This window comes from Pantherophis guttatus, chromosome 2 (genome assembly GCF_059756535.1).
Source record: "Pantherophis guttatus breed Tessera chromosome 2, ASM5975653v1, whole genome shotgun sequence".
NCBI lineage: Eukaryota > Metazoa > Chordata > Lepidosauria > Squamata > Colubridae > Pantherophis > Pantherophis guttatus.
In genome coordinates, this window is record NC_142064.1 from 222,839,014 (window position 1) to 222,911,102 (window position 72,089).

Consider the following 72,089-nt stretch of genomic DNA (forward strand, 5'->3'; position numbering starts at 1 on the left):
TGGCAAACACTTTGGAAGATATTATAAAAAAGAGAATTTGTAGCTCAAGGTTGAACTGATTGGAAAGTGCCAATCAGACAGCAGGCGATAGGAGCTTCTGCAGAAGATCATACTGTCTGGCTTCTTCCAGAGCTCAGGCCAAGGAGGCGAAGGAGACTAAACCCATAGTTGTTCAATGCCTGTGAGGTCAGACTGTCATATGAAACTTCCATATTAAGAGGCCATGTACTGGATGTTGAAAGCATCCAACAAGAGAATGGTGCTTCTTTTGTGTGTTGTCAATAAGCATCTCAAGGACATCAAGCTATCCATGACTAGAGTCAGAGTGCCTTAGTTGCATTAACCTCTTTCTATTATCAGCAGCTCTAACAGTAACAAAGAGCCAAAACGAGGCCCACAGCAATAGAGCCAGATATTTATCAGCAAGAATAATTTAGACTTGGAGAATTACAGGTTATGAAACTTTTTCGAGGGGCCTCCTAAAGAAGGAGATTTAAAAAGGGAGGCATATTTAGATGATGGCATTTGCAGAGAATAGGAAGCCTACTGTAAGGTACTATTATTTTCTGTTTCTGGTAGTTACTCCTATTATGTAAAAGACTTTACGTCCACAACAGTCCTTAAGACACTGAAATTTGAGGAAGAAAAATTTTCAAATGGTGTCTTGGCCCACAAGGCTCCACAAGGTTTGTTTTTCATTTCATTTCTTTCTTTCTTTTTTTTTTTACAGAGGCATCAGAACAATCAAAATCTTTTGGGTCAGAAAAGGTAGCAGAAAATAAATGAGTGTGAGTAACACTGGACAAGAATGGCTGTGTCATACTTTCATGAGTTCTGAAAAAAATCTGTTTCCATATGAATGCTGAGACAGGAAATAAGAAGTCAAGCACTTTTCCCAGTGGAAACTAATGAATGTCTTAGACCGGGCTGGCACAAGAATTCCTATCTGTTGTCTACTTTGGGTCTGAAAAACACAGGCAAGAATCTCAGAAAAAAATGTGAAGGGATGAAAAGGAATTTTTTCTTTCTTTCTTTCTTTCTTTCTTTCTTTCTTTCTTTCTTTCTTTCTTTCTTTCTTTCTTTCTTTTTTTCTTCCTTCCTTCCTTCCTTCCTTCCTTCCTTCCTTCCTTCCTTCCTTCCTTCCTTCCTTCCTTCCTTCCTCTCCTCTCCTCTCCTCTCCTCTCCTCTCCTCTCCTCTCCTTTCCTTTCCTTTCTTTTAAAAAATAACCATTTGCTCAAGATTGCCAGTTGATCCTGAATAATATGTGCAAGACAGTCATTTAGCAACTGCATTGTTTAGTGACCGTTTGCAGTTACAACAGCGATGAACAAGTATCTTGGCAACTAATCCTTGCACTTACAACTTTGCAGAAAGCTGAGGTAAGATTGTAACTACAGTTATGGTTTTACTTAGGTTTGCTTAATGACTGAGTTGCGCATTCCAGTTTTGGTTGCTAAATGAGGACTACCAGTAGTGGGTTTCAATTTCGGCCACTACCAGTTCGCTCGTGGGCGCTAGTGCACTTGTGCACATGCATGACGCTTCTGCACAGGTGCACAGACGTTAGGGCAGGTGGACAACCCACCACTGAGGACTACCCATGTGGACATCGGATGCTCCTCTGGAACGTCAAAAGAAACAAATATCAGTGCAAATACACTGTTCATTCAAAGATTGAAGCAACTGAGATAAGGGACTAATGTTCATCAGTAAATGAATGACTCTACTGACTACATGAAATCTGGACATTGGGACTTTTAAAATGAGTTTTGTATTGTCTGGGAGCTGAGATCAGTCTCCTTTATTTCTCCTTTAATTTTGGAAGTGTTGAAAATTCTGCCCCCCCCCCTCTCTTTTTTTTTTACAGTCTATGATGTAGACATAGGGCAAAATCAGAGAGCTGCATTAAAATGCTACCCTCTAAGCCTTGAGATGGCAGAAAAACATACAGGTATAAACTCTGCTGCCCTGGTAGCTGATCAGCAGCTGCCATAGGACCAGAACTGGAGATTAACGCTATCCTTGCTGATGTTAAAGAAAGGTATTTTAACAGATTAACAGAATTGGAAGGGACCTTGTAGGTCATCTAATCCAACCTCCCACCCAAGCAGGAGATCCTATCCCAATTTTGACGGCTGTCCAGTCTCTCCTTGAAAGCTTCCCACAGGCAAGCTATTCCATTGGTTGATTGCTTTCACTGTCAGAAAATTTCTCCTTATTTCCAGATTGAATCTCTCCTTGTTCAGTTTCCATCTATTTTGCCTTGTCTGGCCTTCAGGTGCTTTGGAAAATAGCTTGACCCCTTCCTCTCTGTGGCAGCCCCTCAAATATTGCAAGACGGCTATCATGTCACCCCTGGTCCTTCTCCTCACTAGACTAACCATACCCAATTCCTGCAACCATTCATCGTATGTTTTAACCTCCAGTCCCCTAACCATCTCAGTTGCTCTTCTCTGCATTCTTTCTAGAGTCTCCACATCCTTTTTACAGTGTGGTGACCAAAACTGGATGCAGTATTCTAGGTGTGCTCTTACTGATGATTTCCTTGGTTTTGTTTCAAAGCTGCCTATTGGCAGAAGAATAACCACCAATCACTCTTCCTGAGAACGGAGAGAAGCAGGGCTAGAAAGGAATTTTGGGTGCTTGGGTTACCACAAAGGTGCTTTTTCAAGCAGCAACTGGACTTTTTGGTTTTTCTTTGAGGACGTTTTGCTTCTCGTTCAAGAAGCTTCTGCTGAAGAAGTTTCTTGGATGAGAAGTGAAGCATCTTCAAAGAAAAACCAGAAAGTCCAGTTGCCGCTTGAAAAAGCACCTTTTGGACAACCATGACCTGGATGACTGAGAATCACCATAGACGGTACTTGGGTTAGCACAATTAGCCATTTTTCAAATTGCCCAGCCAGTTGCAAGCATGGAGGGGCTTTGCACCTGGGACCCCTTGGTTGGGTCGTTTCCAAACAAAGGGCTGGTGTCCTGTAAAAGCGCCAATCCTGTATTCAAAACTAGCTTGGCTGATAAGTACAGGTAGTCCTTGACTTACAACCACAATTGAGCCCAAAATTCCTGTTTCTAAGTGAGATGTTTGCTAAGTGAGTTTTGCCTCGTTTTATGACATTTCTTGACAAAATCGTTACGTGAATAATTGCAGTTGTTAAATTAGCAGCATAGTTGTTAAGTGAATCTGGCTTCCCCATTGATTTTGCTTGTGTCAGAAGGTCGCAAAAGGTGATCACATGACCCTGGGACACTGCAACCATCATAAATATGAGTCAGTTGCCAAGCATCTGAATTTTAATAATGTGATCATGGGAATGCTGCAACGCTTGTGAAAAATAGTCATGTCACTTTTTTTCAGTTCCATTGTAACTTTGAATGGTCACTAAATGAACTATTGTAAGTCAGGAACTATCCGTAAAGGGCATGGAAGGACAGCGCAGGAATATGGAATATTTGATAATCCTTGACCAGATATAGCCGTGCCAACAGTGACTGACCAAGGAGTCCATGATTGACCTCACAGCTGGCAACATCTTGCAAGTATGTAATAAATGACCATGGGGGAACAAGAACATGTAACTCTCAGGTCTAATGACAACAGTAATCGCCATGTACCTCATGCCTCCTTAGCCAGAATGGAATAGGGAAAATTGTGTGGTTTCCCAATAATAATAACAATGACAAGGATGGCCATGCGAATTCCCTTGTTGGCAACAAAAACAGAAAACCAACAACATGCATGGCAGATCTGTTTCCTGGCTTCTGCTGAACACAAGGGTAGAAAGCACTAAACCAGGGTTTAAAAAGCAGTATTAGAGCTCTTTCAAAAGATAGATAAACTCCATGATTATAAATCTTGGCAAGTAATTTGTAATGTGTCAGAGAGGCATTTCACAGGCAGGTGTCTCTGTAGAAGCCCAGAGATTCTTGTTCCCCAAGCCAAAATGGCTGTGTTGGCAGTTTCTAGGAACTGAAAGGATGCCCGTAGCAGTGTAAAAACCCAGTGGATCCCAACTACAGCTGAGATCCCAGCTCCAACAGGAAGAAGAATACAAATTTAGATCTGTAACAGCTAAGAATGACATAAACTCCCTTGGCTATGGGCTGGAGATGAGATGGAAACCTTGCCAAGACATGGCAGAAAAAAGGTGTTTCAAGGGCATGTTTGTGCTGCCTTTAGATAGATATGAAGATGAGCCCATAGTTTCTCTGCTAGATAAATATATTTTATCAGGTGAGCCTACCTGGCTGATCTTCTTTGGGCTGGAAGCTAAGCAAAGTCCGATGTAGTTGGTATTGGGATGGGAGACCACAGAGAATCTCAGCTGTGGGTTAGACAGAGAAGTCAATCAAGTATATACAGTATACTAGCTAGAACCTGACAGTGGCAAAATGTTTCTATGCTTTTGCCATAAAAACAACATGGACATGTCCATAACGGTACTCCAACCGAGCTCAATTCATGAAACTGCCTAATCTTGCGAGGCTCAGTGTATCAAAAATTCAGGAGAGGCACCTGAAAAAGTTGAACCTGCTTTATGCTGCATAATATATATTTGTTCCTTGACCACTGCTGCTTTTTACTGAGTTGTGTTTTACTTTTTATGCTTTTTGGATCCTCAGTTAAGCTGCTGTTAATTAATGGTCATATGCCAAAACACCAAGAAAACCAGAAAGAATTTTATCCAGCGGAACAAAAAGTTGGCAATTGGCATGAAACACTGGTTGAGATCTAGGATTGGAAACAATCTATATTATTTTCACAAAAGTTTCCGAAACTACCAATTTGGGGCTTTTAGGTTTCAGTTCCTGTCTATGGGGTAGTACTCTATGGCTTTATCTCAAGAGGAAAGCTAATTTATTCTGCTGTTCTGTGCAGCAACTTATAGTAGATACATGTGGCATCAGACATATTCACACATCTACTTTTTTAAAGGTTGTCAAACTATGGTATTCATTTTAACAGAATTATTTGTGTTTGTCCAAAGCTAATGGCTTATAGCGCACAAATATAGCTTCTCGTGGTACTCACCATCCCAATTTCCAGGTGTATCCAGATATTTGGATTGATTTACTGCAGGATAAATCAGCATGGATTCACCCTTAAGTTAGTAAAGTATCACTCCTAAGGAGTCTAATAAACTAGCAACCATGAAGAGCTTTAATAGTGATTATTCCATACAATCAAAGTAACACCATCCTTAATCAAATCTTGCATCCAGAGGTGCTACTTTAACATGTGCTTTATAGATCAGGAGTTCTCAAACTGTGGGTCATGACCAACCAGGATAGGAAAAATAATCCTTCAGACTGATCAAGCACTAACAAAGTGGGAACACTATCAATTTTTTCCCTAGTTTTCCTGTGTAATCCCAGTACAATTGGTTGCAATCCTGAAATATATGATAACTCACTGATATACAGAGTAAAATTTAATTATGAAAAACCTACTATATTTAATTATTTCCCAATCCTGTATCAAATCAAACCATTCATTTTGTTCATGAAAAAAAATCACACTAGGGGCACCTGCAGTAATGGTCACTTGCTTCATAATGGCAGACACAACCAGACAATTGAATATCTTCCTCTTTTTGAGTGCATGCAGTACATGAGACTCATATTGGAAAGGGGCGGAGCTTTGATCACCTGGTTGCGTCTGCCATTTTGAAGCCAGGTCCATTGCTACGGGTGCTCCAGGTTGCCCAAATTCATTGATCATTTTAGCAGGTTATAAAACTTAGAACTCCTGCCATAGATTATTTTGGAAAGCAACTTCTCCAGGAATGAACGCAAGACATAACTGGAATGAAGCTTAGGATCTACCATTGATGATGGGATTACAGAAATGTGATGTGGCATGTGAAGTTGATAAAAACACGAACGCAACTATGAAGGACAAGAAGAGCAAAATTCTGCTGAAATACTTCATATATTCTTTCTTTTGTTTCTTCTTTCAGAACTCAAGAAGAGAGAGCTTGTGATGCCCGTTGAAGGGTCAGCAGCAGTAACTTCTAAATATGTTTCGGATTCTCATCACTTCCTTGTTTCCATCACTTGATGGCATTTTCCTTTCCTCTCTCTTCTTGTCAATTTGGACATTAATCTCTTGGGTTCAAGTCATGTTCCCTTTTATCACAATTCCGTTAGGGTCAGGTTGAGCTTTCCGGTGCTTTGGGGGCCCTTCAGCACAGTCTCTGGGCTGAAGACTTCCAGGTTGCTTAGTGGAGGCCTTGCAGCCTCTGCTGACACTCACAACCTTGGTTATTCCCCTACCCCACCCTCTCCCATATGGGCCTGAGCTTCTTACCACATCAGGATACAGAACAGAGCATGAATTCCGGCCTCAGACTCTGGTCAACCGCAAGCTCAGTGTATTTCACAAACTGTGCCTCCCAGTAGTGGGGGGAGGGCTGGGTCCTGATCACCGGCATATAACGAATTCTCAAAAGGCTGCCAAGTGGATTTCAGACACGAAAACACCACACACACTGATCGCCCTTATCAAATCACCTGGTTACAGTCTATGGATACTTATTTTCTTCTTCTTCCCCTTTCCTAGCCCCTGGGACTTCTGGGGCTAAAAGTTAATTGAAAGGAGGTCCTGCCCAGGGTTTTTAAAGATGTGATTTCCCCCCCCCTAAGCTCCAATTGCAGATGTGCTGTGTAAGTGTGGATAAAGGACATCATCACTGTCTCTAAACCACATATCCCTCTTCCTGGGGACTTCCTGTTTTCCCACCGGCCCAAATTCTAGCTCAGCATGTGAGCATACAGGTACCAATATCTGGCTTGCTAAGTAGCAGACACCAACCACTCTCACAATGCAGTGGAATTAACTAACAACACAGCAAAGGAGACCTTCCATGGTGATATGAACTGCAACACTTTTACTTTAACAGAGATCTAATTGAGATAGGTCACTGGCCATAAGAAAAGTTCATGGAATTAAATTAAGTGCACACCTGCACTTTCCCTTCCAGGCTGATGAGTGGATTGAAACACATTAAGCTTTCTGAAAGCATAAGAGTCTATAGAGATTCTCAGTCATCTAGGTCATGGTTGTCCCAAGTCCAGGAGGCAATTGGACTTTTTTGTTTTTTGTTTCTTTTGAAGAGGTTTCGCTTCTCATCCAAGAAGCTATCCCCACTATCCTGTCAGAGCTGAAGAAGCTTCTTGGATGAGAAGTAAAATGTTTTCAAAAGAAAAAAAATATAAGAAAGTCCAGGTGCCTCCTGAAAAAGCACCCTTGGGACAGATTTCTGAAAGCATGTTTCTCTGAATAATGTGATGCAGTTCCCTGCTCAGAAAACCTACCCAAAGATACATAAAATGTGTATTTTAAGATAAAATATAATTTACTTTAGGCATACTTTAATGGAAAATATGTTCTGAAATACTGAGTATGTTTAGAAATCCCTTGAAAATCATACATCTTAGTGTAATGTTTGTTCCGCTTTTTAAGAAACGTGCAAATAAATCTAGAGAGATGGGACAGTTTATGAAGAAACTGATATGAACTTCAGCCATCCTTATTGACTAACGTATTATTTTTGTTTCATTTTGTTGTTTGGTTCTCAATAATTATTGCACACTTACTTTACATATATTACTTCTGTGCCAAGGAATTCTCTATCCGATATATTTCAGCTTAACTGAAAGACAATAAGGAATGTCTTACATATTATGTATTTAATACATATTAAAGTAGTCCGTACAGTCCTCTTTTTTGAAAAGGAACTGCAGGTGTGTGTCGTGCTCACTGAATTAGACCTTGTGATGTGATACTAGAAGTCATTATCACATATTGGTTACAAGAACCAAGTGAAAGCTACCGTGTTAGACACTTGGGGTTGCTTTTTTGGGGGGAAGTGTATACTTAAGATTGACTCTATAAGACCTATAATGCATCCATTATGGTAGAGCTGCCTTAAATACATGGGGAATTCAACCTGTATTCGTTCAAGCCATCTATTTAATTTGATTTTAATTCTGCTTTTAAATTTTGTATGTATGGATTTTATTGTTGGCTGTTCACCGCCCTGAGTCCTTCGGGAGTAGGGCGGTATAGAAATCAAATCAAATAAATAATAAAATAAATAAAATAAATATTCTTCATCAGTGAAGATGGAGAACAAGGTAACACTGTCAGAGGCAGCATAGTGTCTTTCTACACCTTTTCTCTCCAAGCATGGCTTAAAGAAAAGGGAATGTTTGATCTGCAGCCATTTTCTACATCCTCCTCAATTATTTCAACATGCGGCTTATTGCACTGACTGCCCTTTCAGATTGGATTGGTTGACAAGGAAACAGAATTCTTTTTTAATGTTTACCCTGATGTTCCCCGAGACACTCCCATTTGAGATTTAGAACAATTTGGTTGTTCCATTTTGATTCCTTTCTTCAGCTGGATACTTACTTGATAATTGCAGACATGATTGTACAAGGTAGGCTGTGGTTGGCCAGAGGGTAGGTGAAAAGGTCCTTAACATGCTTAATTTATCTTTTCAATCAAACTTTAAATGGTTCAAGTTGTTGTATTTGAACAATTTTGTGACTTAAAATAGGCATTCGCAAGGAATAATCATGAGTTTTCCCCCCCTAATAACATGCTATCATTTTTGGGGACCATCTTTTTATTATTATTATTATTATTTTTATTTATTGAATTTGTATACCGCCCTACTCCCGAAGGACTCAGGGCGGTGAACAGCCAAATAAAATACATATAATACAAATGTTAAAAAACCATTAAAATACAATTAAATAATTGGCCCGGAAAACGAAATTTAAAACACCTCAAATTCATAAGACAAATTTAAAATTGAAGAATTTTAAAATTTTTAAAAAAGTTTAAAAGAGAGGTTAGTCCAGGCCGGCCTGCTGGAAAAGAAATGTTTTGATGGCACGGCGGAAAGCGCACAGGTCCGGGATTCTCCGTATCTCCGGGGGGAGCTCATTCCAGATGACGGGTGCCCCCACAGAGAAGGCTCTCCCCCTGGGGGCCACCAGTTGACATTGTTTGGCCGACGGCACCCTGAGGAGCCCCTCTCTATGGGAGCGTACTGGTCGGTGAGAGGCTACTGGTGGCAGAAGGCGGTCTCGTAAATCTAATCTGAATGCAAAGGAACCACTGGTTTAATAAGACATACAATAAATAAGATTACATATTTGTTCTACCCATTTGGCTAAATTGTAGATAGTTTGAAACCTAGACTGCAATGCCAAAAATACTCAGCAGGGAATAATCGTCTTTGACCATTGTGGGTCTAGTAAGTGAACATGTATGGATTTACACTATTCCTAACGATCCCAGTGGCAAGCAGGAACTAAACTCAGATTTTTAAGGCCCCAATTCCCTGCATAACCGCAGGACTATATTCTTCCTCTTCTTCAGTGAAATGCAGATCTAGTTGGTTGGGTAAGAAGTAACCATGTTTGCATAATTGCTCTCCTTTTAATAGCAGGCCGGCCCCTTGGTAGCTAGCTCAGAACTGATCATGGGCCAGCGCCCTGTTCATAGATGGAGGATGCACTTGGGGGAGTTGGTGTAAAGTTCTACCTGAGGACATTATCTTAAGGATGTGGCTGGGGAAAACATAGGTTGCCAAGGCAGCCTTTTGTCCTGGGACACCTTTTACTTGTCTATCATCATTGCAGCTCCTCTTCTTTGAGGTTTGTCTTCATCAGATAAACCTGAACAGGAAACCAAGGGGGTGAGGAGTTACTTAATCCTACCAAATATTCCTCTTTCTAGGATCTGGAAAATTACCATAAAAGGCAGTAGCCAACTAATCCTCAGAGCTTGAGAGGAAAGACCTTTCCTTTGATATCTTCCTGAGCTCATCAGAGCATCTCTGGGGATGAGATGAAAGGCTTTGTCTTCTCCTTGTCATGTTCTCAAGTCTCCTGGGAATCTCTATTTTCACTCTGGAGAATCTACATGGGGGTGAAGGAAAGATGACCAAGGAGCTGTATTTTCAACTGTAACAGGAAAACGAGTCTATATGATTCTAGTGAAGGAATAAGCAAATTTGTGTAATCCAGGTATTTTGGATTATGGATCCCATGAGTCTCTGCCAGCATGATGAGTAGTCAATACAGCCATAGCTCAAACATCTGAAAGGTACCATACTGCCTTTATCTGTTTTAAACTTCCCAGTATTATTTTGAGAGTGAGATGGGCAATGCCTAAATTTGATGAATAAATTAATTAGCTGAACTTATTTGGGTGACCAACTGGAGATAAGTTACTTGGTTAGATTTTAAAAAGCGCACAAAAACAGTCCAACTTTATCAGGATGTTCTCTTCACCCAACTCCTCTTGCAATTCTTACCCTCAGGTTATTTGGTTTACACAGCCTAGTTCCAATTCCAAGTTTATTTCTGGTCTCAGAATCTGGCTGGAGGAAAAGTAAATAAAAGGCTTTGTGGGGAGAACCAGCTAGTGCCCATTTCTGCTCACAAGTGTTCTTTGACTCTGTATTTGTGGAAAAAGAAAATATTTATGGTGTTGAAAACATTAAAACATTATGTTATGCTGAAAATACTAATAATGTTTATTTATTTATTTATTTATTTATTTTTCATATTTGTATACCGCCCTACTCCCGAAGGACTCAGGGCGGTGAACAGCCATAATAAATACAAATACATATAGAAGTTAAAAACTATTAAGAAACAGATTAAGTAATTTAGGCTCAAAGATTAAAAAACATCCAAATTTATCTAAAGAGGTTTAAAACCCAATTTAAAAGACAGTTTAAAAGCCAATTAAAAAGGGAGAGTTAGGCCAGACCAGCTTGTTGGAATAGAAATGTTTTCAGGGCTCGGCGGAAAATGCGTAAGTCTTGGATGTTTCGTAACTCCGGGGGAAGCCCGTTCCAGATGGTAGGTGCCCCCACAGAAAAGGCTCTCCCCCTGGGGGCCGTCAGTCGACATTGTTTGGCCGACGGCACCCTGAGGAGTCCCTCTCTATGGGAGCGAACTGGACGGTGAGAGGCTATTGGTGGCAGGAGGCGGTCTCGTAAGTACCCTGGTCCTGAGCCATGGAGCGCTCTAAAGATAGTAACCAAAACCTTGAAGCGCACCCGGAAGACCACTGGGAGCCAGTGCAGCTTGCGTAGGAGGGGGGTTACATGAGAGCGCCACATTGCTCCCATTACCACCTGCGCGGCCGCATTCTGGACCAGTTGGAGCCTTCGGGTGCTTCTCAAGGGGAGCCCCATGTAGAGAGCATTACAATAATCCAGGCGTGAGATGACAAGGGCGTGAGTGACCGTGCGTAACGAGTCCCGATCCAGAAAGGGATGCAACTGGCGAATCAGGCGAACCTGATAAAAAGTCCTCCTGGCTACGGCCATCATATGCTCTTCAAAAGACAGCCGTGAGTCCAGGAGGATGCCCAAGTTGCGAACCCCATCTGTGGGGGCCAACGACTCGCCCCCAATAGTCAGAGATGGCGCCAACTGACTATATCGGGACGACGGAAACCACAGCCACTCGGTCTTGGATGGGTTGAGTCTGAGTTTGTTCCTCCCCATCCAGATCCGTACAGCCTCCAGGCACCGGGACATCACCTCGAGGGCATCATTGGGGTGGTCTGGGGTGGAGATGTACAGCTGGGTGTCATCAGCGTACTGATGGTACTTCACCCCAAAACCACGGATGATCTCACCCAGCGGCTTCACATAAATGTTGAATAGAAGGGGCGAGAGGACCGATCCTTGTGGCACCCCACATGTAAGGGGCCTCGGGGTCGACCTCTGCCCCCCTGTCAACACAGACTGCGACCGGTCAGAGAGAAAGGAGGAGAACCACTGAAGAACAGTGCCCCCCACCCCCACCCCTTCCAACCGGTGCAGCATGATATCATGATCGATGGTATCAAAAGCCGCTGAGAGGTCTAATAGGACAAGGACTGAGGAGCAACCCCTGTCTCGAGCCCTCCAGAGATCATCAACCAATGCGACCAATGCTGTCTCTGTGCTGTACCCGGGCCTGAATCCCGACTGGAACGGATCTAGATAATTCGATTCATCCAGGTACTGAGGCAGTTGTCGTGCAACCACACTCTCAACAACCTTTGCAACAAAGCGAAGGTTGGAGACAGGACGATAATTTGCTAATACAGCTGGATCCAGGGAGGGCTTCTTGAGGAGGGGCCTCACCACCGCCTCTTTCAAGACGGTGGGAAAGACACCCTCACTCAAAGAAGCATTTATAATCTCCTGGAGCCAGCCTCGTGTCACCTCCCGGGAGGCCAGTACCAACCAGGATGGACACGGGTCCAATAAACATGTGGTCGCATTTAGTCTGTTCAGTATCCTGTCCATGCTTTCGGGAGTCACAGGATCAAACTCTTCCCAAATAATATTCTCAGGACCTGCCCCTGTCATCTCCTCTGGATCAATCCAGTCAGAGTCTAGCTGTTCACGAATCTGAGCAATTTTGTCATACAGATATTGTACAAAATCCTCAGCTCTACCCTCCAAGGGGTCTTCCCGTGTCTCTTGATGGAGCAGAGAGCGGGTCACCCTAAACAGGGCGGCTGGGCGATTATCTGATGACGCAATAAGAGTAGAAAAGTAGTTACTCTTCTCTACTCTTATCGCCACTAGGTAATTCTTAATATGAGATCTTACCAGTGTTCGGTCGGATTCAGAACGACTAGCCCTCCAACTGCTCTCTAGGCGTCTTTTCCGGCGCTTCATCTCCCTCAGCTCCCCAGTATACCAAGGAGCCAGGTGAGACCGGCGCCGGATCAGAGGCCGCAAAGGCACGACTCGGTCTAAAGCATCAGCCGCCGCCCTATCCCAGGTGGCCACTAAGTCCTCAGCCGAGTCGTGTGCTAGAACCTCAGGAAATGGCCCAAGCTCCATCTGGAATCTCTCAGGATCCATCAGGCGCCTGGGGTGGAACCACCTGGTCGGTTCCGCCTCCCTGCGGCGGGGTGTGGCGGTTCGAAGGTCCAGGCGAAGGAGGGAGTGATCTGACCATGACAAGGGTTCAATCACTATATCCCCTATCTCGAGATCACTCAACCACTGTACAGAGACAAAAACAAGGTCCAGTGTGTGTCCCCCCATGTGAGTAGAGCCATAAATTAACTGGGTCAGGTCCATAGCCGTCATGGAAGCCATGAACTCCCGAGCCACCTCAGATGTCTCGCCAACTGATGACAGGTTAAAATCCCCCATGACCATAAGCCTGGGGGTGTCAACAGCCACCGCGGCTATAACATCAAGCAGCTCAGGCAGGGCTGCTGCCACATGGCAGGGAGCCAGATACGTGACTAGCAAGCCCAACTGCACCCTATGACCCCACTTCACAAGAAGGGACTCACATCCAGCTGTCTGAGGAACAGTGGCCTCCCTTGGTCCAAGACCCTCGTTAATAACAACCGCCACCCCTCCGCCCTTGTTCACTGCCAAGGGGAAGCCTCTAAGCCTGCCTAGAACTGGGTGGTTGCATACCGGGAGAGAAGCATAGCCTTCCAACCAAAAGTGGACTTGGGATCAATGTTACATTTGAGTTGTAATGTTTGATCCAGATATTTGGTCCTTTAAGAATGATTCTTCAGAGTCCTGTAAGCTGGATTGTTCCAGATGTTGCCTTTAGTATTCAATGTCAGGGGTATCCTCTTTCAAAAAATAGGTTTTCCTCCCACTGTTGTCTTTCTTTTTTTGATAAGGTCTGGTAAGTAACATGAATCCATGGTGAAGCACAGTCTTGGCACAAAGAAGATCTTGGACTCAGTCCCCACCATCTCAAAGTTGGGCTGGAGAAAACTTCTGTCTAAACTCCTAAAGAGTTCTTGCCAATCAATGACTTGAATGGAATTATGTATGTCCCCAATTTCATATTTTTCCAGATCCCAGAAGACTAGACTCTCTGCCCCAGCACCTGCCCTAATGGATCAGCCTCATTTCTCTTCAACATTTAGATGGACCTGAACTTCCTGACCTTATGCAAGGCTGTTAAAACCTGGCACACCTCCAATCATTAGGGGAGCCCAATACATATGTGTGCCTTATGGAATTAATCTGGGATGCCTCGGTTATTTATTTGTTTTTTCTTTCTGTTAGTTTAGTGGGTTCAGGTTTTTATACCCTGCCCAAAGTTCGGTACTTATTTTATTTATTAATCATTATTAATTATTACTTTATTAATCACATATACATGGTCACTCATCTCACAAGAAGCAAAAGCTTAGTATTTAAGTATTAAGATGATACATAAGATAATTTACATAATACATAAGATGAGTAACTGTATAAATTTTCTAAATATTCTAAATATTCTGTTGATAAAAAAACAAGCCAGAAATATTTGCCATCACCTGCTATTTTAAAGTGCAGTGATGGCAAATCTATCACATGTGTGTCACAGGTGACATACCGTGCCATTTTTGATGACATGCCAGGCCTCTGGATCCTCTGGAAATTGCATACGAAGGCCTTGTTCTCCGCAGTCTCTGAGGTGTCCAAAAATCACTTGAGCATTCTTGTGCAATTTGAGGCTCCAAAGGCCCCACGAGAACAGGGCCCTCTTGCTCGACTTCCAGAGAGCTTGAAGAGGAAGACCCAGAGGAGAAGTGAGTCTGGAGAGGAGGTCTGGAGACGCCACTTTTCTCTGTGGCATGGTGTGTATGGTGTGTGTGTATGAGAGAGGGGGGGGGGAGAGAGGGAGGGAGAGAGAGAAAGAGAGAGAGTGTGTGTGTGTCAAGATAGATATCTTCTCAATTTTTGACATGCCAAGCCCAAATGTTTTGCCATCACAGTTGTAGCATATATAAATTCTGAACTCTATTCATGTAATGCTGCAAGAGGGATTCTTTTTAAGCAATTAGAAGGCAGAATGCAGAGACTCCACTATATTCATCCTAAATAGATAATCTTTCTCTTCCTCTTCATCCTCCTCCCACTCTTTTTTGGAAGAAGTTGATACAGGAAGGAGAGTTTAAAATGAGAGATGATGCTGGGATAACATCCCTTCTTTATTATAAAAGCAGGGTAGCTGCTCTATAAAAGCTTCCTTTGGAAGCATCCTGATTTAGGCAGCTTCCGAGATTCAAGTCAACAGAGTTCAAAGTAATGAAACAGAAATATTGTTTATGTTTGCACTAAGCAATGCATTAGTAAGGGAGAGAATGTCACCACTGCACAATTTTGCTGAACTACCTCCATGTTAATTCCTTAAGGATTGACCTAAGCAAGGTTTCATTGTTACTATTGTCCTTGGAGAAAACAATGAGTTTATTTGGAATGTATTTTGGCAGCGTAGGGCTCTTCTGTACAGGTGCTGCATTTGGGGATGTGGATCCCTGTGACCTGAGAGCCAAGCCAGAGGAAGAAAAGCTGCCCAGCTGGGAAGAGAGATGCAAGTGGATCTTCGTGCTTCTCTTCCAGAAAGAAAGGAAAGTGAAGTGAGAAGTATTCAATTCCCAGCTTGTTCCTTTAACTCTCAAACTGTGGTAGCCTAATATACTGAATCACAAACTGTCCAACCACACTGCAACATAGCAGGTTCAATGCAGCTGGTATAGTTCATTCATTGTTCACTGTGCTTTGGAACCTCAGGAAATCAGATTAATTGACTAAGCTACTATTCGGTTGGCCTGCAGTACATACCTCATGCAACTCAGCTATAGAAGGCAAGTCAATGAAGGAAGGAAGGTCTGCAGGGAATAACAGGAAGGCCCTGAATCCTTAAGGCACTTTAAAAAAAAATTCCTGGTACAATATATTTTTTTCATTTGTAGGTCTGGGTTCAGAGATCGGTTTCAGCAGGTTCTGACCAGTTCTGGAGAACCGGTAGCGGAAATTTTGAGTAGTTTGGAAAACTGGTAAATACCACCTCTGACTGGCCCCACCCCTATCTACTCTCTACCTCCTGAGTCCCAGCTGATCGGGAAATGGGGATTTTACAGTATCCTTCCCCTGCGTCACCCACCAGGCTTTGCCACACCCACCAAGCCATGCCACGCCCACCAAGCCACACCCACAGAACCGGTAGTAAAAAATTTTGAAACCTGGGTTCCTTCTCCAAACTGTGCTAAAGAAAATGTCCAAGTAGGCAGGAAAAACAGCAAACCCAGATTTAGTTATTTTTATTTGTTATGCACTTTTAACTATGCATAACATGTACTTTAATTAGTATGACACTTGTGAGGTAGGTTGGGTTAATAATTAACTATAATTTCAACTATCTAAATGCCTATGAAAATAGATATCTTCTGGAGTGGAGAACTGGAGCAAATTACTATTATTACTCCTAGTACTAGCACCACTGAGATGGAAGAGATAACCTGCTACGTTAAAAAAAAAAAAACCTAAACCACTCGTGTCAGGTTACTTGAAAGTTTAATAGGTCCTGGAAGCTATTTTTTTTTACACATAGCTTTGATTATAGGAGCATGTAGATATTGGTGGTTAGCGTGAATATTTTTACACTGCAGGGGAAAACCCTGCCCTCCTTAAGCGCCTACGGTCTGACCCAGCGTAGACTCCTTTTCATAAGCAGCAAGGTAAAGATCTGCTGTAAAAGTGAATGAAAGCAATAGCCTTCATACTTTTGTATATTTTATACAAAGTCAGCTTATTGTTCCCAATAAGCTGGGGGCATTTTACTTTAGAAAGGATGGAAGGCTGAGTCAACCTTGAGCCTGGTGAGAATTGAACTCACAGTAATTGCAGGCAGCTGGAAGCTAAATACTACCTTTTAATAGTAGCATTAGTCTGCTGTGCCACTCAGGCTCTTAAAATAATTGTTCTAGACTGGAGGATTTATTTGTTACACTTTTAATTCATTTTTTTGGTTGCAGTTGAGGTGGGAATGTTTCCGAAAAAGCTAGGAAGAGCTTGTCAGTATCTTAATAAGCAGGTCCACCGCTTCAGTGGGGGAAAAGGAACACATCAGTGACAAGAAAGAAAACAAATGGGTGTTTATATAAAAAAAATGAACTGAGAAACATCTACCAAGTAGAATTAGAAATACAGTGCTGTTGCTAAAATGGATGCTTTCAGAATGTCCTTTGCAGAATTTACTTCATATAGAGCCTCTTATGTACCACTTGAGGGCGCACGTGACTAAATTATCTTGATTTTTCTCAGGTCGAAAACTTAGTGAGAAGTAAGCCTTGCCTGGTTGAGTCTTTTGTCACTTCGGAGTTCAAATACTAATTTCCCATCCTTTTGCTAGGAGGAAACTATATTGGAATGAAATTTGCTATCACCAATAGTGATCACTATCCTACCTGTATTGCCTCTTTTCCCAGTCATTGCTGGTCAGCTGGCTTCTCTCCAAGTTGATTAGATAATAAAGCCTAATAGATTTTATACATTTTGAAGCTGCTCTAAGATAGGGCCACCACATCAGGGCTGAAAAGAATCAGATATCCATTCCAGAGCAACAGTGGGTTTTCTCCTTGTAGTCATCTAGTGATCATCATAGTTTTTGCTATCCAGATCTAGGGGCTACACCATTGAGTAGGGTCAGAAAAAGGTGGAAATGAAGACATGGATATATTAAAGAAAAAAAAAAGAAAAGATATGTGATCAGCCTATTTTTGAGCCAGGCAAAATGCAAGAAGGGTACCCTTGGTTTTGAAGTAGAGAAAATGATGTTGCAAGTAGCATCCCTCTACCAAAGAATATCTGTGTTATATGATCCTCATACTTTGTTTGGGCTATCATTAATCTTTCTGAAGGAAAACTAGTTTTTGGTTTTTTTTTTTTACTCTGATCCCTAACCTTTCTATTCAGTGCTCAGTGTTCCCCTGAGCATCAACAAAAATATCAAAGGATGGTACAAAGTTTCCTAGAGAAGTGCTAAGATCCTTTGTAAATCTGGAGAATGGCAGGGTGGCTGATACATATGGTTGTATTTTTCCACCAAGTAAAATCCAGGCTACTCCAGTGATGTTTCTCATCCCTTGGAATAATGATTTCTTCTGATAAATAAAGCAACTTCTTGAGACTCATCTCTGGAGGATGAAGAAGAGATACTAAATCTTCAGGATTGGCTTATTTTTCTATCTATCTATCTGTCTGTCTGTCTGTCTGTCTGTATCTATCTATCTATCTATCTATCTATCTATCTATCTATCTATCTATCTATCTATGTTAAGGATACAAGTGAAGGTTGGTGTGACCAGAGCTGGTTTAAATGGAGGCCTAGTCTAAACCTTACTATCCGTATCTTTTCATGTACTGATTTTAATTAGCTGATTAATTACTGTGACATTCCTTGTCCAATCTGAGGCATGATGTATTGACAGGTAAAGAGGCTTAGAAAGAACATTTCTTGAATGAGGTGGAGCAGGAGAATAGTCTTGAGCTCCAACAACACTTTCATTTTACTTTAAAATATTCTCAGTATGTGTTGCTTTGCATTATTGTTGTTATTGTTTTTATTTGTAATATGCTAAGTAAGGCCTCAAGATTTGTAGAGAGAATCTTCACAAGAGGCCATCCAGCCAATGCTAGACAAACATTATGTGGCTTCGGTGAAGTGGATACTGCAGTTGTTAAGTGAATCATTGTGGTTATTAAGTGAATCCATCTTCCCTCATTGACCTTACTTGTTGGAAGATGGCTGGGATGATCACAAATAGCAGTCACACGACCCTGCGGCATTGCAGCCATTGTAAAATATATGTGCCCAAATTTTGATCACATGACCATGGGGATGATGCGATGGTTGTAAATGTGAGGACCAGATGTAAGTCACTTTTTTCAATACTGTTGTAGCTTTGCATGCTTGCTAAACAAATCATTTTAAGTTGAGGACTACTGTATTTTACAGTGGTATGTAGGCACATTTCATAACCTGGACAATCATTGGAAATTGTGTTGGAATCTGGCACTGAGTTGCCGGCAGGAGGAGTAAAGAGGCAAATCAGTCTTGAGTCATTAGGATGCAGAAAGAGGCCTAGAAGGAATAACCCTCCCTAAATCATTACAGTGTTTATCTGATAGTTATGCAGAGTGTACTTTAGTCCGGCAAGATTTCTGTCTATAGGTAAATAGCAATAAAGTAACTTCTTTGAACAGTTCATCATATCTTGGCTCCTTGTACCTGACAGAAATGTATCCAGGGGAATTTAGAATAAAATTGGAGGAAAGTGGTCTGATGACTGGAGGAAGAACAAAAAATCTTTTTCAGACAGGCAACTGTAGTATTAATGAGGCTCAATATAACAATCCTCCTTGACCATAAAGCTTCTCTTGCAGAAACAGCTAACTCAGAGGCATTGAGAAGGCTAGAATTGCCTCTGATACAGATTGTTGTTAGAGGTCAGGGACAGAACACATCTGGGGTAATGTTTATCTTGCCATTGATGAAATTAATGCTGGTCTTCAACTTCCTTCTTTGGTGGACCAGGATGCAATTTCTTTGGGCTCACTGTGGGATAAGTTTTCCAACTTGGAGTTCTCTAGAATTGTTAGGATTACAAAGTCCAAAATTTGCAGCCTCATCAACAGCTGTGCTATCTGAGAATTCAGGAAACGAACAAACAAATCCAGAGAACAACAGAAAGCCGCCCCTAACTCAATAGGATTTGCACCTAGTCCAGGTTTTCTGCCGGAGAAACAATGCTAGGGAAGAGTTCTTCTTTCTTGGATCTCTGCATGAGGCTCAGATTCTGGCTTGGGTTTGGCAGCGTTCCATGCAGGGTCTGGCTCACATCTGCTGAAGTTCTGGTCCCCTAATGAAAAGATAAATGGCAGGCTCCCAAAGTACTTACAACAGCCCAGTGCTGGAAAGGAGCAAGTCAAGTGGCTGCACAATCAAAGAACAAAGGCTCCTCTTCTGTGCTGGCTTTCAGGTTGGCGATCACTGCAAAGAGCTTTGTGTCAGTGGTGGTTGCCTTTGATGCGACTCAAATAGCCTTTTCTCTCCCTCTCCCCTTCTAATGTTTCTGGCACTCCCAGCCCTGCAGCACATTTGAGGCAAAGAATGTACCCTGTCACCACGGCTGCTTCCCTTTATTTGAAGTGTCTCACAGAGCTATCTCCCAAATGACATGCTTCTTTCAGTGAGAATTATTTTCCCCTTGCTTCTATCTGTCAGTGTCCCCCCCCCCGCCATACGACTTTCGGCCTCCATGCTCCCTGTATGTCCAAGCAGGTGTGAAGACAGGCTGGCCCTTTGTGCAGCAGCCTTTTCCTCTCCCTCCTTCCCCTGGCCCGCGTCCAAGGCTGTCACTTTTCTTTCTCCTCTGCCTTGTTTTTCAGCAGAGCACCAGGCTCACTGCTCCTGTCACCTGGGCTGAGGCTGCCTGACCAGTCAGCCGGCCATGGGCTTGTTCTAATCTTACCTTTCACAAAGGCAGGCCTGTCACTCCAGAGGATGAGGGATCTAAAAGTCCAAGCAAGCAGTGTAACATCCTTAAACTCCAGGTAGGGTTCGATTCTGACCCTTGTTGGAGAAGAGGCTTGGAGAGGCCTGGGGTGGCAAAAAGGAAAAGGGGCTCAAGGGTGCTGCTACTCCATATTTGCACCCAATCCAGCCAGAAAAATGTCTCCAATGTTTAATGAACAGAGATAGTTCTGGCTCAGGAAGAAAAGAGGTCTCCCCCAACGGTACTATTGACTTCATCATCAAGAAACCCTTGATGATGCTTACTCTTCATCAAAGTACATGGAGCATCTTTCAGAAATTTAATCCAAATCATCATTGGTCGCCACGATGTAAAAGAGACTCTAGAAAGAGTGCAGAGAAAAGCAACAAAGATTATTAGGGGACTGGAGCTTGTTGGAAATATACAAAAAAAGGTTGCTGGAATTGGGTATGTCTAGTTTAATGAAAAGAAGGACTAGGGTTGACATGATAGCAGTGTTCCGATATCTCAGGGGGTGTGACAAAGAAGAGGGAGTCAAGCTATTCTCTAAAGCAGCTGAGGGCAGGACAAGAAGCAATGGATGGAAACTAATCAAGGAGAGAAGCAACCTAGAACTAAGGAGAAATTTCCTGACAGTTAGAACAATTAATCAATGGAACAACTTGCCTCCAGAAGTTGTGAACGCTTCAACACTGGAGGTTTTTAAGAAGAGATTAGACAACCATTTGTCTGAAATGGTATAGGGTTTCCTGCCTGAGCAGGGGGTTGGACTAGAAGACCTCCAAGGTCCCTTCCAACTCTGTTATTCTATTTCCATTTTGTGCTTCTTTGCAGATCTCCAGTCAACACTGATGAGAGGAGAGGCAGTAGTGTCTGATCCGTCCCAACACAAAACGCCCAGGGTCGGAATCAGATTTTTAAAACTATTTCTCTTTTCTAGTTAGCAAAGACAAGCCATAGATTAAATATAATGACCTCCAAGATAATCGTTCTTATGTCCTGAAACAACAAGTAATCACATACTTGAAACGTGAATAATTTCATCCAGAAAATTCGTAAATATCTGAATTGCACAGAGTTTTTTTTATTAATGATGCAAAACTTTTTTATGTCATTGATCCTTTATAAGATATTATGTTACACCTGTGCTGTTTTTGTGAATATATTATACACTTTCTTTCAGAAAGCATCTCCTATTTTGTTCTTAACTGTCTGGGAACTGTTCAGCATCCAATGATCCTCCTTGCCCACTTACAAAAAAAACTTCAAAAGCGTGAGCTTACATGTACTGTCTCCATTGAGAACAGGGAAATGCTTGCCCAGTGGAGAACTGGCATCAGAGAAAATGGCCCAGTCACACAGCCCCTGCAGCTGAGGAGGAGCTCCAGAAAGAGATTCTCTCAGTTCAAAGGCTGGGACGTTGTCAATGGAGCTTCTCATTACTTCCAAGGCAGCTCCTACCACATCCCCACTAGCAATCGGCTTTTAACAGCCTGCATACCTGGCACAGAAAGAACAAAAGGTCCAGAGATGCTAACGGGAGTGCATGTGGCATTTGGAGAATAGTTCCTTTATCGGCATTCCTTTTTGTGGCCTGTCTTTATGTCTGCCCAGGATGGGACTATTTGAAGGTGTTGATCTTGCTGAATAGCTTCCTCTGATGTCTTTCCCACTGCTGCTGGTTCATTCCTCTAACATTTGGGCTTCCCTACCCACCACCTTGGCAGAATCAAAGGTTTTAAATCTGGCAACCTTGTTTGCTGGGGCTCAGGCACTTTGATCCTGAAAGGTTAAGTGCCTTAAACTGCCTCAGATATAACATATAAACATGACTGGCCGCTTTGCCTGCTAAAGACTAAGCAAGTAAGATCTCATCAAGCTACACAGTTTGATAAATCTCTATTTATTTGAAAGATGTTTGCCCTACTCTTCAGCCAAGAACTATTTCCACAGCAGTTCACAAAGATGGATAACGATTGTAATAAGTCAGTTCCTTCCCTCAGGAAAAGAAGCGGGTGTACTTTGTTACAGAGTTTTTATAACAGCAACTTGTGAATCTCTTTAGAGAAGGTGCAGTCCGAATTCTGAAGGAACATATTTCAAGTCCCACAACATATTTCTAACATGGTTTTTAACTCCATGAGGCTGATGTGTTCAAAACTGAAACACACATTTAGACGTGCATCTTCTCTTATTTTGTACATTTTGTACAAATAATGGTTCCCAAGTTCAGAAAATTTAATTCCCCCCCCAAGAGCTGTTCTTGAGGAAATTTCAAGGTATCCCACTTGAACAAAGGTTTTGTCCTTATGGGTAGCAGCTTAGAAACCTGGAGCTTTTGTGTGGAGGTTTTGACTGTGCTAAAATTTAAAAGAGACATGCACAGCATATGAAAGAAGAGTAGGCACTCAACATACTGGCAGGTAGGTAATATTTTCTGGAAGAAAGTCAGAAAGACTAAAGCACTAAAAGAACCAAGAGAGGTAAATGCAACAAAAAGAGCATGTCATTGCTTAATGATGGTAATTGGGACTGGAATTTGTATCACTAAACAATGTAGTCATAAAGCAAAACAATTCTGTCACTTCCCGGTTGCAATCATTAAGTGAATCGCAGGAGGTTATTAAGTGAGGACATCATGTGATAGCAGGGGTGGTTCTACTTACCTTTACTACCGGTGCACAACGGGATCGGGCAGATCGCACATGATGACATCAGGGGTGGTGGGCGGGTCCTCCCGCTGGTTTTACTATCGGTTCTTGCGAACCGGTCTAAACTAGGGGCAACCCACTACTGCATGATAGTAATTTTTCTTTACATTTTGGAGACTGGCAGTGAAGGTTGAAATGGTGATCACATGACTGTGGGATGCTGTCACAATGCAATTATAACCCTGTCACTGATGCCCAGATTGCGAACAAGTAACGTTGGGGATGCTGCAACCACCAGAATTTTGAGGCCTGACTGTAAATATTTATTTAGTGCCATTGCAACTTTGAATGGTTGCTGAATGAGTGGTTATTAAATGAGAACCACCTGGTCTATCTCAGTAGGAAGAGGAAAAGAAGGGGCGGGGGAAAGTAAAAAGGGACATTTGAGAAAGATGGTTGGATAATAACAGGTAACAGACCTATTTGTTTTCTATTTTGTTCCAGTCTTTGTCCTAAAAGAGAACTAAAATAACAATTGACACAAGTAGGAGGAACAGCCCAAAAGTGATAATTGAGGAACAACTGGTGACCCATGAACAAGTTTAAGTCTCCAGATCAGATTAAATATATCCAGAAAATTTTGAAACAGATGTAATCTCAAAACAGTGATCTTTGAGAAATCATTTTAAAAATACATTTTTGTTGAACTTTGTAAAGAATATAAATAACAACTGAAAAATTTAGAGTTTAAAATTAAAGTTTAGTTCCAAACTGTTTAAATTATATGCTGAAAAGTACATTAACAATGCAATGTAAAAATGAAGACAGAATAAAGAAAAAAAGGAACAAAATGAATGCAGTGCCAGAGGATTAGAGAAGGGCAAATATTGAAAAAGAACCAAAGAGGATCAGGGTAAGGAAAATCTGATCAGCTTGATACCAATTAGTAGGCCAAACACTATATTAAGCTATTTGTGAAGGTTTAGGAAAGAAGGTATTGCTTGGCTAGAACCAGTAAGATTTTATGAAAAAGTCATGCCAAATCAACTTGATAGTACAGTGGTTTAATGCACCCTGTTATTAACACAGCTGCCTGCAATTTCTGCTGGTTCGAATCTCTCCAAGGCTCAAGGTTGACTCAGCCTTCCATCCTTTCTAAGGTAGGTGAAATGAGGACCCAGTTTGTGGGGGCAATAAGCTGACTTTGTATAAAATATACAAAAGAATGAAGGCTATTGCTTAACGCATTGTAAGCCGCCCTGAGTCTCCGGAGAAGGGCGGCATATAAATCAAATTTAAAAAAATAAAATAAAAATCAACTTTTTCTCCTTTTTCCCTAGAGTGGCCAGTTTAACGGTGTGGACATAGTACCACTACATTACAACAAAACAGTCTAATGAAATTCTAATAAAGGAAGTACCAAAATGTAAATTAGCTTGTGGTAATATTGGATGGATGCAGAGTTGATTAACCAAGCTGATGAACAATTGTAACCCATGACTAAACTTCAAGGACTCCATCTCAAGCTGAATTGAGCAATGAATCCTAGGGGTCCTTGAGCACTTCAGCATATTTATAAATAACTTAGATAAGATACTAGAAAATAAGGGATTTGAAAAGATTGCCATTGAATTTACATACAATACAAAAGTAGTAGGGGTAGCAAATGCTTTAGGGGAGAGCATCAAGTTTCAGGATGATCTTCACAAGCTGGAAAAATGGATTCGAAACCAGCAAGATGAATTTCGACAAGGACAACTGCAAAGTCCTGTATTATGGTAGGAGAAATCAAAGGCATGAATATAGGATTGGGAGGATAATATTTTGTGCAGAAGTACATGAAGAAAATTCTAGGTATCTTGGTAGATCACAGGCTAAACGTGAGACAAGAGTTTGATGCAGCTGCATACAAGAAAGAAAAAAAGAGCAAACCTACATGTGTTTCAACAGAAGTTCAAGCGTGTCAAGATCAAGAGAATTCATTGTTTCTTTCTATTCCGCCTTGCTCAGATTTCATCTAGAATATTGTGACTAATTCTAGACACTGCATTTTTAAAAGGTTCTTGACAAACTGGAACATGTTTAGAGGAGAGAACCTAAGATGATAAAGTGCCTGGAAGAACAAACCTACAAGGAACAGCTGAATGCATTTCATGTTTAGCCTGGAGAAAAGAAGATTAGAGAGAGGATAGATGTCTTCAAGTATCTGAAGGACCATCATGTAGAAAGAAGGTGGGGCAGAATTGGTCAGAGTTTCTCCAAATCCATAAGGACAAGAAATGTGTATGGGCTTTAGAGATCATCTAGTCCATATATTATTTGTGTCTGTTTTGTTTTTTCTTTTTGTGCACTTTTTTCTTTGGATGAGATTATCTCTAAAGTCCTTCCAACTCCTATGGGTGCTACGATTTTACAAATACTTCCTTTAATTCCTACTTTCTTGTCTATAATGCTTTGATACAAAAGTTATTGTTGAGACTAAGAGACTGAAATTTTCCTCACACTCTTTTACACAAATACAGAGTTACACAGGGATTCTAAAACAAAACAAATATCCAATAAGGCACAAATACATTTGATTGGAATTGAACATGGTATTTTTTTTTATCCACTCGGGGGTGCCAGTACCTAATGTGAGACTCAGAAAGAAGGCGAGGAGAAGGAGTTTGCATGCATGAGGAGAGAGGAAAAAGATGATGTGCAATAAATTCACAGGGAGATTTCCTGCATTTTTCATACCCCCAGACAAAAAGATTCCTCAGGCCATATCTTGGCAATAGGACAACTGGAGGATTTCTGCATCAGCCTTGGGAAATTTTAGCTGGTGCATGAGGCAGGAAAGGTTAAAGATTGATTGATTATGTGCCACAAAATCAATTTTGACTCTTAGTGACCACATAGATTAATTTTCTACATAACAATCTATCCCTAATATCTTTTTTCATGTTTCCCAATGGTGCACTCATTGCCTCTGTAATGGAGTCCTTTCACCTTGCTACTGGTTGTCCTCTTCTTGTTCCTTCCACCTTTTCCAGGATTTGAGGCTTTTCCAGAAAGCTGGGCCTTTGGATAATGTATCCGAAATAGGATAATTTGAGCCTCGTCATTTGTGCCTTGAGTGGGAACTCTGGGTTGATTTGTTCAATGATCCATTAATTTGTTTTCTTGGCTGTCCACCATATTCTCACGAATCTTCCCCAACATCAAAGTATAAAAGCATCAATACGCTTTCTATTCGGCTTCTTTAAAGTCCAGCTTTCACTTCCATAAACTGTCACAGGGTATATAATGTCTTTATTGGTATGGACACATTACAGCATTTGAATATCTTTTCCAAAGCTTTCATGGCTGCACTACCAAGTGGTATTCTGCACCGTATTTCTACTTTTATTACAGATGTTTATCCTAAAAGGCAGAAGCTATTCACCACTGCAATATCTTTATTGCAAATTCAATTAGAATTTGCTCTTCATTAATTAATTCATCGAGGCTAAAGAGGCAGCTAATCATATGGGGAAAGTATTCCAGTCTCGTGGTGAATGTCCCACCAAGTGATTTCAAAAAGCTAAGTGACTCCATCCCATTCTGAGGAGAGATAGCAATAGTAATAGCACTTAGACTTATATTCCGCTTCACAGTGCTTTACAGCCCTCTCTAAGTGGTTTACAGAGTCAGCATATGGCCCCCAACAATCTGGGTCCTCATTTTACCCACCTCAGAAGGATGGAAGGCTGAGTCAACCTTGAGCCTGGTGAGATTTGATCTGCCAAATTGCAGGCAACCAACAGTCAGCAGAAGTAGCCTGCAGTACTTCATTCTAACCACTGCACCACCACGGCTCATCAGATGCAGCTTATGAAGAGATGCAGGGCTTTCTTTTACCAATTCAGGGCCCTTAAGTGCAATTGCCTAACAACTAGTGAACTGTTATGGCATTTCCTGCACTGGGTCAGGTTAATGGTCTATGGTCCATGGAATCAAAATTCTTTGCCTGCCTAACCTTGAATTCCTTTCATCAAGAGTCTGCTGCTTTGAAGAGGAACATCCATTTATCCATTTATGGTTCTGAGGAAGGATTGCTAAGCAGCATCATGATACAAGCCCTTTAAAAAAACTTCATACCTTATCGTGACATATATGCCAACAGGTATGAAATTGTAGATTATCCTTATCATTTTGGGGGGAAGGAGTGGGCTTCCTAGTAGAAAAAAAGCATTAAACAATTGTGCTTATGATTTTCTTAATGAGTACAATTATCTTATTTAAAACATTATAACCGTGGGATCATTTCAAGAATAATCTGTGTTCTACAGACATTCATAATCTCTGCAAAATTGGAATCTTTTACTTCTCCAAGTTATCTTTGTTGCCAGTAGAAGATTTCTGTGCACATCAGAAAGGACCACGGGGATGTGATGGTCTGCTCGTATGTTAGACTCATGAGCTGTGTTTACATTGGGATGCTTAGCGGTTCCATTAAAGACTTAGCAACAGCCTTTACACAATCTGCCTGGTTTGATTTGGGTTAGTACTTTTGTGTTGAGCATATTATGCAATCCCAGGCCATGTGGTTTGTCATGCCAGAGCATGCCCAAAGCACTTCTTTCCAATGTTTAAAGCAATTGGGTATGTCTAGTTTAATGAAAAGAAGGCTAGGGGAGAAATGATAGCAGTGTTCCAATATCTCAGGGGTTGCCACAAACAAGAGGGAGTCAACTATTCTCCAAAGCATCTGAGGGCAGGACAAGAAGCAATGGGTGGAAGCTAATCAACGAGAGAAGCAACTTAGAACTAAGGAGAAATTTCCTGACAGTTAGAACAATTAATCAGTGGAACAACTTGCCTCCAGAAGTTGTGAATGCTCCAACACTGGAAATTTTTAAGAAGATGTTGGATAACCATTTGTCTGAGGTGGTGTAGGGTTTCCTGCCTAAGCAGGGGGTTGGACTAGAAGACCTCCAAGGTCCCTTACAATTCTGTTATTCTATTCAATTGCATCTTTTCTTCAGGCTTATATGGCTATTTTGGAAACTGTCACAACTCTGTAAGTATGTTTGGTAATGACCACTTCAGTCCACTGGGGAAAAAATGAAATAAAGTGGCAGCCTACAGACACAAATACAAAAGTAGAGGCAATAGTAGGAGCAGCTCCCAAAGCAGGTGAGCCGGGAAATAAAATGTGGCTGCTCTAATAATTTTAACTTCCTCATTCCAAAGTGCCTCCTTTGAAAGATTTGCACAGGGTTATGGAAAAGATAGCGATTACTATAATATAAACCAAAAGAATGGAGCTCTGAAACACAGTTTCTCTATCAAAATACCCTATAACAGTGACCAATAGGCTTCGAGACAAGCTCATCCAGAGAGATCCCACAAGAGATTGATGAAGGATTATGTAGGAGATCAAAACGTTTGGCCAATAGTTATAAATAATTCATTACAGGTAGTCCTCGTGTATCAACCACAATTGGAACTGGCAACTTAGTGGCTAAGTGAAGCAGGCGCTAAGTGAAATTGTAAATTGTGCTTGTGGTCTTATTTCTGCGTTCCTTTGCTGTATAGACCTGCAAAAAGTTGTAAATGTGAGCAGCGGTGGGTTTCATATTTTGTTACCATCGGTTTGCCATGTGTGCGCCTTCCGTGCATGCCCCCAGCATGCACATGTGCTTTGCTCATGCACGCATCTTCCGCGCATGCGCCTGACCTCAAAGATGTGCCTAAATAGAACAACATAGAGCAAGGGTGGGTGGCCAGGTGGTTGGGACCCACCCGCAATTTCCACTTCTGGTTCGCCCGAATCAGTCCGAACCGGCTGAATACCATCTCTAAATGTAAGGCTTGGACACAAAGTTACTTTTCTATCACTGTCATAACTATGAATGGTTGCTAAATGAGGCAATCACTAAATGAAGGTTACCTGTATATTACATAGACAGGAAAACTCTATTGTGACCATAAGGTAGTCAGCCAGATCTAATTGTGAAGCTGGCACCCTAGTCTGGTGATCAACCCTGATGTATACTTCTATTTATTTTATGATACATTCCTTTTGTATACTTCTCCCTAAACTATAAGTCCATACCTTAATGCCTTGTTGCTCAGGGGCATTTTACTCTGAATTATAGTATTAAAGGGCATCGGGGACTCTACTCTACAATCCTTGGTTGAGAGACATGCAATGGACCTTTTGGGGGCAGCCATCTGTAGGAGGAAGCATGGAATGATCTGAGTAGTGCCTCCTTGCATGATTAATATCAGATCCTCAGCAATGAGTGAGGTAAGTGGTCTTCTCCGTAAGATTCTGTAGAAGAGGATGTCATTGGTTTTTTTTTTGAAAAAAGTTTTTTATTTTTATTTTTCATCAACATGTTTAAATGTACAGTCTTTTATCCATCCTTATACATTGTTCGTATATCTTCTTCTTTAACTTCCATTAGATAATTAATTAATTATTTGTTCGGGTCTGCTCTTTTACCATTTCCTTCTTTTGTTTTACTACAACCTTTCCTTTTTCCCTTCCCTTCTTTCTCCTCCTTTCTTTCTTCTTTCTTCTTTCCTCATTCCTCTTCTCCTTTCAGTCTTTCAATATTTGGGGAGCTGTCACAAAGAAGAGGGGGTCAACCTATTCTCCAAAGCACCTGAGAGCAGGACAAGAAGTAACAGATGGAAAGTTATCAAAAAGAAATCCAACCTAGAATTAAGGAAAAATTTCCTGAAAGTGAGAACAATTAATCAGTGAAATGGCTTCCCTCCAGAAGTTGTGGGTGCTTTAATACTGGTCATTTTAAAGGATAAATTGGACAGCCTTTTAGCAATAGCAGTAGTATTTAGACTTATATACCGCTTCGTGGTGCTTTACAGCCCTCTCTAAGTGGTTTACAAAGTCAGCATATTGCCCCCAACAATCTGGGTCTTCATTTTACTGACCTCGGAAGGATGGAAGGCTGAGTCAACCTTGAGCTGGTCATAACTGAACTGCTAGCAGTCAGCAGAATTATCTTGCAATACTGCATTCTAATCATTGTGTCACCATGGCTCATTTGTCCAGAACAGTATAAGGTCTCCTGCTCAAGCAGGGAGTTGGACTAGAAGACCTCCATGGTCCCTTCCAACTCTGTTATTTTGAAATACTGCATATCTAGAAACAAATAAAAACCTAGGGCTAGCAGATCTGAGCTACAAAAATTCCAGATGATCATCAAAAAGAAGCACAGATTTTGGAGTTTCTGCTATTATTTAGCACTCACCTGGACTTTTGCAGCATGAATAGGGTAGCTCTAGGGATACCAAAGTTGTTCTAAAACTATCATAATGTGATCTGGCTAACCAATTCCAGTTGGCTGAAGTTGTGACTGCTGCAACTACAAGAACCAGTTATAAATATCCCTGTTCAAAGCCATCGTAACCTTCAAGCAGTCACTGAATGAGTGGTCTTTAAATGAGGACTACCTGTATTGCACTCTGTTAATGGGAAGCACTGCCATTAACAACTAACAGTGACCAAATGTAGGGAAATTCCAAATTCCAATTTGCATAAAAATCTAATCAGGAAAAGCAAAAGGAATTAGATAGATTAGACAGTGCAGGGGGAGGGAATCAAGGAGTTTACTAAAACGGGGCTATTTCCACAGCAATGAATATAAGAATAATAGTTTTAAAAATATAAGAATGGAGAATACAGTCAATGAAGAAGCATTTAGTTAACCTTTAACAAAATATAGTTACATTTACACCCAGTATGCCAACGTGTGATTTATAGTGTACCAAAAATATTGCAATTAGCTGAGCATCATACAACCTGTGAAGCAACATGTAAGGCACCTATTATGGCATAGCATGCTGTGCGAATCCATCCATTAAAAACAAATACAATGTAGAGCAGGACTGTCAAACTGCCAGCCCGAGGGGCAGCTGCATCATGTGCTGGCCACACCCGGTATAGCGAAGGGAAAAAAAAAATCCCGATATGTCATGTGACGTCGCCGTGATGACGTGAGTTTGACACCCTTGGTGCAGAGTAAGTTGCCTAACACATTGGTGTTTTTTTTCCCCCTTTATAGTTAAACTGATTGGTCAAACATCTGCTAGATACTAGAAAGTACAAAATATCATGACTTATTTCATAATTTTTCAGATGAGGGAGAAAAAGTAACTAAAAAGTAACTCACCTCCAACTTGTTATTGAAGGACTCTGTTGCTGAGGAATTGCGTTCTCCTCCCAAGAAAGTGCAATGTTGTATTTCAAAAGAAAATGTGACCTCCTTACTTGCCCCAGGGCAGTTTAGTATACAGTCAGCGGAATCAAGGGAAAAAGAGGGAGGCTGTGCATTGGAATGCTTGCCTCAAAAAAAATTAAAAATCCTTATTTACCCAATGGGGGGAAAAATGCATGGTAGGAAGAAGGAAAACTGATGTTCTCCTTCCCTGATCTATGTTTAAAATCACATGAATGAATGCTTGATATCAACATATAATTGGTAGGCACTGCATACAATCCATCCATCCATCCATTCATTCATTCAATTTAACAGTCACCAAATTACTATAATTCTTGGAAGATGTACACATGGTTGCTTATTTATCACCTTTGATGGTGTGCACACAGGTGTAAGCCTTCTTTCCTCAAACTCTTTCAGGACAGATCTGTCTGGAGAACAAGCTTCTATTTCTTGATCGTATGGAAGGCAGTGACAGTCTTCCGTTCAGTCCTCTGGGGAAAAGCCATAATTAATGTGCTGGAGCCTTAAGGCCAATTCTTTTTCACGTCATAACAAATGGCAATAGGCCCTCTTCACTTGAAATGGCTCGGGCTGCATTATCACTTGAATATGTTCTGTGCTGCCGTTGAAGCCAGTTTCACTGACTGATGCTAGTTGATATTGCATTGTGCTGAGTTACACAGCAATCCTGAGAATTGTACTTCATTTGATTGTATTGCATCCCATTGTCTGGCATTGTGTTCCATTGTGCTGAGTTGCAGGGTGTTGCAATCTATCATGTTCCCCATACACACTGACAAGAGCATCTTTAATAATCTTTATGGCCTTTCTGCTGCGCTGTTAGGTGGCATAAAATCCACATTTTGGGCTGCCAGCTCATCTTCCATAGGTCTTTTGTTTAAGCCATAGAAGTCAATGGATCATTTTCATTTGGGTAGTAGGGGTGGTGGGAGTAAGCGTATATTTATTCACTGGACTCTGGGATCACTTTATATCTTCATTTGCAAAACATATCTAAATGTTTCACATGCCTAAACATCTAACAATTTAAAGTGTGGATAAAAATGATGTATCTAAAATTGTCCTTGTTAGCTGAGTTAGGATACTGGATTTTGAGCGATCCCGTTGCGAACCAGTAGTAAAGGTAAGTAGAACCCATCTCTGTTACAGACCCCTCACATCCTGGACATAAACTGTTTCAATTCCTACCCTCAAAACGACGCTATAGAGCACTGCACACCAGAACAGCTAGACACAAGAACAGTTTTTTCCCCAAATGCCATCACTTTGATAAACAAATATTTCCCTCAACACTTTCAAACTATTTACTAAGTCTCCACTACTATTAATCTTCTCATCTTCTCATTGTTCCCAGCACCCATTTCCTCCCACTTATGACTGTATGACTGTAACCTTGTTGCTGGTATCCTTACGATTTATATCGATATTGTTTCCTGATTGCTTATTTGTAACCTATAACTATCATTAAGTGTTGTACCTTATGATTCTTGATGAACATATCTTTTCTTTTATGTACACCGAGAGCGTATGCAGCAAGACAAATTCCTTGTGTGTCCAATCACACTTGGCCAATAAAAATTCTATTCTATTCTATTCTATTCTATTCTATTCTATTCTATTCTATTCTATTCTATTCTATTCTATTCTATTCTATTCTATTCTATTCTATTCTGTTCTATTCTATTCTTACTGTGAGGGAAAAAATAGATTCTGTATATGTTGCTTTGAGTTCTTAAAGTAAAACGCATGATAGAAATCAAGCAAGCAAGTAAGCAAACAAGCAACCAACCAACCAACCAACCAAACCAACCAACCAACCAACCAACCAACCAACCAAACAACCAAACAACCAAACAACCATAGTTTGCACAGATCCATGTTGAAATATTGCTTAGTGACAATCTTGGATTGGTTGCTCTGACTTACGTTGTGAGAATTTCAAAGAGTCATTAAAAATAGGTGCCCTGAGTAAACCAGGGACCTAAAATGCCTTCTTTATTTATTATTTATCTCTCCCCTTTTGGGGTGAGAGTACCGCCAAATTTAGATGGTATGATCCTGTAGAAATTCATGGGCTACAAAAAAAAAGAGACCGGGGGGCTTCATTGTGAGTTGCCGTTCCCCATTCCCACTATTTAGAGGGAGTGTTAACACTTAATTTTTCTCCAAACGATTGTCTTCAGATGTCTAACCTGCATATTCTCCAGTAGCTTCTTTTCTTCAAAATCCACATTCCAGTTTTGCTGTCTTGTCATTTGGATACAACGTTGGCTCATCATTTGCCTGCCTGTCTGTCTGACTGGCTTTTGCTCCTTCCACCCCCTTTGAAGGTATCGGACTACTGGAATCAAAGAGGCATTTCAGTGACTCAGGCGTTTCCCATTGCCCTATTCCAGCATCCTCTACGCTTAGCGCTGAGAGCTTTTCACGTCCTATTTGGAACTGATAGGAAGCCCTTTCATTGTTTCGCTACATGGATATTAACACTGATGAAGGAAATGCTCCATCTGATAAGAGGACCGTTGAAAAGAGCACCACTTCCAAATGAGCAAACTCAGAGACAGAGGATTCCTGCTGGACTCTCACCAGCATAACTACAGTGGTCTGCAAAACGTTCTCCACCTTCTCCTGCCATGTTGAATCCATGGCGTTTTATGTCCTTCCTATGCTCCACTCTAAATGAAGGAAGGTGGTTCTGTGTTGGGGTGTAGATCTGAGCATTCTGCCTTTTAAGATGATATGAGTCTTATGAGATGATCCATAAAGTACTGTACATTCCTGCCTCCATCTACTGTCATGCTAGCAATATGGAGCCATGAGCATCTCCACCTAGCATTATGGCACAATATGCAACTATTACTCAATATTATTCAACCTAGCTCCTGACTGTTTATACACTGGTTATCCAACAGTTCTTCCTGTCGTTCTTTGCATGGAAATGACAGGACTGAATATAGAACTTTCTAAACACAAAACACACCGTATTCAATCCCCACCCCGTTCCGTAGTAGCCAAAAACAAAAATGGTGGCACGTAGACAGTGGTTTGCCTAGAATAGAGTCCATTTTTTCCTGTAAATAAGGGCAGCGCTTTTTTAAAATCTATGCTTGTAGATCATTGGCAGGATTAGAAAAATGACACATGTTAAATGTGAGACTTTCCCTGGAAGGCATGCAGATGGTTCAGAATTAGCATATCACAACAGGGGTTTTGTGCAGGACTTTGTTTCAGGTTGTGTGTTTTTCCACAACTTAAGTCACAATTTACTACTACTGTAGTATGCTCCTAGTGCTGTGTTTTTTGTTTTGTTTTTTTGTCTAATGAAACTCCAAATGACTTGAAATACTGAGCCTTTGTTATAGGCTTCCATCTGAAGATCTTTGGAAGGAACAAAGGTCTTTCCTCTTGAGTCCCAAGTTGTAGAATCTGCTTCCTTCCCCCCCTCTTTAAAATGTTCACCAACACTATTATTTTGAAGCACCAGATAAAAGCTGTATTCTTTTTCCCAGCTTTTGACAGGATACAAATGTGGATCTATTAGAGACCATTGTCTTTTCAGATGCTGCTGCTTTTATGGATGCTACTTACCAAGTTGCTGCCTCCAGAGGCTTCCACTGTTTGTATTTTATAAGGATATTGGATTTAAGCACCTCTGCAGCACATTGGATAAATACAGTGATTACATATATACATATATACTCTCACTAGTAATGGGAAGTATGTTTACGGGGCAATATCTCAAAACAGTGTGATCGCATCTGGACCCACCTAATAGGAAAAATGATTGAACTCCTTGACTTCAGGAATCAAAAATGTCAATTGCACGGCAATGCCAACTTTAGTACATTTTTAAGGGTAAACCATGGAGAACTGTGCGCTCATTTTCCTCTACTTTTAAAAGTCACTCAAGGGAACTTTTAGGAGTGATTTTATTCTGTGGTACCAGAATGGGGGCAAGGGGCAAGGCAGGGGAGTATGTTGCCCCCCTCCATATGAAAATCTGAAATCTGATGATGGTCAGAGTCAATCATCAAGGACAGAGGTCAAAATCATTCACTGAATCAGTAAATTACAAAGGGACAGGCATGCCGTGTTAGGGAAACTGGATCTGGTACAACTGAAGATCTAGTGTAATTTAAGAATTTCTGACTTGACAAACTGAAGAGTAAACATGAGTCTTTGTCTCAGACAACCCTGACTTTCTTCATTTACATACATTTTTGCAGTAATTGTGGTTTTCTCTATAGGCAAGTATTTTATTTATTTATTTATTTATTTATTTATTTATTTATTTATTTATTTATTTATTTATTTCATCAAGCATGTATTAGATAACAGATACAAATATAAACATGATTATGAATACATGAGATGGATACAAATAAAAGGGAACATTAGGACAGAGATGGTAGGCACGCTGGTGCTCTTATGCACACCCCTTAAAGACCTCTTAGGAATAGAGTGAGGTCAGCAGTTCAAGATTGTTTTGAATTTTATCTTTGACTTGGAGGTATTAACAGTTCCACACACACAGTTGTGCCTTATGAAAATCTGATTAGAAAAATAATTTGAATCCATATTGTAGCTGATCTAATCCATCCTTAGCATTCGGGATATGGCAGAAGGCAATGGATTGTTGGATCCAGCATGTCTGTAGTCATTTGTGGCATGAAGTCAATCCAACCATATTCATGTTAACAGAATAGCCCATGCAAAACAGATCAGAGCTCTAGGTCTAGGCTTGGAAAAGGAAAACTGAGGAATGTTACAGTCTCTGAGACATAGAATTATAGCTATACCTTTTCCTGTTATTTTTCCAAAACAGAGACTGAGGGCTAGCACCGGAGATCAGTTTCTGTGCAGCTGCTTGGTTGTTTAAGACTGGAGCAGTCATGAGGCCACTTCAGAAAGTGATTACTTGGGAAGGAAGGAAGGAAGGAAGGAAGGAAGGAAGGAAGGAAGGAAGGAAGGAAGGAAGGAAGGAAGGAGGGAAGGAAAGGAGCAATGAGAAGGAATGGTCATCTCCATGATCTTTGGAGATTTAGGAACATCTGCCTGCCTTTTATGTTCCTAAAAATTATTGATGTGATAGTTTATTCAGGCATTTCTCTTGAATTTGCCAGATAAAAAAACTTTACAAAGAACTTACCCACATGTCAATATCACATGTGTCTAAGAAGTTAAATCTTTGATGTTGGAAATGCTATATAGCTGCCTTCTCTAGCTTAAAGCCTTTGGAATACTTTAGGGATGTAACTATTACCAGAATTCCACACCAGCATTGCTAACGTTTTGCTGGCTGCAAATACTACCCCAACACAGTGGATGAAAAAGCCTACTATACGGTGGGTGGAATCTGTGGAAGCTTTGTTCATTTGGAAAGAAGCATATGACAAGCAGAATACCGTAATCAAAAATAATATAGTCATTCATACTAGGGGGTGTAGAAGAAGGTCCTTCTGTAAAGCAAGTCTTTATATTAAAAAGGAAGATGTAAAAGCAAAGGCCTGGGTAAAAGTCAATTTTAGTCAATTTTGAAAGTTTTAACTTGGTTTTCCTAAGCAAAACTTATCCTTCCTGTGAAAGATGTTGCAGAGGGATAGTTATCTTTTCCACAAAGACAAGTGGTCACCCAGGTTTTTGCAGCCCATACCTGGTAGCCCTAATTTTGCACTACAGGTCCCAATGGGCACGCTAACTAGGCAATGTCCTAAATCTGAATCCAATGCTTCTGGAGGTAACCAGTGTTCGGTAAGCTATTCTGGCTACCCACAAGTGATCTTGGTTTATTTGTCATTCTTTCCAGAATCCTTGCAAGCTTTTCAGAGCTTGTAAATGATTACAAAACAGTCTCCACCCCCAAATTTCCCTGGTTTGTGACCAGGTTTACCTACAGTCCTGAAAGTCATTTCCTTTTTTAACCATTTAAATCAATTAGCTGTCTATAAAAAGCTTGGAGATGTTGCCATGACACCCTATATCATTGCAGTTGTTACCAGATGCCTTCACATCTGGGGAGATGGATTTGTTAGATCGGCGCAGGAATGGAAGACGCGACCAGCTCGTTACATTAGTAACTTTATTGAGAACAAGAAGCAGTAGCAAGACTGGCTGTGCGCTGCCGGAGCTCTCCTTATATTCGCTCCGGCAGTCGCACCGCCCCTGACAGCGATTCAAACTTTCCCGCCCGATGGCTGGCAGCCAATCCGGGCGGATGTCCTTATAAGGACATAACACTCCTCCCCCCTTAGTCCGAAAAAATTTCAAAGTTCATTTATAAACGTCACGTAGTCCCGCAGGTACGTAGGACGCCTCAGCGCCCTAGTTGACCTGCGCAGTCTCACTTCTTCCTCGTCCCCGCCCTGGACGGACGGGGCTCCTCCGTCTTCTGGTTCCTTCCCCGGAACCGGGCTTGGTTCGGCTGGCGAGTGTGCGGGGTCACCCTCAGCGCCTCCGGCCGGACCGCAAACCTTGGATGGCTGGTTCTGGTGGTCTTCCTCCTGGCCTGTGGATCTCTCGCCTCGTTGATGCTGCTCGGTTCCGACCCGGGAAGAGCGTCTGAGTCTTGGTAAGTCACCGGCTGTCACTTGCTCTTCCCCGGTCTCCCGGGCGCTGCGGTTCGGTCGCGGTTCGGCTCGTTGTTGCCTGGTGGGTGGTTCGGATCGGTGCCCTCGGGTCCGGTCTGCCAGCTGTGGATGGTGTTGGTTCGGGTTGTGGTGTCCGACCTCGCAGGGGTGGCGCAGGTCTCCTTGGCCGGGCTGGTGTTGGCCTCCCCCGTCAGGTCGGTAGTGGTCGCCCTGGTCGGGCTGTCGTTGCGGGGCTACCTCCGCGGGTTGGTGGCGGTCTCCCCTGTCGGGGTGGCGCAGGCCTCCCTGGCCGGGTTGTTGTTGGCTTTCCCTTCGCCCTAGTCCCTGGTCTACCGCAGGTTGGTGGCTGGAGTCATCTGGGCTGGGTTGTTGTTGCCACCCTCCATTCGGCTGACCCCGGTCTACCGCTCTGGACTGCCGCTGTGTTAGCGCCTGGTAGTGTGCTTGGCCGGCCTCGTCGGGGTGGTGGAGGTCTGCCTCGCCGGGGTGTGGTAGGCCTACCTTGTCGGGGTGTCGTAGGCCTACCTTGCAGGGGTGTCGTAGGCCTTCCTCGCCGGGGTGTTGCAGGCCTACCTCGCCGGGGTGTTGCAGGCCTACCTCGTCGGGGTGTTGTAGGCCTCCCCCGTCAGGCTGGTTTTCTTGCACTCCCCCCCACCTTTTCCGGAGCTGGTCGATGTGACGTCTACAGACCTGTCCATCTTCCAGCTCCACGGTGTAGGATCTTGGGCCGGTTGTGCTGTCTATCTTCCCCTTCAGCCACTTAGGAGAGCCGTGGAAATTCAGCGCGAAAATCGAATCTCCTTTGCTGAAGGCGCGAAGCGGGCGGCTGGCCGTTGCGGTCACTTCTGGGCTGTATTGTGGGTGCAGCCGGTCCAATGGTGACCTCAACCTTCTGCCCATCAACAGTTCGGCCGGGCTCTTGTGGGTGGTGGCATGCGGCGTGATGTGCTGGGTGAGGAGGAAGTTGTCTATTCTTTCCTGCCAGTCGCCCGTGCCCATCTTGGTGAGTGCCTCCTTGGTGAGCCTCACCATCCGTTCCGCTTGTCCGTTCCCAGCTGGCCTGTACGGGGCGGACAGGGCATGGCGGATGCCCAGTCCTGCCAGGAACGCCTCCATGGCCAGGGATGTGAGTTGGGGGCCGTTGTCGGAGACCAGCACATCCGGTAGGCCATGGGTGGCGAAAAGGCGGCGCAGGGCCCGGATCGTCGCTTCCGTTGTGGTAGATGCCATGGGTACCACCTCGAGCCACTTGGAGAAGGCATCTACCACGATGAGGAGGTGGCGCCCTTGCATCGGGCCCGCGAAGTCGATATGTATCCTCGACCAGGGGTTGCTGGGGGTCTCCCACTTCGCTGTTTCGGCTTGTGGCGGCGCTGGGCGAACTTCCTGGCACGGGTCACATCTGGAGACCCATTCTTCAATGTCTTTGTCCAGTGCGGGCCACCAGACGTAACTCCGTGCCAGGGCCTTCATGCGGACGATGCCTGGGTGCCCTTTATGCAACGTTTCGAGTGTCCGCCGTTGCAGAGTGCTTGGGATCAGCACCCTGTCTCCCCATAGTAAGCAGCCCTTCATGGTGGACAGCTCCTTCTGCTTCCTGGCGAACGGGCTGAACTTCTCCTCCGTCTGTTGCGATGGCCACCCCCTGAGGATCCAGGACTTCACTTGGCGGAGTGTGGGGTCCTTCTGGGTGTGGACTGCCACATCTGCGGACGAGACTGGACAGCTGGCGTCGTCGTCTATGTGGAATAGGTGGAGCGTGGGGGCTGGGTCTTCTACAGGATCCTTCAATGGGCATCTGCTCAGCGCATCGGCGTTTCCTATGGCTGTGCCTGGCTGGTGCACGAGCCTGTAGGAGTAGCCGGCTAAGAAGATGGCCCACCTCGTCATCCGCGGGGACATGAAGGTCGGTGTGGGTTGGTCGCCTGCGAGGAGCCCCAGGAGTGGCTTGTGATCGGTGACTATGGTGAAACTCCTCCCGTAGAGATACTCGTGGAATCGTTTCACTCCTGCAACGATGGCCAGGGCTTCTTTGTCCAGCTGGCTGTAGTTGCGTTCCGCGCCAGACATGGTTTTTGAGAAAAATGCTATTGGGGCTTCAGAGCCGTTGGGCAGTTCGTGGCTGAGGACTGCCCCCACCCCGTAGGGTGACGCATCGCAGGTTAGCTTAATGGGGAGCGTCTCATTGTACTGGATGAGGACGCTTTTTGAGGTTAAAAGTCCTTTCATGGCTCGGAATGCTGCTTCCTCTTCCTGGCCCCACTTCCAGGAAGCCGCTTTCCCCAGCAGGCGGTGGAGTGGCTCAGCAACTGTGGCTTTCTGTTTAAGAAAGATTGCATAAAAGTTGAGCAACCCAAGAAATGCCTGAAGTTCCGTTTTGTTTTTGGGGCTCGGAGCTTCATGGATTGCCTTCACTTTAGATTTGGTGGGGTGGATGCCAGTGCTATCAATGAGATAGCCCAGGAACTCGACTTCCTGTACTCCTAGGATGCACTTATCTCTCCTGACTCTCAAGCCCTTGGCCTTGAAGCGCTGCAGGACAAGCCTGAGCCTATCAAGGAGTTGTGCCTGTGAGTCTCCGGAGATCAGCACATCATCAAAGTATGGCACCACCCCTGGAACGCCTTGGAGGAGGCGTTCCATCATTGATTGGAAGATGCCGGGGGCAGCGCTGACTCCAAACTGGAGACGGTTGCATTTGAATGCCCCCCTGTGTGTGACTATGGTTTGGGCCTCCGCCGTTTTTTCGTCCACTGGCAGTTGCTGGTAAGCCTGGGCCAGGTCCAGTTTTGCAAAAATTGTGCCAGTTCCCAGGGAATGCAACAGGTGCTGCACTACTGGGACTGGGTATGCGCTCTGTGCCAACGCCTTGTTGATGGTACAACGATAGTCGGCGCAGATGCGCACAGACCCATCATGCTTCAGTGGGGTCACAATGGGGGTCTCCCATGAAGCATGATCGATCGGTTCCAGGATGCCCTGGGCGATCAGCTTATCCAGCTGCTCGTCTACTTTAGGCCGCAGGGCAAATGGAACCCGGCGGGGCTTCAGCCTAATTGGGGTGATTCCCTTGTCCAGATTAAAAGAGATTGGCCTCCCCACAAATTTCCCCAGCTTACCATCGAAGACTTCCTTGAACTCTTCGATGAGGTTGTCGAGTTCGTCCCTGCGAATTTGGTTGATGCCTTCGATTGAAAGCCCCAGCGGCTTAAACCACTCCACTCCTAGCAGGTTCGGTCGGCTGTCCTTCACAACGGTGATGGGGAGCTTGCCTTTGAACTCGTTGTAGGCGACTCGGATGTTGGCTCTTCCTAACACTCCAATGGGGTTGCCCCCAAAGTCGATGAGCTTGGAGTGCAATGGCTTCAGGTCACGTTTGGTGATGCTGGGTTGCAGGCGCTTCAGTTGTTGCCAGTCTATGATGGAGTAGACCGAGCCCGAGTCTACCTCCATTTCGCAGGGTGCTCCCTCCACGTGGATGGTCACGTGGAACTTGGTGGCATTGTGTGAGTCCGTGTGTGCGATGGTCGTCTGGTGGACCGCTCCACTCCGGGGAAAATCATCGTCTCTGCGTCTGGATGGGCCAGAGGACCGTTTGGATGATCTCTGGTAATCCTTCCGAATCTCGCGGGGACGGTGGCTGGATGGCTCTGTGGCTGGTTCCTCGGCTCTGCAAGCTTCGGCGATGTGACCCCTTCTGTTGCAGCGTCGGCAGGTCGCATCTCTCCACTTGCAGGTCGCCCTGGCATGGTCCCCTCTGCAGCTGGCACAGCGCTCCCCCTTGTAGCTTCGTTGGGCGGCTTCCTGCCTTGGGGGTCTGGATACCTTGTGTACGGTGGACTCCACCTCCGACTCGGATCCAGCTGTGGAATCCTCGGTTGATGATTGCTGTGATGAGCGAATCTTGTGGATTCCCTTAGCTCTGCTTACTGCGGCAGCCGCTTTCTCTGAGATTTCGGATGCGGTGGCTTCCTCCACCACATCCTTGAGCATGAGTTTCTTCCTGCTCAGGAATTTCTTTTGCAGGCTTCTGTCCCTCATGCCGAAAACCACACGGTCAGCGATGGCGTTGTCCACGTGGTCGAACTCGCAGCTGGCTGCGATCTGGCGCAGGGCAGCCACGAATTCTTTGATGGTCTCACCTTCCTTTTGGTCCCTCTGATGGAAGGTGAAACGGTTCGCCACTGGTGTTCCAGTTGGGGCATAGTATTCTTCCAGGGTCTGCAGCAGGTCCGTCCATGGCACTTCTTCGATGTCTCGTGGTGCTACGAGATCGATTGCCATATCCAGGACTTCGGAGCCGCAGTTGGCCAGGAAGATGCCCTTTTTCCGGTCATCATCGGCATCCCTGATGTTGTTGCCTCTCAGGTATTGCCGGAATTTGACCACGTAGGATTTCCACTTGTCCTTCCCTGGGCGGAATGGAGCAAGGGCTGGCAAAGTGACTTCAGCGGATGCCATGCCTTCGGGAATGCCTACTGTGGTTTCAGGTCCCGGCGTCTTGGTCTTGTTGGCTTGGTGCCACGAGGTTCGTCTCTTTCCTCTAGTCCTTCGTCGCCAGTGTTAGATCGGCGCAGGAATGGAAGATGCGACCAGCTCGTTACATTAGTAACTTTATTGAGAACAAGAAGCAGTAGCAAGACTGGCTGTGCGCTGCTGGAGCTCTCCTTATATTCGCTCCGGCAGTCGCACCGCCCCTGACAGCGATTCAAACTTTCCCGCCCGATGGCTGGCAGCCAATCCGGGCGGATGTCCTTATAAGGACATAACAGGATTTGCCACCCTCCCTACTGCAGATAAGAAGGAGATGGGGAGAGGTTGAGGTTGAGGGTGAGGAAAAGGGTAGGAAGAGGAGCCTTGGTAGTACAGTGGTTTAATGCACCCTGTAATTAACACAGCTGCCTGCAATTTCTGCAGGTTCGAATCTCTCCAAGGCTCAAGGTTGACTCAGCCTTGCATCCTTTCTAAGGTAGGTGAAATGAGGACCCAGTTTGTGGGGGCAATAAGCTGACTTTGTATAAATATATACAAAAGTATGAAGGCTATTGCTTAACGCATTGTAAGCCGCCCTGAGTCTCCGGAGAAGGGCGGCATATAAATCAAATTAAAAAAAAAAAAAAAGAGGCTGCTGTGGGTGTTGCTAATGTTCTCCTATCCATTTAACAGCTTCAGCCTCTGGTATTAATTTCCAGTTTCCATGACCATTCACCATCCTTTTGCATCATGAAACTGGAAAAGTTTCAGGGATCTTGTGCTGAAAATAGAATATTAACCCTTTCTTCCCCCTTTCAGAGTGCATATGTTGCCTGGACTGCCTTTTTTTGAAAATATTCTCTTACTGACTGATGTGGTTTGGGAGAAATTACCTGCTCCTTCCTACTCAGGTAGAAGTCATATCTATATATCAGTTCTTATCTCCTGTTGAACACAATAATATGTTGGATTTTATTTCCACTTACGTGTAGTATAGAATCATAAGGCTGGAAGATACCTCAGAGGTTTTCTAGCCCAACCCCCTGCTCAAGGAGGAGCCTTATACCATCCCAATTAAATGGTTGTCCAGTCTGTTTTTGAAAACCTCTGGTGATTTAATTACTGTAATATCCTCTTCACACCTGATTTGTCATCTGCATCAGCAGTGGGCAGATCTCTATGAGAAATGCTATTGTAATGGGAAGAGGTGGAATTAACAGGGACTTTCTGATATGCTTTTTCTAGTTGTTTTATTGATTTTTTTAAAAAGAGTGAACTGTAAACTGTAAAGAGCAAAATGTAGGAGGATATATTGGAAATGCAACCAGTTAATTCTTAGATTCATAATCAATCCTTTTCTCTTTTCCTCCCTTTATTACATTGGTCTAAGAAGGTGGTAAATTAAGACTATTTAATGCTTGATTAGGCCAAGACTGAGTAATGAGCTTTATGGATTAGGAAGAATTTGAGCCTGTGATTGTTTATGCTTGTACCTAATGCAAATTCTTGCAAAACAACAAATGATAGCTACCTAGGCGTAATGTACTGTTAACAGGTTTGCTCTGCAAAAATCCAATCAAGAAATAGCTGGCTATTAAAGAAGTAAGAAAACTTGTAACTCTTTGCTAGCATCTTGTGGCCATCCAAATTCTTGCACCTACGCTCATTTCATTTTGTTCTCTAACACATTGTGTAACTGCAATCCACGCATAACAGAAACTTGCAGGGAGACAAAGGACTGTTCTACCTGACTGGACTGGAAAATTTATTTTTTGATTTAGGAAGTACAAACGGTACACTGGAAATATTTGACCAGTGGGCAAGAGCCATAATAATAAACTACAAAAATTGCCATCTTTCTATGTGATACGAGAGCAAACTTTGAATTTGAAATGTTTGAAACATTCATCTGAATTCCAAAAAGCCTCTTCCATTCATTCTAGACATGTACCAAGCTTGAACGACTCATTTTTTAAATAGTTATTTGAAATGGTTGAAATAGCCTTTTCCAAGCTTGAAACGTTTCAACTGTAGAACAAGAGCATGCATGAAAAATGAAGAGGAGGTCCAAACCAGTAAGATAATGTGAAATTCCCCACAGTGAAATAGTTTCTGAGGTTAACACTAGGTCTTTGGTTTTTGTACACAATTCGATGTGTGCAGAATTCAAAACAATAATTTTGAACTCAAAATGAATTTCCTGATTCTGATTTGAACATTCCAGAAATGAGTTGTGTATGAAACAGCTCTGTGTTGAGTTCAGACAGGTGTCTTGAGAGCCAAACAGGCCATTTTGAGTTCAGAATACTTCTGAAATGGTCAGAAGAGCACTGAAACAGTGCTAGTAAAGTAGAAGCAGTTACCCTGAACTTAGAACAGAATAATTTGAAGTTAAGTGGAACACTTCAGTCTAAAAAATGAATTTTAGCACACCAATACAGGTAATCCTCAATTTATTACCACAACTGAGCCCAAAATTTCAGTTGCTAAGTGAAACATTTGTTAAGTGAGTTTTACTCCATTTTACTACCTTTCTTGCCACAATTGATAACCACTGCAGTTGCTAAATTAGTAACCCGGTTGTTAAGTGAATCTGGCTTTTCCATTGACCTGGCTTGTTAGAAGTCCCAAAAGGGGATCACATGACCCCAAGACACTGCAACCATCATAAATATGAGTCAGTTGCCAAGTATCTGAATTTTGATCCCTTGACCATGGGAATGGTTGTAAGTATGAAAAACGGTCATAAGTCCCTTTTTTCCAGGATCGTTGTAACTTTGAACAGTCACTAAATGAGCTGTTGCAAGTGGGACTACCTGCATTGATTAGATGAGTGCAGCAGCTGTAGAATTTTCAGTCCCTAGTTGTTGTCCTGTATCAAAGTATTATAGTGCCCCAGAATGTTAAACACAGTTTCAAGTTGTAATTGTGACTCTAAATAGCAAAAGCACTTAGACTTATATACTGCTTCAAGGTGCTTTACAGCCCTCTCTAAGTGATTTTCAGAGTCAGCATATTGCCCCCAACAATCTAGGTCCTCATTTTACTGACCTCAGAAGGATGAAAGGCTGAGTCAACCTTGAGCCTGGTGAGATTCAAACTGCCAAATTGCAGGTAGCCAGCAGTCATCAGAAGTAACCTGCAGTATTGCACTCTAACCATTGCACCACCACAGCTCTTAGTGTCATAAATACTATGAGTGCTTTTTTAACTGCCTGTAATATACCTAAATTAGCTATGATGGCCACTACACAGAGGCATTAGGAGTTCATGGCATCAAAGCCAACCCTGTTCTATTAACTCCATGGAAATAGGGCAAGTCATCATAAGCCATAGTGTAAAGCAGGATCTCTTATCTATTAAGGAAACAAGAAGAAGCAATTGTCACACAATTGCAGCACAATTCCTCAACTCCATGAGAAAGCTAAATCCATATAATATAGTTATGAGTCACATTCTGCCAGACACGTTCTTCTATTTAGGGACTGCAAGATCTTTATGTAAGATCCCCAGGTACACAAAGCTTTGTGCTCTCATTTCACCCCTGCCCCCAACTCCAGCTAGCAATTACCATCTGGCACTTAGAGTTTCCTATTCACCAGCTTTTCCCATTGTTCTGGAGCCAGAGATCAATCCTCTGTCTCAAGGTCACTCAGCCATTGGAAGGCAGTTGTTTCTCCTAGGAGTGGCTGGCAGAGAACAAGAAACCACTGGCTCTCGCTCTGATATTTATGGAACTAACTTAGACCCTGGATCCTGCAAACTCAGAGATTGTTTTTCCCATGAGAGAAAAATTCAGAGCACTTGAGAGACACCAATCAGGAAGTATGAATTTCAGCTGAAAACCTGGGCTGTTTGAATAAGTTAGAGTAAGCAACTTTTTTAGGGGCTTTGAACCATGTGCCAAAGGCTGCCCGTCCAAAATGCAATAGTGAAGTCCAGGAAAAATACCCAAATCTTATCTAATGTCATTACAATTTAAAAATTAGTATGATTATTCTTAGTTGTACATTTAATATTCTACCAAAAATAATAATAACAACAACAATTTGGAAATAATTTGGGAGGTCACGGAAACTTGCATCCAAGTATTTTATCCTTCTGAATTTCTATCTCTATAAGAAACTCTACATAACAGGTTCTTGTTATGGGGATAAAATTAGGGGTGAGATCTTCACATTCAGCATCTTGAGTTGTTGGAGGAAAAAAAATGGCACATAAATACAGCTTAAAAAATAGATAACACCAACCTCAGTTTTTTATTTATCCATAGCAAGAAACTTTGAAAGCAATAGCTTTAGTCCTTCTGACACCATATCAGAAGAATGGCAAAGAACAGACACACATTTCTGAAATTTCACTATATACAAATGAAGCCACGACTAAGTATGATCTCAGGTCCGTTGGTACCAGAGGTGGGTTTCAGCAGGTTCTGACCAGTTCTGGAGAACTGGTAGCAGAAAATTTGACTGGCTCTGCCCCCATCTATTCTCTGCCTCCCAAGTCCCAGTTGATTGGGAGGAAATGGGGATTTTGCAGTAACCTTCCCCTGTCACGCCCACCAAGCCACGCCCACCAAGCCATCCACACCCACCAAGCCACACCCACAGAACCGGTAGTAAAAATTTTTGAAACCCACCACTTTCCTTGTATTTGAGGCTGATAAATGCGACTAGAACTAGAGCTTCTGCTGGTAGACACAGAACTTGTTCTACGCTGATAGTTTTCTTGGTTTGAAGGTGCTCCAAAGAGATCGTTACTGTAGCTCAGGATACATAACAACATTTTGACCTTAAGCTATTTAAGTCATAATTAATGCTAAATATTTATTTGGGTTCAAACATCAAATGAAATCATTGCTAATTGAAAGTGCAAGGGAAAGCTTCAGGCTTCACCAGCATGTTAGAGTGAAGAGCTTTTGATTCAGAAATTCATAATTATTAACTATGGTTTGCCAATGCATTCAACCATAGTCACTATCTTCTTATGGACTGAGTTGTAAGAGTGGCTGTCTAATTATCGCTAGGTGTGTATAAAGGCACCTTTTACTCTATCTCTCCATGTATTGAATTGATTGGATGATACAACTCAGTGAATATGCTTAGCTTGCTCATTAGTTGGCACTTCATGAAATGTGAAGATTTCCCAATCTGGCACCATATCCCAGTGGCATATCTTCTACTTTGCTTGCAGAAATTTCCATATTTAATCTTTAGCATGTTGACTTAAATGGTCAGGAAGCAGATGACTGAAACGAGTCTGCCTGAAAATGTGGAGAGCCTTTGTTTCTCAGATTGGACTCGAGGAGACAACTTGATGGCTTTCAGATGACTGGAAGAATGATTTCCATAACTCCAAAACATATGTTCAGTGGTGAAGATGATAGTTTTTTTTAAAAGTCCAATTATTTGTAGGATCTCTGGATGCTTGGTCCTAGATCTGAAATACTGGAGAAGATGAAGCAACATTTTATTCAGAATAAGATGGCTTCACGTGTTACCCTACCAAACTCTGCAATTAATAAAAATACTGCAACTTTTGGCCAAACTAAATAAGGATTCAATCTGCCTCCATTTGACTTCAAATGTTCTCACCTGGTAGAGAAAATCATGTACTTAGACTTGCAACTGTGATATTTGAATTAAAATTCCATTTAAGATATGCATTGAGTGACCTTGTACAATTCTTTGTCTGTTGTCTTCTCCTCCAGGATTTCTTCAATGAAAATCCATAGTACTGTAGTGACCTATCTTACAAAACTGAAGTATGGCTAAATAAGATAAAAATCAGTATTTCCTAAGAATTAGGAAGAGTATTAACTGTCAAAATATATTTATCTCATAAACATATATTTATTATAAATCTCTGTAGTGCCATATATTGAGTCTTCGGAGAAAGGCGGCATACAAGTTGAACAAATAAATAAAATATATATTTTAGGAGGTTTGCTCATATTTTGGGGACGGTTCTGAAAGAGAAGTAGGCACAATGTGTCAATAGACACCAATATAAAAGAAAGTACTTTCTTGCAACATCTGATTTCAATTTTTAAAAAAGATTTGTTCTAATTAAAAACCCAGGGGAAAAAGCTAGCACAATGCATAGCACCAACCTTCAGCATCGTCTTCCTTTAGAATGGTGCCTCTGAAAACCACACAGGTATTCTTGGAAAATATAAATGGCCAATGGAAGTCGCATTCAGTGTTTTGCACGAAGTACGTACACTAGCAATAAAAATTAGTTTTAGACACAGAATATTGAGAAGGAAAGAAAGGGGTTGGTAGAGGAATCTCACTACATTGTCTTCTGATAAATAAATGCTTTATGACTCACCATGTATGTCAAGGATCCTATTTTGGAAAATGTTGTAACTTGTTTTTAAACAATTTAAAGTTGTTCACAAGCCTTAAAAAATTTATTTTTCTCAGGTCAGAGGACATGATTCAGTAATCTGAGAATCTCTCATATATTATTAGTAAGAGAGCGGAATGTATATGCAATAAATAAGTCAGAGGAACAGCTCAAAGGCCTATCTGAGAAATTATTTGACGGCCTAGGAAGACATTGCACTGAAAATGTGTAATAAGATTATCATTGGTTGGTTGGTTGTTTATCTTAATAGCCACACTTTATGGAGAAATTTATGTAACACCCTAGAGGCAGCGAGGTGACTAATTCCTCTCCCTACATTGTTTCCTCAGCAATAATCCTTCTCCATGTTTCTATTTATTGATGAAAGCATACATATGACAACAACTTCTTTTTGCCTCATGCTAAGACCAGCACCATCTTGCCGATCTTTAGAATTTTTCAGGCCACAAAAATCTGAAAAAATAATCATCATCATAAAATTACAAAGTCATTTTGGATACAAAAGACCCCAGAATACACTAGATGCTTTGCCAATCTTCACATCAGACCTAACAAAAACAGTAGGTACATGGGACGTATATCATTGCATTGGGATTGCCAAAATATAGTGGAAGCACTGGATTAGCGTTTAGGGATTTGAGTTCATTTGCCCTTCAACCATTTGGAGGCAATCTGGCAGTACCTGCTCCCTAGAGTGAGTTCTTCATCTACAAAATGAAATATTTTTTAAAAATCTCATATGGCTGAAATACAATTAAGACTGTTATCCAGAAGCACTTTGTCTTCCTGCTACTTAAGGAACTCTGTCTGTCCGTCTTGTTCTGAACAATATAGAACAGGTCTGGATTTTCTTCTGAGTTCCAGCCTTCAGATAGGTGGTTATATTTCTGTCAGTTGTTGCTCAATCCTATAGTTGAGCAGTTCCCACAGTCTCTCTGAAGTTCTCTGAGCACGAGCAGATCTATGTTCACTTCAGTATGGAAAGCAAATTGGACTCTCTATTGATCCCTGCTAATTGGTCCAAGGGGTGGTTAGGATCTTGTATCTGATCCCAGCTTTTTCCTTCCACGATGCAAGGTTTGTGCCAATGGGAGTTCTCTGCCACTATTGCAGCAGGGAGAACAGGCATGTAGGCACGATGCAATGGTTGCCAAGCTGTGGCCTCTGCTATGAAAGTACAATTTACTTCCTGTGCAGGTCTGAACCAGTGGTGGTATTCACTTACCTTCGCTACCGGTTGGCAAATGTGAGCGTGCATGCACGCGTGCTTTGCTTGCACGTGACACCTCATGCATGCACAAGACCCTCTGGGCATGCGCAGAGCGTCAAAAACGGGATTTGATGATGTCTGGGCGGGTGGGGAGAGCTTCCTGCAGCAGATAAAATTGGCTGAATACCACCACTGGTCTGAACCCATATTCCATATTTAGTGGACAGGCTTTTATTCAGCTCCACATTGCTACCCTTTGCATCTCAGAACCTTTCTTGAAACAACGGTCCAGAGTTTGTCAAAGTTTTTGAAGCAGGTTCTGTCCAAAAGAAAACAGAATGGAACTATTACTTCCCAGGACTTGGAATAACATAACTGAAAGGGACCTTGGAGGTCTTCTAGTCTAACCTCCTGCTCAAGCAGGAAACCCTATACCAGTGATGGCTAACCGTTTTGCCATCGTGTGCCAAGAGAGGGGGGGCGGGGGAGGTTCATGCGCACACCAGTGGTGGGTTGCTCCCGGTTCGCACCGGTTCATAAGAACCGGTAGTAAAAAATTTTAGTAGTTCGGAGAACCGGTAATAACATTGGCTGGCCATGCCCCCGAACCGGTTCCCAGCCCAGTCACCGCTTGCTTACCCCGCCCAACTCATCAGAGGCTTTTTTTTAAACTTTTAAAAGCATTTTTTCTACAATCTCTTCGGCTGAAAAAATGCTTTTAAAAATTAAAAAAAAAAGCCTCTGATGATCGCGCGGCTCAGGTGGGATCTTCCAAGGCTTCTGAAAACATTTTTTCTGCAACCTCTTCAACTGAGGAGGTTGTAGGAAAAAAAATCCCTTTAAAAGCCTCTGGCGATCCCAGCAGATTTGCCTGATCATCAGAATTTCTAAAAGCATGTTTTCCTGCAACCTCTCCAGCCAAGGAGGTTGTAGAAAAAAAAATCCCTTCAAAAGCCTCTGGCAATCCCAGATGACTTGCCTGATCATCAGAGGCTTCAAAAAGCATGTTTTTCTGCAACCTCTTAAGGTTGTAGAAATAATGCTTTTAAAAATAAAAAAAAAAAAAAGTTGGCCACGCCCACCCAGTCACATTACCCCCAAGCCATGCCCACAAAATAAGCCACGACCACAGAACTGGTAGTAAAAAAATTTAGAACCCAACCCTGGCGCACACGTGCCCACACCCATAATTCTATGCGCCCTGCCCTGTGCATGCGCGGCAACCCCCCTCCCCCCCACTCCTGGCACACGATGGCCTGATAGACCCATTTTTCTTTCTCACCTCTCTAGGAGTCTCTGGAAGCTGGGGCCAGCAAAAGACGCCACTTCCTGTCCCATTGGGAGTTGGGAAATGGGCTATTTGAGGCCTTTGGAGGACCTCCGAGGGAGTGGGAAAGGCTGTTTTTGCCTTTCCCAGATGCATAGAAAGGATCTGGAGCCAGGTGAGAAAGAAAAATGGGCCTTCCTCACTCTCCCCCCAGGCCCTCCGGAGGCAGGAAACAACCTGTTTCCCTACTTCTGGTGGGCCCAGAAGGCCCCAAAATCAGCTGGCCGGCGCAGGCATGTGCGCCAGAGCTGAGCTGGCACACCCACTGATATGGCTACATATGCCACCTGTGGCACGCGTGCCATAGGTTCACCATCACGGCCCTATACTATTCCAAACAAGTGGCTGTCCGGTCTCTTCTTAAAAGCCTCCAGTGATGGAGCACCCATGATTTCTGAAGGGAAGCTATTCCACGAATTAGTTGTTCCACTATGTTTCTATTGATATATTCAGATGATGTTAAAGTTGTAGAAAGAACCTAATAAAAGACATTTGTAGTCTGGTGAAAAACCCATTCTAACCACTAGGCAGCTTCTAAGATGGTCTCAAGAACATCTGTTGGGTTTCTTTTGAAGCTAGCTGGTGGGTTATTATTAATAGGAAAGACTAAGGATTTGAATACTCTTCTATAATAAATGTTCCACTCACCTGTTTCCAGATTATGTTATATTTAGTCCTATGTTCCACTGCAGGATTCTGTAGGCCAACAACACACCCAGGTCTAATGGAAAGTTCACTCCTGGGCCTCTGAAAGGAAATTCAGAGGTAACTACCTCTTTTTCCTAAGTCTGAATAACAAGCCATAGGGTGAGTTGATGCAGAAACCTTTCTACTATCCCAAACTATTACCTAAGGCAATTTTTTTTTACTATCTTTGCATCTCAAACGTAAGAGATTCATAGAATGTTAGAATCTACAAACTCAGGAAGAATAGCTCATTATCATTTTGTTGGTAATTGATTCCACTTTTGAACCACTTAACTTTTAGGATTGTTTTCAAGGGTGCAATCCCTGAAAATTTTTTCCCTACCGGTTCGGTGGGCGTAGCAGGGAAAGGATATTGCAAAATCTCCATTCCCACCCTACTCCAGCGGAAGGACACTTCAAAATCTCCATTCCCTCCCCTCCTGGGGGAAGGATATTACAAATTCTCCATTCCCACCCCATTCTGGGGCCAGCCAGAAGTGGTATTTGCCAGTTCTCTGAACTACTCAAAATTTCCACTACCGGTTCTCCAGAACCTGTTAGAACCTGCTGGATTTCACCCCTGGTTGTTTTCCTTTTATAATTGTCTTCCTATAATTTAAATCCATTATTTCATGTCCTACATTGCTGGAATTAGAGAGATCAGGTCTTCTGCATGTTCTTCTGAGAGACTTGAAATGCATTGCTGTTCTTTCTCCTTCGTCATCTGTTCTCAAAGCTAAACAGTAATCAGTATTCTCAGTTTCCAATCCCTGATCCTCTTAATTGCTGACCATTCCATTTTCCCTGAATCTTTAAAGACAGTCCTTAAAACAGAATTTAGTATTTTGGAATGGGGTCAGGCTGATGAAGAACATTTATTGAAACTATTACTTCCTGTGATTTGAAAGCTCTACTTTTTCTTTCCTTTCATTTCTCCTTGTAGGATAAACTCTCCTCAGCAGGATAGTTACATGCTCAGATTTTTGGGGGAAAGGGAACAATGAAATAGAGCTACCTTCCCTACTCTCTTGACCTTAGCTTGACTTAGATTTCAGCTCCACAATCCCTCAACTATCACAGTCTCTTCCTCATATGAAGTTCAACATCTGAAGGGGCCACTGGGTTGGAGCTGGCTGAACGCTTGACATTGGATTGAATTATGTGGCCTTGGGACAAAGCATGAAAGAAGCATATTAAATGAAAATAATTTTGAAGGTAGGACTGGACGTTGTACTCTCTAGATTAGGTCAGAGGTTTCCTGTGATTAGCCTACAAGCAAATGTAAAAGGGCTTCCCCTACTATTAGGGAGCAAAATGGCCACCCCAGGAAGTTGATGTTATGTTTTGTGGCAACTTCTTTACCATCATGTCTTTATTTTTAGAGTGCTGGATAGTTGTATGTAGGGTTGCCTCATCTCATTATGACCTTGCTCAGCCAACACATTACATAGACTGGGGATGTCACCATCTGCTATCATACCTTGGGACGTAGGTGTCCTGAATGGCCCTTGATAGGCGTACCATGTATTGACTGTCCAGCAAGAGTTTGGACCTAATTTAGGGCTTCTAAAATGTGGCACCTGCTGATTTCCCAAGAGGCATACAAACATCTGATGGAGGAACAATCGACAAGGTAAAATAGCAACACCCACAACTGATTGAAAGGCATAGATGGAGAGGCAGCAATTACATAAAGATGGCAGTAGGGCCCTGAATGGCAGAACAGAAATTATAACAGTAGGTAAATAGTTTTCTCTGAAGCAAGATTATATATGTGCTTGGGAAATTCATCTCTTCAGCCTCCACTTGTGTTATTACATGACAAATATTTTGTATTATTGCAAGGCAGAAGCATAAGAAATCAGAGTCATTCATCTGTTTTGGAAGGGATATAGAATGGGCATAATTCCAGAATAATCTATTAAGTTGCCTAACTAAAGGAATTGATGGAAGGAACCTTGGCGAGGTTAGACATGGAAATCCCAGCCTCACCAGGGAAATCAAATCCAGATGGTTCCTTACACCTTTCCCAAGAAATCCTGACATTTTAAGTTTGTTGATCAACCCTCATGGTCCCTCCCTCTCCTGTGCTCCAGCAACAACCAGCTTTAAACATATTTCCACACAGCTGGAGGGAAACCCCAGCTGCAATCATGAAAAATAACAAATAATAAAAGAGGCTGTGAGCAGCAGTGAGGCTGGCAGGAAACATTCCCAGTAGCACCTGCTTCCTGAGTGCGACATTTATTTGATCCCCTGGTACCATCTGGGCCATGCCCCACTCTTTTGTTTTTGTTAAGAGTTTAGAAAAACAATTCAGCTTTGACTAATTGCTCTTTAAGGTTTAGGGACTCACCCTTTTTCCTCCCCTCCAATTTCCTCTCCCGCTCTTCCACTCAATTACCCCCCTGCAATGCTTCCCTCCACCCTCTTCTCCTTCCCATCTCTTTCCAAACCACATATCATGAGGGAACAGTTTTATGTATCTATATCCAATGAAGCCCTCACAATGGAACGGTTTGCTTTTACTTGATTGAATCTTCCGGCATATTTTGTCTAAGGGAACTCCTGGCATGATGGAATGAGTATTTGCCTCTTATTTTCTCATAATCTTTTCAGATTAAGATTTGGGCTGGCTGTGACTTAGAATCAGTTGTAATACAGCCTTTTCTTAATGGTAGAGTGATTTTCATCCCAACAGTACATAAAGTATATGTTATAATTAAAAATGCATGAAATGTTTCCATCAGGAAGAGGTGGAAACAAGAGCAGGATCTTAAATACTCATCAGCATTAGGTCATACATTTTCAGTTTTGTGTGTATATTTTCCATCTGCTTTGCTTTTGTTTCAGAAGCCCATTGAGATTGGAATTCTACTAGATCAGGCGTGTCAAACTCAATTTCATTGAGGGCAATATCAGGGTTATGTTTGACCTCGGGGGGCCAGAGTGGGCGTGGCTAGGGTGGAATTGGCCAGCTTGACGTCACTCGTGTTAGGGGCCCCTGTGGTGGCCTGACCGTTCTGCCAGAGAAAACGGGCTCCTGAGCTCTGTTTTGGGCTGTGACGGCCTCCTGCAACCCTCTGCCAGTGAAAATGGAGCTCGGGAGGGTCGCATGCGGCCTTCCCAAGCTCTGTTTTTTCAGGGAGAGGCAGCACAGGCTGGTCCTTCATTGTTTCTAGGGTGGCCCACAGGCCAGATCTAAGCACCCCGTGGGCCGACTCCGGGCCTTGAATTCGACACCCCTGTACTACACTAATGACACTTTACCAAGACTCCCCTCTCTCCTTAAAACCCTTTGAAATCCAACAACAACAGCCTGAGCTTTTTTTCAGGCCTGAAACCTAGGGAAAATGTTGATATTGCCATGGGTTAGTCAGTGTTCCCTCTGACAGGATCTATCTGAAATTACAAAACGTATTATTCAGATAGTATCCTATCCCCTGAGTTGCCATAACTCCCAGAAAAACACACATCTTCTTTCTCACCTTCTGTGAGAAAGGAGGGAATATAATAAATTACTCCCACTGCCCAATACACAGTTATGTTGCTATGGTGGGAATCTATGTGAAGATAGTGGCAGGCAGGCAGACTGATCGGTTGACACATAATTCTTCCAAAAGCAACTTACAGTAGTTACATTGATTGTACCAGGTACCTACAGTAAATGCAGACAGGCCCTATGTATTTTACTTTAAGATGTAGGCAGGTCATTTGATTGCTTGTAGACCCCAATAATTCTTGCAGGATGCACAGTAGCCTAGGTAAAGCAAGGAGCGGTGAAATTAATAGGCATCCCTTTCTCTGGCAAGGGATTAATGGATTGCAAAATGTCAGTCTGTGTGGTTTTCCTCCTCACTCCCACTCAAGTGATAGCTTTGAAACAAAAAGACTCTCTTGAGATGAGATGCTCAGGGCTGCAAAGAGACAAGTGTTGTCATCAAAGAAAGAATGGATTGCCCATAAGCACCAGCATTGCAAAAGGAAAGGCCAGATTTGGCAAGATAAACCAGTACAGGGTAAGAAAATAATGTAATGTTCTTAAAAACAACAACAATGATACCTGATCAGAAAGGTTTGAATCAAATTTGGATTGGTAGAAAATCCTGATGTGAAGCTATCTAGCATGAGGTATGAATGGCATAGAAATGCTGCATATTATATATGAATGCTGCTCCCAGAAAGTGACCCTCAGGGATTTCTGTTCAACCTAAGTGGGGTTGATGTTTTGAAGTCCTGCAGGTCTCTCTGTCATCATCAATGCTTTTTAATATTCTCATAAATTAACTGAGGTCAACCCAAGATGCTATCAAATATACAGTCAATCTCTATTTTCTGTCCGATCTAGGGAAGGAACCAGAAGTGCTCAGTCAGTATTTGTCCATGGACCAGATGAAGGTCTATACACTGAAACCAAATTCACCACCGCCACCAAGAGAAAGAGGATGGTTCAGCTTTCAACATATACTGAAAACAGCTACATTCTCTATAAAGCATCATGTCTGCAAGATCTATAAGTACTTTTAGAACTTCATCTTTAAAGTCATCTTGTGACTTTTACCAGTTAATGCATCAGCCATAACTTCACTTCTACAAAGTAAAGGTCTAAGATAATTTCTTATTTGCTGAAATATATTGAGCCTATTACATAAACGGACTGTTACTGCTGTTGCTGCCTTTATAGATGATCCAGAAAATTTAGGTGATGCAAACTATGCCCATTAGAATAATGGCTGGGACTGGGACTTCTGATGACATTATAGCATGGTTCAATTATCAGTGATGCTCAGATTTGCAGGACAAGTTTGAAGCACTCATACTAACCTATCAAGACCTTCAGCATGTAGGACTACAGTATCTGAAGACGTGTTTCCCCATCCTATTTAAGCCTTGAAACTACCGTTAGATGCCAGAGCCCATCATGTAACTTAGATCAAAGGTTATCAGAGACTGCATCTTCCAGTAGAACCGTGTCCCCCAGGTATAACATTTTGTCCCCAGAGAGGTTTATCTAATAACTTATTTTGCGGCATTTCGCATGCATGGCAAAAATCCCCTTTATTTCTTTCCTCTGGTCTGGAAATATATAAAATAGCATTTCTCTGATGCTTTCATTTTTATATATTATATTTTTTGCGATCCTATCATTTTGCCTCTACTGCTTTTAACTCAGTGTTGGATTTTTTATTCTATTTTTTATTTCTTTTTATTTGGTTTGGGGCTTTATTTATGTTTCTAAGGAGCATTAGCTTGACTGCTAATGTCTACTGGGTAACTAAAAAAAAATCAAAATTGAGTAAATGAAACATAGGTGGAGATTGTATCTGGTCAGTTTCAGGGCAATATCATTTCTCCCTTTCAAAACACCTGTGACCAGGGATATTTTAAAATGTCAATTAATTAATGTATGCAGAATTCAAAAAGGTGTGTTCTGTGAAATAGATTTTTTTTAGCTTGTTTATCATATTTCTTCCTCCCCTGAGCCCCTTGTTCCCAGTGAAGATCATAAAAAGATCTAAATGTCTAATTCCAGAAGCTTTGAACAACCCCAAAGCTCAAAGCCTTCTTCAAAAAGTGAGATAGAATTTCAAATACAGTTTTTCTTGTTCTCTCTTAAAAAGGGATGAAGCTTCCCTTACATGCCTTATTGAGGATCATAAAGGAATTTTGGTGAGCAAATGAAAAGACGCAATCATTTTATTAAAATGACATTTTTGTATGATTTTAAGTAATAACATGGGGGCATATTTTTGACAATTCAGCATGTTTGAACATGTTTTTATTATTGAATTCTATTACAAAGGTTACAATGAGCTTCACAATAATCTGTGAAATAGGCCATGCTAAGACATCCATTGGAAATATTACTGTCTGACTTCAAGCAGCAAAACATCTTGGCAGCTTTTCCTACTGTCTGTCTGTCTGCCTGCCTACCTGCCGCCTGCCTGCCTGCCTGCCTCTCTCTCTCTCTCTCTCTCATCTCTCTCTCTCCCTCTCCCACTCCCTCTCCCTACCTACCGTATCCCTCTATCTATCTATCTATCTATCTATCTATCTATCTATCTATCTATCATCTATCTATCTATCTATCTATCTATCTATCTATCTACGTACCTACGTACCTACGTACCTACGTACCTACGTACCTACGTACCTACCTACCTACCTACCTACCTACCTACCTACCTACCTACCTACCTACCTATCTTTGTTGTCTTCTGTCCTATCTTATTGTTGTATCTGATCTTAATATTCTGCCTCTCTTGCTACCGTGTGTGTGTCTGTGTGTGTGTGTGAAGGTGGGAACAAGCATGGCCAGTGAAGCACATTGTTTGAGATATCCTGAAAATGACACTGATTGCTGTCTTCCTAGAGGGGCTAATATGGTACCTCTAAGGATGGGTAAATACTATCTCACATATGAGCCAAGCAAAAGATGAAGAGAATGTGATGGGGACATGACAGAATTAAGATGTTGAAGAAAGGCTCTACAACAATCTGCACCACTACTTCCAGCCAAACAATTGACATTGTTATGAGATGCCAAGCGTTGAACAATTATCCCTGCTCTTTCCTGCTGGAGTTGTTCATTGCAAAGCTTTGGACTTTTGTTCCTAGATAGCATTGCTGCAACAGTCCAATAAGGTTGGTCTTCCTTCATTTTCACTATGTAATCAGATAGACTGGACAATGGGAAGACTGTCTGAAAACGTCCTTAGTTTCTTTGTTGTATGTTATTAAAAATGATTTAAAAAATTCAGCTTTGTGTTTGAATTTTCTGTCATGCATAAAATATCAGTTCTTTATTTTCAGGAAAGCATGGAAATTCAAATTAGTTAAAACATGTAGCAGAGAGTTCATATTTCACATTCATGTACATAAAATACCTTTTCTGTCTCTATATGTGTATGTGCATGCATGCACAGTGGCCATGTGTAAATTCAGAGTTTTAAGGCTGATGATGCATACTTGTAAGTTCTATTCACAATGGCCTTGATGGCTCTGTATCCTCAATCTAGCACCTTCCAAATATGCTGGACTTTAATTCCAGGCATCCCAAGGCCAACAGAGATAACTTTATTTTATTTTTATTTTTATTTTATTTATTTATTTAGTTTGTCAAGCATGTATGAGAAAACAAGTATAAGTATGAACATAACATATAAACATATAAGTATAAACAGGTATAAGTATATACATATTAAATGAGTACGAATATATGGGAACAGTAGAACAGGTGCGCTTATGCACGGCCCCTTACAGGCCTCTTAGGAATGGAGTGAGGCCCACGGTAGACAGTTTCAGGTTAAAGTTTTGGGGGTTTGAGGATGTAACCACAGAGTCAGGTAGTGAGTTCCAGACATTGACCACTCTGTTGCTGAAGTCGTATTTTCTGCAATTGAGTTTGGAGCGGTTTTGTTCTGCCCCAGCTATGGACCCCAAAGAATGCAGCACACACAAAGTCTGTACAAACCTTAGTTTTACTAAATTAAATAAGTTTTTTTTTCCCAAACAAAGGCTGTTAATTAACTTTCTTAACAGCCTACAAGAATCCAAAGAATAACTAATCTTAATCTTACTTTGGTTGGCAGAAAGCCCAGAAGCAATTTGCAAAGAACTAAGATCAAGGCATGAAGGAGTGTGAACGAAGTTGTTCCCTGCAAATTGCTTCAGTCAGTGTTCCTCCTTAAATAGGCTAAGGGAGTGGCCAATTAGCCCCAAGCCTTACTCTCGAGGAGACCTGAGGAGCCTTTTGGCAGCTCTGTGCGCCCATGCATTGAGAAGAGGTTCGTCCTCTTCGTCCTCTTCACTTAAGGGAGCTTCTGGAGGTTTTGAAGGCCCTGGCTGAATCCCTGCCTTTGGCACCACATCTTCTCCAGCCTCATTGTCTGACTCGAGTGCCAGCTGCACAGGCTGCTGGCGCAGCACCACACCAGCCTCCTCGCTGTCTGAATCAGCCACCAGTCGCACAGGCTGCGTATGGGCCACAACAGGTTTACTTTGAGTTTGTATCTATTGTTTGCCCGTGTATTATTGGGTTCTTAATTTCTTAAATAGCAACCAACTTAAAAAGTTCTTAAAAAGCAACCAACCAGTTAAAACCATAAAATAAGCTTCCCTACTTTTTCTCAGAATATAAACCATGAACGATCAAATATGACCTTCCAATGTTCCCTACCATTTGAAATGACCCTTCTGGATTTCCAGGCTTCTTTACCTGATGACTTTAACAGAGTGAACTAGGAGGACAAAGAAACAGAGGATTTCCGGTTCCTCCGTGACGTTGATTGTAAAGACTGCAATTGCAATATTCCTGCTTGGATGGTCCCACTGCGTCCTCCTTGTTAAAAGCCAATAATTATACTGTAAGGTGTTCCTCAGGAGTTTAATTGTTGGATTTACATTTACAAATCTCCCTTGAAAAATGAGTTATTTTTCACTCCATTCTTTGAGGAAAGCAAAACAACAAATTTTAAAAGTTTATGGTGTGCCTTTCACTGGTTGCTCTCAAGATACCAAAATAGTTTTTTCAATTTTCTATTTCTAATTTTCCGGTCCTGACAGTTTTCTTTGCTGGAGCCATTGGCGCTACTTCTTTGTTCATTTCTGTCAAACTTTTCCTGCTCTATGATGGCAGGAGTTTTCTGGCATGTATAGTCTTCTGGGAAGTTGGGATTTCCTTTCCTGAAAGTGGAGTTCTTGTCTTTCCTATTGTCCAAGGATGTCTGGGTAACTAATTATCATTATGCTGAACATTATGATAGAACTAAACCAAATAGACGCCAAGTGAAGAAATATATGGATGTTCACACTAAGAGCTTTGTCAACCTTGTTTCCATGTTACTGTATTCTCAGAGCAAAACTGGAGCTAGACGTTTCAAGAATTAGAAAACTCTGTCCTAATTCAGAAAAGTTAACTCAGCTAAGATATTAAATTGCTTTTCTCTTTACAAAAGATGGGAACGAAAAAATATACATTCTTGATAGATCTAATCGTATAGATAGATCTAATAATATATACAAAATTCTAACCAATTTGCCCCTAAGATGTTACTTGAAACTCCAGAGTTTATGTTGGGTCTCTTGAGGCTAAAAAGTAACTTAAAATTAAAGAAAAATATTATGCATATATGAGGCATTTTGGAGAGTCAGAAGTCATCATTTCTCTGTCATTAGGGCTTGTGGTTTTAGAGTATTGTGTGAAGGACATTCATTGTATGAGGATTCCGTCATTGCAGTATATCCTCATCTGTTTCTGTTTATTACTATGATTAGCAGGAAGAAACGTTTCAACAAATTCAGAATACTTAATGAACAGAGAAAGCATAGATAAGTGGTTTTTTTTTTTTTAATTTGATTTATATGCCGCCCTTCTCCGGAGACTCAGGGCGGCTTACAATGCGTTTTGATACACAACTATTATAAGTAAAGAATATTAAAATGAACAGGTAACAAACATTGAAGAAATGAGACTTTCTTATTGACTAATTAAGAGGATAATTATAATATAGTAAATATATTGAACTATTAATATAGTAAAGCAACACAATAAATGTTAACATAATAACAAGTCGTATCAAGAAAGGCCAAACAGTGCAGTTTCAGATAATATAGGAAACAGACTAAGCAGGTATTCTATCAATTTGTTGGACTACTATTATCATTCTATCATATTTCAACTTTATAAAATAGAAAAGTATATTTTAGGTCAAATGCTGTATACAGAATAATAGAGGTGGAAGGGCCCTTGGAGGTCTTCTAGTCCAACCCCTTGCTCAAGCAGAAGACCCTATACCATTCTGGATAAATGGCTGTCCAATACTTTCTTAAAACCTCCAGTAATGAAGCACCCACAACTTCTGGAGGCAAACCAGTTTTACTGATTAATTGTTCTCACTGTCAGGAAATTTCTCCTTTGTTCTAGGTTAGATCTGCCTTGATCAGCTTCCATCTATTACTTTTTGTCCTGTCCTCAGGTGCTTTGATAAGGAAAGTCATTTAATGATTGTATATATTATGATATCTCAGTTTCCACATGAATTGGACATCAGAAACCTTAACTTTTTAAACAGACACACACACACACACACACACACACACACACACACGTATGTATGTATGTATGTATTTATATATGTATATAAAGTGGTGGGATTCAGCCAGTTCTATCCGGTTCTATTCTGTTCGGGCGAACCGGTAGCGGCGACTGTGGTAGGCCCCGCCCACCTGCCCAGACATAATGCCTTCCTATTTAGCCGCCTTCTGGAGGCCGTGCGCATGCGTGGAAGGTGCGCGCGAGAGAAAAGTGCATGCGTGGAAGGCCAAGTATGCGTGGAAGGCCAAGCATGCATGGAAAGTGCCACGTGCGCTCACATTTGCGAACGGGTAGTGAAGGTAAGTGAATCCCACCTCTATGTATATATGTATATATATATATAAAATTAGATATGGCAATTGCCTCTCTCTTAAAATACATCTTATAATATGCATACACAATGCTCTCCATTCAAACCAGAGCAGTCTTCAGAGATTGGATCAGGGCACGGATAGCATCACCATAAGGACGTCATCATGATGGCATGTGTTTTATGATGCAATGATTATGCAAGCAGCATGGTTATATAATGATGTATGTTGCGAGTATATAACTTATGTGGTTTGCAGACAGCCAGGTCTATTGCTTTCCTTCTTCCTTGGTTGGAAAGAGAGGAAAGAGAATTCTTTCCCCATGAGTAAGGCTGCTGGACTAGTTCCCCTTTCATGGGAATGTGGCTCGAATTGAGTCTGAAAGAGCATATTCTCTGAAAGGTCTCTTAGAAGAACATTTTAACCAAATGAAATAATATGTTAGTTCCAAACAAGTGAATGAAACAACAATGAGATAAGAAAGACTGGAAGGAGTAGGAGGCAAGTCCATTGTCTTCGTCAACAATTCAAATGGCACGCTAAATTTTCTCTCCTATTGCTTGTTGCAAAATCAGAGGAAATATATTTCACTGCAAATTCTCCAAAGCAGGACAGCTGAACATGTCCTACATTGCTGGATTCAGAAATTATTTTCCTAAGAAATTAAACTGATTATTCAAACACTAGAAATAAAGAAGCACTAATAGATCATTTAGAGCTGGAGCTTATAATATTGTTTGCCCTGAAAAAGATTCATGAGCTATTTTTTTCCCCTTCTTGATTTCAGTGTTTGGATGCTCTTTGGCGAAAAAAAAAAAAAATCACAAGCGGATGTGTTATTTGGACAAGTTCAATAGAGAGAATAAAATCTGAGACAAAAATCAAAATTTTGTCAACAAAATCCTGAAATGTTCTCTAGCTTTTGGTCTCCATACCTTTGAGAAGCCTTTCCAAATGAGGTAAGCTTTTTCGAAAAAAAATTAAATAAATTTGTGGTTTTATGATGATTAAAATGAGGTTTTATCGTACTGATTATACTGAGGTGTTATCATACTGATCATGAGCTGTTTTGTATGTATGTGAAAGGCATCAGGGGTGGGTTTCCGCAGGTTCTGACCAGTTCTGGAGAACCGGTAGCAGAAATTTTGTGTAGTTTGGAGAACCGGTAGTAAAAATTCTGACTGGCCCTGCCCCCATTTATTCTCTGCCTCCCAAGTCCCAGCTGATTGGGAGGAAGTGGGGATTTTGCAGTAACCTTCCCCTGGATTGGGGAGGGAATGGAGATTTTACAGTATCCTTCCCCTGCCACGCCCACCAAGCCATGCCCATCAAGCCATGCCACGGCCACCAAGCCACACCCACAGAACCGATAGTAAAAAATTTTGAAACCCATCACTGATATACATGAATGGCTGTTTGACTATGCACTATTATGGTTCTGGAGGTTGTTTGTGTATGAAAAGTGAGCTTATCTGACTGTGTGCTGATGTGACATGATCCTGGCATCCAGCTTCATACACGGTGACCTGTGTCTTTCTCAGTCGCTTGCAGGACTGGGACTGGATCCTCCTTGCACAATGCATCTCTTAAAATGTTCAGCCTTTTCCTTCCTTACGCTGATCAGCAAGAGAGCCTAGGTGGTTTTCAAGCTGCCAGGTCAGCTGAAGGGCTTCGGCAGAACTAGAAGTATTCCAAACATGCGGGCAGGAAGAGAAGCTCGGGTTTCCATGGCTTTGGAATGCTGCTACAGGCCAGCCAGGGTTGGCTTTTGTACTGCTCACTTCCTGAAGGGCCGATGCACACTTCCTGCTTCGGTTCCTGTCTCCCCTCCTTTGCTCCCCCAATACCATGTAGCCAAGCCGGCAGTTTTACTGGAAATACTGAGTGTTCTCTGAACTTTTTACTGCTGGAGCCAACATTTCCATTTGGCTCTGGCTCAAGTGCCTAACCTCCCCTTGAAGAAACACATTTGAGACTCATTTCTTTACAGAAACTAATGTATATGCATATATATTAGTACAGGCACCTGTACTGTGCATGAAGATAGAGATAAAGACAGAGAGAGGGCAATACAATGTATAACAGAAGAGCAGAACGAAAACGAATGTTTTGGAACCTATTCCTTCTATCTTTTACTTTCAATTACAGGGCAAGTTGTTATTTTCCCTGTCTGTTCATGTAGAGGATCTAGGTATGCATATCATGCTATATAATGGTTTATTTAATATTATTATTATTATTATTTTATTAAATTTTTATACCGCCCTTCTCCTGCTGGACTCAGGGCGGTGAACAGCCAAGAATAAAAAACATCCAATACAAAATTTAAAATTATTAAAAGAATTAAACAAATTTTGGCCCAGATTTAAAACATCCCAACTAAAATCTGTTACAATTAAAATATCTAAGGGGCGGGGGCGGGGGGGGGTATGCCAGCCCAGCTTGGTGAAACAGAAAAGTTTTGAGGGCACGGCGAAAAACACGGAGAGCTGGTATCCTACGTATCTCTGGCGGCAGGTTGTTCCAGAGGGCAGGTGCTGCCACAGAGAAGGCCCTCCCCCTGGGGGTCGCCAGCTGACATTGCCTGGCTGACGGCATCCTGAGGAGTCCCTCTCTGTGGGAGCGTACTGGCCATGGGAGGCTATTGGTGGCAGAAGGCAGTCCCGTAAGTACCCAGGCCCTGTGCCATGGAGCGCTTTAAAGGTGGTAACCAACACCTTGAAGCGCACCCGGAAGACCACCGGGAGCCAATGCAGCTCACGCAGGAGGGGTGTCACATGGGAGTGGCCCATCGCTCCCATAATCCCCTGCGCAGCCGCATTCTGCACCAGTTGGAGCCTCCGGGTGCTCCTCAAGGGGATTCCCATGTAGAGAGCATTGCAGTAGTCCAGGTGGGAAGTGACGAGAGCCTGAGTGACTGTGCGTAAGGAGTCCCGATCCAGAAAAGGACGCAACTGGCGAATCAGGCGAACCTGATGAAAAGCCCCCCTGGCCATGGCTGTCATATGCTCTTCTAAAGACAGCCGTGCATCCAGGAGGACGCCCAAGTTGCGAGCCCTCTCCGAGGGGGCCAGTAACTTGCCCCCAATAGCCAGCAATGGCACCATCTGGCTATATCGGGATGCTGGAAGCCACAGCCACTCGGTCTTGGAAGGGTTGAATCGAAGCCTGTTTCTCCCCATCCAGACCGCACAGCCTCCAGGCACCGGGACATCACTTCAATAAACCATCATTACCTGGGTTCACATATAACCAGAAGCTATAGTTCACAAGTCACAAAGGCTAAACTTATGTCGCACTCTAAGCCAAAACCAAACAAATCATATTTTTGAACATGCTATAACTGGCCTCATTCACACTTTGCACTATGCCATAGACATTAAGCCATTAACAGAATTGTAGTGATCTGGAATAGGATGACATGAGGGGGACAAAGCAGATCCCTTCTTCCAGTGACCCTGGTTGGATTTTTAAAGGTTTTCCAGCTGCCAAAGTTCCACTCATTTCTTTAAAGGAGCAGACTGTTGCTTCCTGCCAGTTGGCTTTCCAGTTTGGTTCCCACTAACTCACTTGCTCCCAAATGGGGCCAGGTGGAGATGCTTTGATTAAAATGTAAAATTCTGGACAAATGAAGAAAGGCTTCCATGGGACCCATCCAACACAAATAGACGGTTGTTGGACAATCATCCTCATAAAATGTCCAGTCTTAGAACAAAAGGAAATCTCATGCACCAATCATGTTGCCCCATGACATTCCCCTGTGATGAGTTGTCCTGTGTTGCCCTGTTGCCTGGACAATTCTAACTATGAGGTCTTGATGGGTGGTTCTCTCAGCTGAAATTCCAGCCCCAACCAACATCTCCCATCATGTGACAGGCTCTTCCAACTGCTATGCATAATCCCCTGATTATTTCGTGCACAGCTTTCCCTTCCTTTTTTCTTTCCCTTTGTATTGATTCAACTATTTTTTTAATCTTTGAAATTATTCATTGTTTGACCTATCACAGTTACTGGTGACAGCAAAGGGACAGAAGGTTGCATCTATTGGCTGCCAATGAGTGATCTGCACAAGCCACTAGGTAGGCTTGGTTGGAGAACTAGAGTTTGGAAAATGGGGTAAGGTGTGGGGATAGAAGGGAAAACTTGAAACTAGCCTAAGAAAATTACATGGTAAGAGGAAGTGAGAAGCTGGGGCTCCTGCAAATAGAACTACTATGAGGAAATACCTTGCCTGATTACAGAAGTACAGGAGACAAAGTCATTTCCATTACACTTGGTCTGTCCTCATGGAAGTGGACAGACCAAGGCCATGTCAAGATTTGCAATTTCTAGAAATTGGCAGAACCAACTTGAGCTCAGACTTGCAGCTGGAAATTGCATCATTTCAAGCTTCCCCACTCATGTGCAATGCTATGTCCTATATTCCCTATATACCTCCTCTTGACATGGGATAAGGGGAAAAACACTTCCAGAGTGCCTAAAGTTGCCAATCTTTAGCATGTCTTCTAGAAATCACTAGTGTCACCATGGAAGCTATGGGGATTAGTTCAGTTTTGTTCTATTCTTTTGTTCATGGGGAGGCTATGCTCAGATAGAAGCCTTTTGTAGAGTATTATAGCAATCTTTCCCAGAGTTCCAAATATGTTGGACTGTATCTTCTTGCCAATTGGCTGAATGGGTTGCCTAGTTGAGGATGAGGATGGAGCGTTCCTACCTATCTGATCTGGTATGAAAGGCAGATGCTTTCAGGGAGAGGCGGTCCCATAAATAACCTAGTTTTGTTACATTTAGAGCTTTAAAGGTGATAACCAGCATCGTGAATTGTACCTGAAAGAAAACTAGGAGCAAGTATAACTCACACAACAGGCGTATAACATGGGTGAACTTAGAGGCACCTAATATCGTGCATACTACTGAATTCAGGGCTAGTTGTAGCTTCTGGGTAGTTTCAAGGGCAGCCTCATATGGAGTGCAATGCAGTGACCCAAAGCCTGGGTGACCATGCAGGAGGCATGGCAAAACATGACTAAGAAAGCCCTTCATAGCGCAGCACCAGCAGAGCAGGCACTGCCTTGATAAAAGCCATCCAGGGTGATCATCCTGGGAGGCTCTTGGAGAGGCCTTTTCTCTGTGAGGTTCATGGGACCTGGATGAAGTAGAGCAGGCCTTCTCTGGGGCAGTTTCTCCCAGGTATGGTACCTTTTCATATTTCAAAAATGATCAAAGCCATTTTATGACATCAAGTGTTTGGCTCCAATAGACTGGCTGACTTACCACCAGAGGTGGTATTCAGCTGGTTTGGAACAGTTCAGTGAACTGGTAGCGGAAATTATGGGTGGTCCTGCCTACCCACCCACCTGCCCCGGCTCTATGCCATCCTATTTAGGCACGTTTTTGAGGCCGGCCGCATGTGCAGAAGGCACGCCTGCGAGCAAAATGCATGCATGGAAGGCCGGGTGCATGTGTGGAAGGCAGGCGTGTGTCTGAACTGGACGCGCGTGCGCGAACTGGTAGTAACAAAATGTGCAACCCACCGCTGCTTGCCATGTTTTATCTTTCTTCTACCTAAAAAACATTAACTTGTCCCAAGCCAGACATTTTCTTTCTCCAAATTGTTTAAAAAGATAAACAAGTGTGCCTTTTTACAAGATTGAGCACTAGACTTGGCTCTTAACTGAGGTTCCTGTCTCTAATCTGTTTGTTTTGGCCTGGTTTCAAATAGTAAATAAGTAAATAAACATATAAATATTTTTAAAAACAAACATTTCAATGCAGGCAGTGGTGGGATTCAGCCAGTTCGCACCACTTCGGGAGAACCGGTGGTTAACTTTCTGAGCAGTTTGGCACACTGGTTGTTGGAAGAAATCATTAGGGCAGAGAACCGGTTGTTAAATTACCTGAATCCCACCATTGAATGCAGGCTAATTACATTCTATGTAATATAAATTATGACAGTGATGAAAAAGTAACTCTGTAACCATTACCTCCATTTATAACCTTTGCAGTATTTAATGTTGTATATTCCCAATTGTTTGCTTGCTTACAGGTAGTCCTCAACTTAACAACCATTCGTTAAATGATTGTTTGAAGTTACAACAGCACAAAAAACAGTGACATGACCAGTTTTCACACTTATAACCATTGCGTCATCCCCATGTACGTTTGTATTTATGGCATGTGTTTATGACAGTTGCACAGTCTCGGGATCATGTGATCACCATTTGTAACCTTCTCAGCTGACTTCTGACAAGCAAAGTCAATAGGGGAAGCCAGTTTCACTTAATGACCACATGAGTCACTTAACAATTGCAGTGATTTGCTTAACCACTATGGAAAAAAGGTCATAAAATGGGGCATGATTCACTCAACAACTGCCTTGCTTAACAATAAAAATTCTGGGTTTATTTGTGGATGTAAATTGAAGACTACCTGCATGTCTTGTAATCTACTCCTCTCCAAATTATGTAGATGCAAACATAAATTCTCTCCTTGCTAATTACCACAGTATCAGGGTAAGCATTCCAAAGGGCTGGAGAGTGGAGGAAAAGGGCTAAGAAATCAGCCCTTTTACCTGATTTCCTCATGAATCAAATTCTGAAAGCCTTCCCTGCTGGGTGAGCTCACCTGACTGTTTGGGGATCACATCCTTCTGATACTATAAAACAAATGAAAGCTGAAGTAAAATCATAAGCACAGTAATTTTTCACATAGTGAAAAGACTGATAAAGAAGAATATCTGTAGCTCAGAACTAATATGAGGGCTCCTTGGTACTCTCTGAGCTTGTTTGGTTCCTTGCAGATGTTTTCATTACCCAAACTAGGTAACATCATCAGTGCTAGTGGCTACCACCGTACTTCTGTACTATCCATGCTTCTTTCACCAGTCACTCATTTTTATATTCAATCCCTGTTTATTCAGTACACTTTTTCCCCTCTAACTTTACCTCTTCTTGTTTTACTTCACATACTGAACTAACCATTCATATGGCATCCAATTTACACTTACGTTTCTCCTTGCATAGTTAACTTTCACTTCCAGATAATAAATTGATTGGAAGCATATTCTTATAAATAGCCATTTTCATTTCTTTTGGCAAACATTAGTTTCTCACAGCAGCCCAAATGTTTCTCACAACTATCCACAATGTTTTAACCTGCTTGGTCTTTGATATATTAATTTCAGGTCCATATTCCTGTGCATGATACAGTTTACCTAGTCACTGCAATTTGTTTGTGTTATGTCCGTATATGGGCATTCCCCGCCGGATTGGCTAGTCCACCGGCAGGAGATTTGAAGATCTGTCATTGGCCGGCTTGCCTGCCGACTCCCTTTATAAGGCGAGCCCGGTAGCACAGCCGGCTGTTCTGTTTCTCTCTAAATAAAGTGCTGAACGGACCACTCGCTGCTCGCATATTCTTTCCCTGCGCCAATCTAACACTGGCAACGAAGGATTTCAGGAACCACAGCGAAGAACCTTGTGGCACGATCGCCACCCAGCCCAACTCAACAGAGTAAGTCACTGAGCTGGAGTCACTTAGAGCTGATAGCAAGAGAACCATGGCAGCGCCACAAATCTCGCTGGCACCATTCAACCCCGATCAGGAGAAGTGGAAAGCCTATATGATTAGGTTCTGCCAATTCCTGATCGGCAACGGCTATGAAGACCTGGAGGACAACCTCAAACGAGCCTTGTTCCTGGCACATTGCGGATCAGCAGTCCTGGAGATAGCCATCGACCTCGTGGCACCCCAGGACATCGAGACCATGGTGTGGAGCGACCTCCAAGACGTTCTCCAGGAACACTACACCCCAACTGGCACACCGATGGTGAACAGATTCACCTTCAGCCAACGGAATCAGCAGGAGGGTGAATCCATAAAGGACTTTGTGGCAGCACTACGGAAGTTGGCTGCCAACTGCGAGTTCGACCACGTGGACAACGCCATCCGAGATCGCATCATCTTTGGGATGCGGGACATTTCCCTGCAAAGAAAGTTGCTGAGCAGGAGAAAGGTCTCGCTAAAAGATATAATTGAAGAGGCTACAGCCGCAGAAACATCAGAGGTGGCAGCGGCAGCGATGCGGAGAGCCAAGGCAGTCCACAGAATTAAGAAAGCTCCCCAGACCTCATCCGAGGAATCCACCACGGGATCTGAATCGGATGAGGAAATGGTGGTCCATAAGGTCTCCAGACCACACAGACATGAGACCACACAAAATGGCGACCGAGGGGAGAGCTGTGCCAGCTGCAACGGCGACCATGTGAGAGCCAGATGCCGGTGGAGAGATGCGACCTGCCGCCGTTGCCAACGAAAAGGCCATATCACTGAGGCCTGCAGAGCTCCAGAACCAGTCCGGGAGAAAGTCAAGCCGGAAAATCAAAATAACAGAGGACATCCAGATGATCCTATCAACCAAGGCGCGAGGGAGACGGGTACCCGTGAAGCAGAGCAGTCCACCAAACCACCATTGCCCACACCAATGACCACAATGCCACAAAGTTCATCATGACGGCACATGGAAGGGACTCCATGTGCCACGGAAGAAGATTCAGGCTCAATCTACTCCATTATGGACTGGCAGCATCTCAAGAGGCTGAAACCGCAAATCTCGAAGAGCCAACTGCAGCCACTTCACGCAAGGCTCGTCGATTTCTGTGGAAACCCCATCGGGGTTCTGGGGAGAGTCTCGCTGAATGTCAGCTACCACAGCTTCAAGGGCGACCTACCCATCACCATAATCAAGGACAGCCGCCTGACCCTGCTTGGAGTTGAGTGGTTGGAGCCTCTAGGGCTCTCAATCAGAGGAATCCATCAGATTCGGCAGGATGAACTCGAGAAGCTCCTTGAAGAGTTCAAGGACGTCTTCGATGGCAGCTTAGGTAAATTTTTGGGGAAACCCATCTCTTTCAATTTAGATACCTCAATCACCCCAATTCGGCTTAAGCCTCGCAGGGTTCCATTTGCACTTCGGCCTAAGGTAGATGCTCAGTTAGATAAACTAATTGCCCAAGGCATATTGGAACCAATCAATCATGCTGCATGGGAGACCCCCATTGTGACCCCACTGAAGCATGATGGATCTGTGCGCATCTGCGCCGACTATAAATGCACCATTAACCGGGCATTACAGCAGAGTGCATACCCAGTCCCAGTGGTGCAACATCTGTTGCATTCACTCGGGAGTGGGACCATATTTGCAAAACTGGACCTGGCCCAGGCTTACCAGCAACTGCCAGTCGATGAAAAAACTGCGGAGGCTCAGACTATTGTCACCCATCGGGGAGCATTTAAATGCAACTGCCTCCAATTTGGAGTCAACGCAGCCCCTGGCATTTTTCAATCAATGATGGAGCGCCTTCTCCAAGGCATTCCAGGGGTGGTGCCGTACTTTGATGATGTACTAATCTCCGGCACCTCCAGGTCTCAACTCTTGGAATGGCTTAGGCTCACCCTGAAGCGGTTCCAGTTGTCTCTGCGTGTGAGGAGAGACAAGTGCATCATTGGGGTCCAGGAGGTTGAGTTCCTGGGCTATTTAATAGATAGCACTGGCATACACCCCACCAAATCTAAGGTCAAGGCAATTCATGAAGCTCCGGCCCCCAAAAACAAGCCAGAGCTTCAGACTTTCTTAGGATTGCTAAATTTCTATAGCGTTTTCCTTAAACAGAAAGCCACAATTGCTGAGCCACTCCATCGCCTTCTGGGAAAAGTGGCCCCTTGGAAGTGGGGTAGAGCCGAGGAAACCGCTTTCAAGAACGTCAAAGGGCTCCTATCCTCGGACAGCGTG

At 42.7% G+C, this 72,089-nt stretch overlaps 4 long non-coding RNA genes across 5 annotated transcripts in view; 2 read left to right on the top strand and 2 right to left on the bottom strand.

Moving 5' to 3' along the window:
- Positions 1-10,364: 10,364 nt before the first annotated feature.
- On the bottom strand, positions 10,365-23,175 carry LOC148115532 (uncharacterized). 2 transcript variants are annotated; one of them, XR_015731668.1, is made up of 4 exons: positions 23,012-23,169; positions 20,322-20,449; positions 19,749-19,840; positions 10,365-10,478 (listed from the first exon to the last, which is right to left on the bottom strand). It is a non-coding gene; the product is annotated as an uncharacterized LOC148115532 (long non-coding RNA). The 2 variants fall into 2 exon arrangements; XR_015731667.1 differs by lacking the exon at positions 10,365-10,478 and having other exon boundaries at positions 16,930-19,840; positions 23,012-23,175.
- Positions 23,176-23,271: 96 nt separating this feature from the next.
- Positions 23,272-24,427, top strand: LOC117673822 (uncharacterized). The gene is made up of 2 exons (XR_004593580.3): positions 23,272-23,466; positions 24,337-24,427. It is a non-coding gene; the product is annotated as an uncharacterized LOC117673822 (long non-coding RNA).
- A 4,892-nt stretch (positions 24,428-29,319) lies between these two features.
- Positions 29,320-29,973, bottom strand: LOC148115533 (uncharacterized). The gene is made up of 2 exons (XR_015731966.1): positions 29,924-29,973; positions 29,320-29,634 (listed from the first exon to the last, which is right to left on the bottom strand). It is a non-coding gene; the product is annotated as an uncharacterized LOC148115533 (long non-coding RNA).
- Positions 29,974-66,115: 36,142 nt separating this feature from the next.
- Positions 66,116-72,089, top strand: part of LOC148115534 (uncharacterized) — an 11,292-nt gene continuing 5,318 nt past the window's right edge. The window contains exon 1 of the long non-coding RNA XR_015731967.1: positions 66,116-66,378. This is a non-coding gene — a long non-coding RNA (uncharacterized LOC148115534). The remainder of the gene's footprint in view (positions 66,379-72,089) is intronic.